Source organism: Primulina huaijiensis, unplaced genomic scaffold (genome assembly GCF_012295235.1).
Source record: "Primulina huaijiensis isolate GDHJ02 unplaced genomic scaffold, ASM1229523v2 scaffold3501, whole genome shotgun sequence".
In the NCBI taxonomy this organism is placed as follows: domain Eukaryota; kingdom Viridiplantae; phylum Streptophyta; class Magnoliopsida; order Lamiales; family Gesneriaceae; genus Primulina; species Primulina huaijiensis.
The window spans coordinates 180075-250489 of NW_027358157.1; the positions used below are offsets into that span (position 1 = coordinate 180075).

Consider the following 70415-nt stretch of genomic DNA (forward strand, 5'->3'; position numbering starts at 1 on the left):
AAGCTGAGTAATAATACTTTGTCTCATATAAAAAAAAAAAAAAAAAAAAAAAAAAAAAAAAAAAAGAAGAAGAAGAAAATCTCCAGTTTCATATATTTCTTAAATCGGTCATACTTATTGAAACTCCTTATATTTTATTAAAACAAAATAGAAATGATAACGTGGAACATTCTTAGTTTATTTATTATCGTGTGATATGATATTATTATCCGTCATAGAATTTCTTTTACCCAGGACGTCTTTATATTAATTTATGCTTCATTTTTGCCCTACAAAAATATAGATATTTTACATGTGACATTACTGATTCATTGTGATACATCAAAAAATCTGAGTTACAATTTCCTATATGTGATTAGATCGAATTGAATGATTTTAATGAACCTGAATAAGAAAATTTTAATAGAGAAAAATCATAGCCAATTGGGTCTAAGTATGCAATCCAAACATTGGATCACCAAAATATAAATAATCATTTAAGCCCTATGAAAAACTTCAAAAGGACCCTTAAGGGTGTGTTTGAACATATATTGATTTTAAATCAAGAAATTTTAAATCCAATTTTTAGAACAATTATATTTGTAAGTATAAATATATATGCGTGCGCGCGCGTGCACGTGCGTGTGTGTGTATATNCGTGGCTTCTAATCAAACATTTTCAAATCTTATATTTATTTTTCAAATTAAATTTATAAGCGTAATCAAAATTTTCAAATTGTAAATTGAAGTTGCGCTCGTGCCATGACGAGAATTTATTACATAATTCACACCAAAATTTTTATCAATCACGTCATAAATCATATCAATGCTTTTGCCTATCTTAGATGCTAGCTAGGTTGACAAGAAGAAAAAGGGAATATGCTTGCTGCTATCTAAGAAAAATTGATTTTTTGGCCCACAAAATTCCAATATCATGCGGGTTTAAGAGATATCGGTATACATAACACGACTTTCATACAAAAGAACAAGACATGGATTAATCCATGAAAATGACTCATCATATTTACCATATTCGTCTTCTTCTTCTTAGCCAAATTCAAAAGTTATATAACCATTATTTCTCTATTTTTCATGTGATACTTCTTATTCTACGTAATAAAACTTAAAGATTTAAAATTAATTTATAATAAACTATAATGAACTTTTATAGCAACTTGGATTAATCATTTTCGTAAGACCACACGACGGATACGAAGTAGTTGTTGTAGTGACTCATTGTGCAGTCATGCAAACGCAGGCTTAGGCCCAGGACGTGACATCTCACTACATGTGTTAATTCTTCCTCGCAAAATTAGATTACGAAACAAAAATTTTTTTATGGACAACCACTTTTTTCAACCCTAATATCCATTTTCAGTGATAATATCCCACTAAAGACTACTTGATACTCCATTAGATCTCCGAGTGCAAAAGGGAAATATTGCATGCATGTCTGGCTTTAATTCTTCATTATTGCTCAATTTTGAAGATACTAATCTCTCAATATATATCTTCCCTTTTTAATGGGGAATCCTTTTTCATTCTATAGAAAAAGAGAGAATGGGATCGGAGATTGCTGCATTTGCAAAATTTTAGATTGCGACTGATATTTGAGGAGCGGGAATCTTGGTTATTTTTATGTAAGATCGTGCCTATGTACTTACTTTTCTAAAAGAAACTATACATTGAATCTTTGCCAATTAAGTTCTTTGGAGCTAGCTAGGTATTTTCTGGTCGAATCTTGTTATGAAAATGGGTTAAAAAATATTTGTTGTATTTCACTCTAAATCTTCGAACATGCACTCATACTATCTTATGATTCGAAATATATTTAATACGTATACTTAGTTACTATAAAAAATGAAAAAAAAAATTGAAAGAGTGGAGTTTTCTCTTTTACTCTCTAGAGTTGCATGCCAAGATATTTTTATTTAATTATTCGAGATATTATTTAACTTTTGTGGGGATCACCAAAAGGGTACATATGAAAGTTATATGAATAACTTGTTAGTTTGTTCAATATATATACATATTTCAGTTTATATCGGGTTATAATTTATGTACAACGATGAATGCTTATATCTATATATCTTCTAGGGTTTATGCCCTCAAAAAAGAAAATGAAACAAATTTTATGCTTATATATGTACTCACGTCCGATGAGCTACATAAATGCATGTTCAAATGGCCATAAAAATAAATTGAAGGGATGCTTATAGCTATAGGGATGTAAACGAACCAATCCGTTCATGAGCTACTCGGAGCTCGGCTCGGTAAAATGATAATTTGAGAACGTTCGTTGATCCTATTGAGCTGAGCTCGAGCTAGATAATTTTATCGAGTCGAGCTCGAGCTTAAGAGTATTGGATTCATAAACTCGCAACTAGTTTGTTGGTCTTTGAGTGTAGAATAATAACTTGCATTGTTCTACATCGAAATTTGAGTGTAAGAAAAATGATTGCATGACTATAAAATGTGAAGCCTATCCCCTTGAATTCTCATTTTAATTGATCTTTTGCCTAAGAATGCTCGACGAGCTCGAACACATGTTTCTTTAATGAGCTCGAAAATGATCTTATTTAACGAACTCGAAAACAAGCCCGTTCAATGAGTCGAGCTCGATTCAGACTCGTTAACCATGATAAACAAATGGTTACCGATTCGAGCTCGAGCTATTCACAAGCTTAATAATTTTAAAACGAGCCGAGCTTGAGGCTCATGGTAAAAGCTAGAATCGAGTTCGAACCTATATATACCTTAAACGACTGAATTCGAGCTTGATACTCTTCGGTTCGACTCATTTACATCCCTAAATGTCTAATCATATTTTAGGCCTTGAATTCTTCTAATAAAGATACTCCTTGGACATTAGCCCGTGTTTTTTTGAGTCCAATTCAATTATTATTATGAAGCCTGTGATCAATCAAAGACTCAGTCCTACAAAAAAACATTTGTGTAAATTATAATTGGGCCTTCTACGATCGATCAAAGGTCGAGTAAATAAGACTCTCGTATATATTGGGCTGGTCCGAGCCCCATAACAACAATGATCAAATTTGGGTGGCCTTTCAGACAATATCAAATTGAATTTCGGGATAAATTACTTCATTATTATTTATTAATTATCATGGAATTGAAAAATATGTTCACGCTTTGAAAAAATATCTATATATATGCAGTTGTGAGGTAAATATTGTTTGATTACAAGATTGAGTGTCACGTTTCGGTGATTGCATAATAGGTATTATATAATCTATTTCGTATTCATCGTCGCTTTACGAAAATTATCGATTCAAGTTGTTATAGAAGTATATTGTAAGTCATATAACATATTTTAAACTTTCATTTTCAATCAATGTGGGACAATGATATCTCAATTACCCCTCATTCAGAATGCAACGTTCTCGTCGCGGCTTGTCCCTCGATCCACTAACGCCAAAATTTAGAGACGACTCCAACATATTTAAGATGTTGCTCACATGATGTAGCACTTTGTCCTGCAGGTTCAAGAAGTGGTTCACACCTACATAACACTTTGCATCGCGTAACATTTATTTTCTGATGTTTCTAGTGATGAATGTGATACCCATTCTGTTGGTGTTTCAACTAGTGATCGTCTCTGATACATTTATATCACTCCCATGAGCCAGGTCCACGATTGTGCAACTGTACATAGGCCCCTATAAAATCTATTATATATCCATCTATCGTTTTAAAAAATAGTTAATTAAAAATTGCTACATGAATCTATTATAAACTTTTATAAAATAAATTAAATTTTCATTTCAACTAATGTGATACAAATGTATCTAATTGAGATAAATAGATTTATAGAACGATTACACTTCAAACCGTAGTATAAGTTTATTTTTATTTTTTTCATATATATATTTACACACACACAATTAATTAGTTGGAATCTTGGGATTGAATGAATTAATTCTCAAAATATATTAAATTTACATAAATTAAAACGTGATTCCACATATTTACAATCAATTACATATAAAAAAAATATGAAGTTTAAAACCTTAAGACCTAATTATAAGAGAGAAAGCACATTTTTCTTGCACAAAAAATCTCTTTATTTCGATAATAAACATTTAAATTTTTTAATGAGTGCTAATAATCATAATCGAGTACTAACAGAAAGGGGTACGTGAGTGGGGTCTAAAGTCTTTGCCAAAATCACACCTGTATGTGGATCCGTCGCTCCTCCAAGATCCCTTTTTTTTTTGGTGGGTAAGCATTTGATAACTGAAGAATTCTCTAAATTTATCGGAAGCCTTGATTCGAGCATCAACAGTTGAATTTAAAGGATCGCGAATCAGCAATGGCGCCTCCAGCTCAATCTCAACGATCCCCTTCCCCATCTCAGCCTTCCGGGTTCTCTTCTAATCCCTCATTCCTCTAATTCTCTCGATACTTATGGGTTTTAGCTGGACGGAAAGTCCTAGGCAGAGTATTTATCAACTGGCGCAACTTTTGACTCAAAACCTTTTTTTTAGTTGAATGGGTAAATGGGTGTGAATTCTTGATGCTTAGAAATATGGGAAGTTTTGTAATTGGGGTTTAAGTTTTACTAGATTGAGTTATTGTTACTTGAAATTCTACTGTATGAATATGTGCTATTGAATTGTGCAAATGGTTTAAGTCAATCTTTTGTTGTGAAACGAAAGGAAAAAAAACACCATCAATTTAACTAATGTGCGTTATGACCATGTGTTTGTGGATATCTTTTCACTGTGTGGCCTGGGGGATCGTTAGATGAAAATGGAGCTACGAATCTAGTTCATTGCTGAATTTATGTGTTATGGGATGTTTGTGTCCTGGTGGGTTTGATATGAGGGTATTATGTTAATTCATGGAGATTTGGGCACTTTGAAACAGAAAAAATTAGTGAATATTTACTTCACTTTATCTCGTTCTCGAACTTCGAAAATGGATGGAACTATGCTACTTCAAATTCTGACCCTTCTTTTGTTTTGAGCAGGAAAGGGGAAGTTTCAGATCTGAAATTGCAGTTGCGCCAGCTTGCTGGTAGCCGAGCTCCTGGCACTGATGACACAAAAAGGGACCTTTTTAAGAAGGTTATATCTTACATGACGATTGGAATTGATGTATCATCAGTTTTTAGTGAAATGGTGATGTGCTCAGCGACTTCAGATATTGTCCTAAAAAAGATGTGTTATTTGTACGTGGGGAATTACGCGAAGCACAATCCAGATCTTGCACTTTTGACTATTAACTTTCTCCAGAGGGACTGCAAGGATGAGGATCCAATGATTAGGGGTTTGGCATTGAGGAGTCTTTGTTCCCTTGGTGTGGCTAATTTGGTGGAATACTTGGTCGGGCCTTTAGGTAATGGGTTGAAAGATGGGAATAGTTATGTTAGGATGGTTGCTGCTGTTGGAGTGCTCAAACTATATCATATATCAGCATCGACTTGCGTGGATGCAGATTTTCCTGCTTTGCTCAATCATTTGATGCTTAAAGACAAAGATGCTCAGGTGAAATTATTTTGGGCATCATTTGTTATCTCTGTTTTTAGATGTAAATGCAACTTTTAACCTTCATATCAATCTCTACCTGTACTACATGGGTTTGATTTGGAGTTGAGATATGCATACATTCTTGATAAATTGGTAACAGTAAACTATTGCTTTGTTTTTTCGGATTTTTGCATAAATATGATCAAAATCTTCTTAATCTTGAATCATCCCACTTTTTTTGTCATCATACTGTTCTTTCCAGACAGGATTTGCTTTTCTTATGTCAAAATTGTTTTATTTACTGTTGTCAATCAGGTTGTCGCGAATTGTTTAACTTCTCTTCAGGAGATTTGGGGTCTGGAAGCCAGCACATCCGAGGAAGCAGCTAGGGAGAGAGAAGCATTGTTTAGCAAGCCAGTTGTATATTACTTTTTAAATAGGTATCGTATTGGGGTTCATTAGCAGATTTTTTTCTAGCTATTGAATTTCAATTAGTGCTAGCTACAAAGTCATCCACATTATTTATTATTTAGTATGTTTGTTGTGCTCTCCTTTTATTGTAAAATGATTTGTCACCGTGACAGAGTAGATGAATGCAATTCATGATTCTGCATTCCTTATGTGGTAGACCTTGGTTTTTTCTCAGCTTTATTCAGTGTTTGTTTTTTTTGATAACTTGTTCAAACAATGATGCTCGATGGTTAGTTTCATTATTCTAGAAAAATGAAAATATTTTTTACTTTTAGTTTTCTAGATCCAGTATTTCTTGGTGATATGCAGGTGTGATTATTCCGCTCACTTGTATCCTTTCCGATTCTTATCTCTTGCATGGAAACTAGACCTTGTAGTTCTGTACCAAATTATAAGGATGCACAACCTGGAGAATCCAAAATGAACACCTAAACTGTCTTTGTTCTTAAATGCTGCAGCAATATTTTAATATGTGCATATTTATCGTGTAAGTTTGTTATAAATTTTGAGATTAAGTAGATCATATTTGTTACTTTCTTACGTATGTTGAAAGTTAGGAAGTACCGAAGTCTGCATTTGATTACTGCAGGATCAAAGAATTTAGTGAATGGGCACAATGTATTGTTTTGGAATTGGTTGCTAAATATGTTCCAGCAGAGAGCGAGGAGATCTTTGACGTGATGAATCTTCTTGAAGATAGACTTCAGCATGCAAACGGTGCAGTTGTCTTGGCCACCATTAAGGTGTTTTTACACATGACCTTATCCATGACTGATGTTCATCAACAGGTATTTGCTATTTTCCATTCAAAATCACCTTGTTGTTTCATAATTGATGATAACTGATACTTTGGTTTGATTTAATGCTTCTCCTAACTTCCACTAAATTCCACTCACATAAGCTTCGATTCGCCAATTGAGTTTCCAAGTTTTATGTGTCACATTATTCTGGGATATGAAGTCTGGCAGGTTTCTGGTGCTGTTTGATTGTAAATTTTATACGGCTTGGTTCATGTTTCTGGCCCATTTCTGTATTTTTTCCATTTGCCTAGGAGTCATTTTAGACATGGAGTCATTTTAGACATCGACATGTAGCTACTTTTTTCTTACTGGTAGCTCCTGGAGTAACCGTCAAAAAATTTATGTGAAATAATTTACTCGCAATTTGATTTCTGTACACGCAAATTCCTACTGTTATGGGCTTATGGCAACAATGTGGTCCATGGCCACACATTCTTTAAAGATACCTTTCTTTTCTCTTCTGCTGGATTTGGTTCCTATGACCATTTTACCCATTTAAGTCCACAAATCCCTCAATTCCTGGGATGTGCAAGTTTGTATTCTCCTATGCTGTCCTTCCAAATTAAGAGTCCTTTATCATTTACGGTGAGTATAAGATAATATAGAATCTTTCAGCTGCATATACGTAGTGTAAAACAATTTATTGGTCCAAGACTCCGAGTCAAATTGCTATTTATATGCTTCAAAGGTCAAACCGATGCATATACTATTAAGTTTTTTTCTTTGTTAATGCTCGGTGACTTTTTTACTTATTTGGGATGTGCTTCTATGACTATCTTAGATATATCTTGCCAAGCACTGAATTACTTAAAATGTTTGTCTCTAGGTGTATGAGCGGATTAAAGCTCCTCTGCTTACCTTGGTAAGCTCAGGAAGTCCTGAGCAATCCTACGCGGTTCTAAGCCACCTTCATTTGCTGGTGATGCGTGCATCATTTATTTTCTGTTCTGACTACAAGCATTTCTACTGCCAGTATAACGAGCCATTTTATGTCAAAAAATTGAAACTTGAGATGCTGACCGCTGTGGCAAATGAGAGTAATACTTATGAGATAGGTAGGTATCATCTTCCTGTCATTGATTGGTCGTGGGTGGTGGTTTCGTAACTTATTGAAGTAACTAATGTCCAACCTTTTGGCTTCATTTTAGTGACTGAACTTTGTGAATATGTTGCAAATGTTGATATTCCGATGGCAAGAGAGTCAATTCGAGCAGTTGGGAAGATTGCATTGCAGCAGTATGATGTTAATGCCATTGTTGATCGTCTGCTTCAGTTTCTGGAAATGGAAAAAGAACATGTGACTGCTGAAACTCTTGTAAGTCTCTCTTTTCTGTCCTGGACAGTTGGATAAGTTGATCACACAATGTTACTATGGAAAGTTACATGATGTAATGGTTTAATCCTATGAGCTAACTCTAAATTTTTCTTTTTTCTTTTACTGTGTAGGTTCTTGTGAAAGATCTTTTAAGAAAATACCCACAGTGGAGTCACGACTGCATTGCAGTTGTAGGGAATATCAGTAGCAAAAATGTTCAGGAACCAAAAGCAAAGGCAGCTCTTATTTGGATGCTGGGGGAATATGCCCAGGACATGCAGGATGCTCCTTATGTTCTAGAGAGTCTTATAGAGAACTGGGATGAGGAGCATTCTGCAGAGGTGATTATATGGCTTTCCATCACGTTTGACCCTATCTACACTTCCATCAATGTCAACTTTATTCAGTTGTCGACGGTTATCTTTTTGGCTTGAAAGTTCCTACTAGTGCATGCTCCATGTTGGTTTAGTCTGGAGTTACTATAGAATTATATCTCCATAAATCCCAACTTGTGTGGTATGCTGCGAATCTCGTTTTTGGTTTAATTATTTGAAGATGAATCTAAAAGGATTAGTGATTGTGTAATTTATTGGGAGAATATCTCATTCTGCATCTCTACGTGCCTAAATTTCTCATTGGCTTGTGAAAAAATTGGAGACACTAGTTTATTATACATCTTAGAATGAAACCTATAGCTACTTTTTTGATCCAACTGTTAAAACTGTGTCTGCAGTAAGAAACCTTACTTAAATGACATTTAAATGCCATTCAAGCAATTAGTTTTGTGTTATACAGGTTCGTTTACATCTTCTCACAGCAGTAATGAAGTGTTTCTTGAGAAGACCACCAGAGACTAGACAGGCAATAGGAGCTGCTCTAGCTGCTGGTCTTGCCGATTTTCATCAGGTCAGCCATCATTCAAAGTTGACTGAATATAATCTGAAGCTCATATGTATATACTTTCGTTTAGCTTTTGGAAGAATGGTTGCTAAATTGTAACCCGTTGCAGGATGTTCATGATCGAGCATTATTCTACTATAGGCTTTTACAATACAATGTTTCAGTAGCAGAACGTGTTGTGAATCCTCCAAAACAAGCTGTCTCGGCCTTTGCAGACACGCAAAGTAGTGAAACAAAAGATCGCATCTTTGATGAATTTAACAGTCTCTCTGTTGTGTACCAGAAGGTACTTCTACTTTTCTAACTTCATCTTTCCTTAGATTCTGAACGGCCAGTTTCTTTATGCATTTGGGAATGCTGAATGATTGGCCTAATTATATTTGTAGCCCTCGTACATGTTCACTGATAAGGAATACAGAGGACCATTTGCGTTCTCAGAGGAACTTGGGAATCTGTCCATTGGCACAGAATCTGGGGATCATATAATTGTAGCTCAGGGAGTCGAGGCAAATGATAAGGACTTACTATTGAGTACTTCTGAAAAGGAAGATAATCAGGGTTACAGAAACAATGGTTCAGCGGATAGTGCCCCTTACGATAATTCTACGACTACAGGTGCTTTTGAGGCTCATTTAGACCTTGTATCACTTGACAATCTATCTACACAAACAACTTCTAGTTTGGCGATAGATGAACTGCTTGGTCTGGGGATGCCAACTGCACCTAGTTCGGCTCCTTCGCCTCCTGCTTTGAAGCTCAATGCCAAAGCCGTTCTAGATGCTAATGCTTTCCAGCAGAAATGGCGCCAATTGCCAGTGTCGATGTCCCAGGTTTGTTGATCTCATAACTTCGTAATGATTAAATATGCATCTGACGTACAACACACCAAAAGAAAAGATAAAGCATTTCTAACAATAAAGTTAAGTTTTCATCACCAACCAAAGAATTCGTCACCCCAGACTAAATCCAAGAGTATCTTATAGGCTAGTGCATTGAACAGAATCCAAGATTTTACGAGTGAATTTCTTCTACCCTTTCAGGAAATCTCTATAGATCCACGAGGAGTTGCGGCCATGACAACGCCTCTGGCCCTTTCTCGACACATGCAAGGCCACTCGTTCCACTGTGTAGCTTCAGGCGGTCAACCTCCAAATTATAAGTTCTTTTTCTTTGCACGAAAAGAAGAGGAATCATCTGCGTTTCTTGTCGAGTGTATTATTAATTCGTCAACATGTAAAGTGCAACTAAAGATCAAAGCAGATGATCAGACTACGGCTCCGCCCTTCTCAGAATTGTTCCAGTCTGCCTTGTTCAAATTCGGATTGCCTCAAGGGCACCTAAAATAGGCGTTGCTCACATATGCTCATTCAAATTTGATTATGGTGAGTGACAGACAATAAACAAAGAGAACTGTATTGTAAATTTAACTTAAACCAAAAAGTGAACAGAGCTCCTTTTGTGGTGTTTGGCTTCCTTTTAACCTTTGTAATTGTTGAAATTCTTTTATTGTTATCTTATGAATCGATACTCGAAAAAAAAAAATTTGTGGCCCTTTTCTTTTAATCGTTTTTAAGGGTTTTTTTTTTAAACTTATTGAATTGATTTGCTTCCAAAAAGTATCTCATTCTTTGTTTTGTTCTTCATTTAATTCCCAAAATAAATATAAACACTTTCACATCTCCGATATTTAATGTTAATTTAATGTTAACTAAACGTTGCATCACTTTCGAAAAACATTCTGCTATCATTTAATATTTAAATTTGAAATATGTTATTTCAATATTTTGAAGTAATTTAGCCTGAATTTTCTGATATAATTTGATATTTATATTAGTAGTTCTTTTTTTTGGATATAACATCAAATATACAATTTATTTATTTAAAATATTTACCGAAAATATTTTCTCAAATCTCAATTCCCCAAAACTCTCAAAAGACAAAAGCGTCACATTGTAATCTGTCACTGCATGCATGTTAGCTGAAGGTAACTTATAATAATGGTAATTTTCAAATAAAGTTAAAGAGCAAACCTTATATTCATAATACATGCCACTCTAAATATAATTCTTGTAAAATTATAGAGAAATATTTAAGGGTGATTTTAACATTAAGCCCAAAGTATAAATACCGACAAAATTGGGAGTTCTTTATTTCTTTCACGAATTTAAATTATTATTATGAGATCCAAATAATAATTAATTAATCAAACAATATAGATAACATCACACTGCCTTCCGGTGGACATCTTATCTCCACCATATTTTCAGAAATGATGACGTACAATATTTGTGGATAAGATTTTTTTGTAAGAATTTGTCGTTTAAATTAGAAAGTGCTTCCTGGCTTAATTCCTACGTGTTATTGCATCGTCGGAATAACTAACCGACTGGGCTATGTGTATCTGGACTCTGGAGAGAGTTCAATGTGCGTAAAGGTGCCAGCTTTCTGTTCTTCAACGGTTCAAGAACTCATTCATTTACTAGCTTTCTAAATATTATTTATTCCATCAATTTGTTTTTTCATTTTCTTGAATGTAATTGTGTGATTTTTTTGGGTGGGCACTACCAATTTTCTTGGTATTGCAACATTTCAGTTGTCGGATTCGAGATTACGAGGGAACAGAGACAAGTATGTTTAAAATTATGTTTTCCATGATTTTCTTGATTTTTAAGTTAGTATTTGGGACGCTAGTTTTCTGGTTGAAAAAGATTTGTTATGGCTTGGCCTTTATTGTCGTGGCTGGCGGTAAATATTAATTGTATTTGCGCATGAAAAAAAGATTCGTGGGAATTCTCAGAAAATTTAAAGAAGGGCGAGAACTTGGTGATCTAGAGGTCCGGGGCAAACTTAAAAATCCGTAAAAATAGAGAGGAATTGTCTACAATGTCAATTCTTAGCAGCCAAGTTTATGATAGCATTTTCAGTCTCCACACTTGAAACCTCCGACTCCCCCATTATAGAGATTTTATCAGCAAGTTTTTATTTGCATGGCTGTTGATATTCTTAATTATTTTTGTTTTGCAGTGTAAACATGCGGGTCGTGGAGATATCGATTTTACTAACTTCCTGAAGAGGAAGTTACACATATGCCCTTGTATGCTGAGTATACTGTGAATAAGCCACAAGAAGGAATTCAAATTGCTCACAATATCTTTAAAGAAAAACAATGGGCTACCTTGGGGATTTTGATAAAGAAAGTGCACATCTGATAAAGAAAGTGCACATTCTGTAATGACCATCAATAGCCGAGGTAACACTTTGATTGTCAAAGAGAAGCGTGTTCAAGAATTTTCAATCAAGGTAATCTTTTATAGCCTCAAGTTCACCTGACTGCGTAATGGCCAAAAATGTGACGATCTTTTTATCATTGCAGGAAAGGTCTCATGGTAACATACACAGCTCTTTTAGCCTCTTTTACTGTTCAGAAACGCTTTGAATACATAAATCCAATTATTTCTCAAGTGCAAAAAAGTGGGATGAAACTTGATTATGTTTTCTTTAATGCGGTTGTCAATGCATTTACCGAATCTGGGGACATGGAGGAAGCGATGAAAGCTTTCTTGAAGATGAAGGAGCATGGGATGAAACCCACAACTAGTACTTTTAATACATTGATTAAAGGATATGGGTTTACTGGAAAGCCCGGAGAATCGTCAAGAATTATGGAGCTAATGTCCAGGGAAGAGAATGTGAGACCCAATCTGAGGACATATAATGTACTTGTGAGGGCATGGTGTAACAAAATGAATGTAAGAGAGGCTTGGAATATGGTGTGTAAAATGGTAGCTTCGGGATTACAGCCAGATGCTGTTACAACGCATTGGTGACTGCTTATGCTCAAAATGGGAAAACTGAAGAGGCAGAATTGGTGATTAAAGAGATGTGGATAAACAGTGTGCAGCCGAATGAAAGAACTTGTGGCATCGTAATCTCAGGATACTAGCCATGGCTTCTTCGTCCCCTTGTTTTGGAGGAACGGTAGAAATGATTGTTCCTGCTACCTGTATCTTCAAGAAAAACATTATGCATCTTGCTGGATCCGAATTGGATACTCTGTTCTAAATTCTTGCATCGATGAAGGTGGTCTTGCTCTTTTTGGAAAACATAAATCACTCGTAGCAATAGACTAATTTATAAGGAACTGTTTTATTATTCCATGTTCTCTATTATGTTATATCCATCCTCCAATGATATTTCAATCTTTTAAATTATTCCCATTTCCTCCGTCATAGCACAAAATGATAATGGCTCGGAAGATGTAGTCGAGGTTCAATGATTACCAGTTTTTGTGACTGGCAATTTTTGACTCTATAATGTCAAGGTCTTGATACAATTTAATTGTACCAAGCTTTTCTGGAATCTGTGTTAGATATATAAGATTTGGAGGTGATGATTTCTGTTCCGTAGGTTCTGACCCTGACGGAAGAATTTGGAGTAAAACCAGATGTGATTGCATTTAGCACCATCATGAATGCCTGGAGTGCTGCAGACTATATGATCAAGTGTCGAGAAATTTTTGATGATATGGTGGAAGCGGGCATCAAACCAGACGCCCATGCATATAGCATGTTGGCTGAAGGTTATGTACGTGCCCAAGAACCAGAAAAGGCCGAGGAACTTTTCAGTTTTAACCGCCATGAAAAAATCCAGTATTTTTCCTAATGTTGTGATCTTCACCGCGATTATCAGCGGGTGGTTCAGTTCTGGCTCAATGGACTCAGCAATGATTTTGGAAAGATGATAGAATGTGAAATGTCGCCAAATCTAAAGACATTTGAGACATTAATAAGCTGTTTTGCAGAATTAAAGAATGTGAAATGTCGCCAATGGACACAGTTTTTATCCTTGTGTACAGTCTTATTATTGAATTAAGAAGCAAGGGCATACCCACCTGAAGAAGGCTTGACCGCACTTGAAGCGGACACATACAGAGATACACTGACTGTTGTAAATAAAAGAGGATGGGGAGATGTAATTCATTAATCTTTTGATTTATTCTGTCTTGAAGGATTCGGCGACAGGGTAACTCCTATGTCTTGTTCACCGCCATTTATTTGCGCTAAAAAGTACTGTATGACCACTTGAAAACGATGCCTATAAATGATCAGATTATAGTTTGATATCCTTTTTTCGAGGGAAAATTTATAGACAAAGGGAAACAGCTGGTAAAACGTACATCAATGACTAATCTTGTTTGAGAATAAAAACATTGTCATAACTACTTTCAACAACCGTATATTGTTTTCAAGAAAATTTAATTGCTGGAATGCAAGCTCGAAACAGCTCTACTCGATAGTACAACATCTTGAAAACAGATTCAGTGGTATATAAAAACAGACAAGTACTCGAGTTCAATTTATTTGTTATTTGTCGTCTGCTGTCGAAGGAACCTTGCTGAGGAGCCATATTAGAACCACACCGATAAGGGCACCAGAAATATGTGCTATGTGATTTACGTTCTGCGTGGAGTAGACACCTTGAAAATGTCCTCCTAAGCTTGCTGAAGCTTGAGCTGCTTCCATCACCTGATACACCGAATACTTTATGGCAAAAGAGTCCCAATAAAAAATTTAGTCGAGTGGAGAGGTTTAATGATACCGGGGAAGCAAAAGTTTCATTTTAGAAGAGTTATCATAAGATTTGTACTTTTTACGTCCCCGATAAATGATCCCTCCCTGCACCCACTAGCTCAGCCCTAGCATGCAATTTTCCTCATAATTCTTAATGAGGTGATGCGATCTTGCTTGATTTGTTTGAAGCAATAAGATTCATGTGGATATTTGACCAAGAATAAGTCATTTCTGATGTCAATATGAATGCCTTGTGTTTTACATCACAGATACGGTGTAAGATACCTTCTCTACGACGAACTGTCCCAAAATGAGCACTTCAAGAATCTTCCTCCAGTCCCAGGACATCTGCAGCACAAGAAAGTGGCTAAGTCAATTTTCATAGGGGTTTCACCTGTTTAAAAGTATGAGGTAAAACAACACCAAGCAATGTCAAAGTTCTCGTATTTGATATTATCATCATCATACCTTCACGAGGACACTAACTGCAAAGAGTCCAAATACAGCACCAGATGCTCCAATAGAAACAGCATTTCTTGGGAGAACTAACCATGACACAAGGTTTGCCCCTGCACCAGTCAAGATGTAGGAAAGCCACAGTGCAAAGTTTCCTTCTTCTTCTTCAACTAGTTTTCCTGGATTACAAACAAGAATGCATTTACAAGCCCGAATTTTGATAATCCCATGCAAGCAAACTTTTTGAATAAACAAACCAAGGCTCACCGAAAATATACAAGAAAAAGAGATTGCTGGATAAATGGTTCCTGCAAGCAATATACAGGCTCGGTGAGTCTCAAACTCAAAATATACAAGAAAAAGAGTTTGCTGGATAAATGCCTCCAAATACAATTTATATGAAAATTTGAGAATTAGAAAAAATACCAACTAAAATGGCAGAACGTTGCAGTAATAAACTGGTACCATGCAGGTTGGTTATGGTAAAGATACAATTCTTTAACCAACGGAACCTGGAAACAAGAAGAGATTTCATCTTAGAAAATACTAAGAAGCACAAAATTTGTTTTGAATCCAGCAATCTTATGGCTCCATTCTCGTTGAAGCGCCACTGAGAAAGAAAAAAAGGAAAAAAAATTCCAAGACCTTTTATTGTAGATCAAATGGTTTAGAAACCTGGAAAACGTGATCTGCAACATATATCCCAATATTAATCAGTAGAATCCAGAAAATGCCATTGACACGCTTCTCTGGCTTCCTTTTCTCCTCAGGTTTCCCAAGTTCGAGCTGTGATATCATGTCTAAGTGATAATATCATCAGATAGCTTCACGTTTTATGGAAATCAAGGTTCACTCTGTGGCTTACAATATGCTCATTTACTATGGAATCTACCACTCTAAGGTAATCTTGTAAACCTCTAGCTGTCTTAGGGGGAAAATAGGCTAGCAAAATCATATCAATGTTTCACTTCCATCCAGTAGCACATACAATAAAAATCCGCAAAATGACCAATAATTCAACCTTGTAGACAAAAGTTACATTAAAATTTTTCGAAAGACATTAATCTTTCCTTCTCTAAACACATTAATTCTCCGTTGACCAATGTAAACGAAATGCATAGAGTGCTATTTTATTGACATTTTCATCAAAGGGAAATTCGAGGACCTAATGTGCAAAGTCAAACTTAGAGAATGCAAGTAATATTTGGTAGTGCTTTTGAGAATTCTCGGAAAATGATTTGAGAAAATGTGTTTGAGAATTGTATGTGAAATATGACATATGTTGAGTATGTTGAATTTGTCATGGGATAATTAGAAATATAATCTTGGTGAAACATTCCTTTTAAATTTTGATATTTATTATCATAATTTTTTTTCAAAATGATCTTCAAACATATAGAAAAAACAAAAGTCAAACAAAGGTTAAAAATTTGAAAATGTTATCAATCAAAATCTTGGTCAAACAAATGCTTGCTTATGTTTCCAGCAAACATTTCCATTTTCTGAAAACACAAACAAAAATCCACACATTGCTTTAAATATTGTGTAAAAATAAATTTTCATCTTTCACATTATCATGTGCAATTATAGTTCTAAGTTTAATTTTTCACCGATGTCATTGATATTCAGTCATTATCTTATATAATGTACTTTAGATTTGAAAATAGTTACATGACATTAAAAAATTTAAATTATTCTACATGTTCTAACATAATATGTCAATAACAATTCTTAAAACATTATGACATAAAATGACATTCAGCTCTAGAAACATGATCTTACATCGATCACATTCGTCAATCATCAATTCATTTTCCAAAATATATTTTCAAGAATATTAGTCGAAAATACCGAAAACCCTAACAAGATGGCAAAACAGCTAAACAAGCAAGGAAATCCCTTCTGCTGAAATTTAACAATATCAAGCCAACAATATTAGACGCTGAAAATTTTCCGAAACCCAGATTTTGAGCAGAGGGCAGGGCAGAAAAGGAGAGGGGATGACTCAGTAAGGCCAAAACTTGAAGCGTTAGAAAAACAATATAAATAAAATTTCAGCTTTATTTCGATCGAGTGAGGTCGTCCACGTTGGTCTGCCCTAATTATTGACGAACGCAGACAAAATAAAGTAGCAATCCTAAACTCCAAACAATTCAATTTAACCTTGACCAAAAATTGAGGAATGAGCATCAAACAGAGTCGAATTCAAACCAATTACTTCTGAGACAATCATCACACCTTTCTTAAAGAAGGAAAAAATCTCGCATCACTACTCTATACAATTCTGAGAAAAAAGAAAAGCAATGACAGAAGGATTCCAGAAGCGACCTGAGTTGCCCTTCATTCTGCAGATTGGTAATCGAGACCTGGACTTGACAGATAATTTAGGACTCTCGAATATGGAAGAAGAGGGTAGCAAAGCAGCAGCCGCCGTAGGCATGAGTCTGCAGGGTGAAGCGCCATGGAAATTGAGAAGCGGAAGAGACTGCTGCTGCTTTTGCATAAACTGAAGCTGTATCATCATATTCTCAATTTGGTGAAAAAAAATTTGTTTTCAGTCTGCGTGTGTCTGTCTATATTTATATAAATATTTATCCAAAAAATTGTTATATAAATATTATTTATTCATGTATGTTTAAATTGTTTAATTACAGTATAAATAAATATCCATTTCCGAATATTTTTTGAAATCTTTTTAAACAAAGTCGCCATATATATTATCTATTTTTAGTTTTGGTCCTTTAATGTTAAAAAAAATTCATTATTTTCTAGTCATACTTAGTTGGAGCAGGTCATTCAAGCCCATGTACTTATACCCTAATGGACTTTAGCCCAAGTTGAATTTTGTAGCTTAAATTTAAGGACGAGTTATGAAAGTGGAACTTTTTTTTTTTTTTTTGAAATGATGAAAGTGGAACTTATATTACCGTATTCTTTTGAATTTTTGAACATTTCCATTCTTCTTGCAAGTTCCAACCCTACAACAAGAAGAAATTAACGTAAGGATTAAAAGATTAAACACCATTCAAAATCTTACTTATTAAGAAATACCAAAATTGACACGTGAGAATTACATTTGGAAAAAAAGAAGATAAAACGTCGTTTTTTTTAACTAAGATCCCCGCTCATATGCTATTTATGCCAGCTTGTTCACTTTTCTCTTCTACATTATTTATTTGATCTTCCAACTACAAGTTCCAAACAATGTAAAAAAACTATTGTTCACGCCTTCTCTCTTATGCTCTTCCATTTGTTATATATTTCCCATCTCTGCCTCTCACAGACGTTCTTGTCGACATATAACACTTTTTTGAGAAAATTTGTCCTTTCAAAGTTTTCTTTGCTCACTCTCCATTACCAAGATACAAAATTTTCTTCAAATGTAGATACCCTTTTGTAACTAGTCCGCAAAAGTATCAAACAGTGACGAGGTATTTATAATATGATATCTTAGGTAAAATTTGGAAGCTTGGATATTCTTGAATCTTGATGCATGGCGATGAATCAACCAAAATGGAAGGCTTTTGGACGTTTTTGTACAGTTGTGTGGAGCTTTATGTTAGCCTCGATCTTTGTTTCTGCTGACAGAAGCTTAAAGAAGGAATTTGTGTCTCATAATTCAACTGGGTTTCCCAGTCAGGATTCAAAATCAGATTTCTTTAGGTCGTTTGCGAGTTTCTTATGGCAAGCAGACAAGTCAGGTTACCAGCACGTTTGGCCGGTGAGTACCCAAGATCAAGACTCCGTTTATTGTTAAAATATTGTAGATGTATATGTTTCTTTCCTGAGCTGGGCTAAATTTAGTGTCGATGCTTTGTTTGTGTTCATGTTTACAGCGTAGATTAATTTGTTTATTAAGGATCTTTGTATTGATCATTTTGGTGGAGGCAGGTAGTTTATCACGGCTGAAATACCAGTCACTTTTATAATTTTCAATATTTTGCTGTGCTTACCATAGTGAAAATTACGATGGATCTTATGCATGTTAAGGTCATGCATGGTGTCTGTTTTACATAAGAAGCAATTGTGCAGAGAAACCCCTCTTAATATACTAGTATTTTGTGTTTAAGCTCGATTTTTGGATTTACATACAATCAGTTTGTTCTTTAATTTGCAAAACTGCCTATTATAAGTAATATTGCCGATTCATTGATATTGATCACGTCTCTTAGTAGATGTCATATATAGCATGGGAGGCAAAATCATCCTTCGTGTTTTATCATATTTTTTCATGAATATATATCGATGTAGAGTTGTAATTTATGTGTGAATTAATGAGTTGAGAGTATCCTTTGATGTAGTAGAATCTGTTTTCCTTTATTGTTTTGATAAAGCCAGTATATCTGGTGTGTGATCCACAGGATATGGCATTCAACTGGAGAATCATTGTTGGTACAATAGTTGGATTCCTTGGAGCAGCCTTTGGGAGTGTTGGTGGTGTTGGGGGTGGAGGAATATTTGTTCCTATGCTTACTCTGATTGTTGGATTTGATTCAAAATCATCAACTGCAATATCCAAATGTGAGATGGAAACATTTTCGATTGATCCAATCTTCAAATATTGTCTCGTCTTAGTTTTGTTCCAAGGATGATTTTGTCATTCTAAAGGCTATTTCTTACTCGAAAGGTATGATCATGGGCGCTGCAATCTCCACCGTGTACTACAATCTTAAGCTCAGGCATCCCACCATTGAAATGCCAATCATCGACTATGACTTGGCTGTTCTCATCCAACCGATGCTCATGATGGGAATTAGTATTGGAGTTACTTTCAATGTGATATTTGCTGATTGGATGGTCACTGTTCTTCTAATCATTCTCTTTATAGGTGATAATTAAAGTTGCTGTATTAAGATTTATGTTTGTTACCTGGCGCTTTTGTTGAATTTTCTCATGTTATATGCTCATTTCAGGCACTTCAACGAAGGCCTTTCTTAAAGGTATTGAAACGTGGAAAAAAGAAACCATATTTAAAAAGGTATCTGTAAAGAGTTGAGAAAAAAGCAGTAGTAATCGTTTTTTAGTTCTGATTTTTGGAGCCACTTTGCCTCAGTTGAAAACAGATCATGCTCTTTTACACTGAATGGCATTTTGCTTCTTCTTGTAGGAGAACGCAAAACGATTCGAAACAGATGGTTCGTGGACAGATATTTTACCTTCATTGCTGCTAGACGTCGAAGAACAACAATCCTGTTTTTTTTCTTTATCCTCTATTGTTCCTGTGTACCCTCTTAAATTATTAAATCAACCATGCTCTTTCATGTCAGGAAAAGATAAAGATGAAGCAGAATATAATCTTCTTCCAGGTGGCCCGAGCGACTATTCAGAAAAGGTGGCTAAAGACTTGTCAGAAGCTAAGGTGAGAATTGTATCCAGAGGAATTTTTAGTAACCTAAAAACTAATTTACCATTTGACATATTTAGTAATCTCAGGTCAAAATTATTGAGAATGTGCGTTGGAAGGAGTTCGGGCTACTTGTTTTCGTTTGGGTATCATATCTCGCACTACAGATCACCAAGGTTTTGATTATTTTTCTTAAATAGAAAACTAGTTTTCTTATGTTCTATAAAATTCGCCATACTTTGAACTTATTTGAAAGTGTAAAGTGACAAGCCTTGAATTGTCACAGAACTACACGTTCACTTGTTCAGCAGCATACTGGGTGGTGAACTTGATGCAGGTACATGTATATACATTTTTCTGTTTCAGAAGTCGAAGGAAGAAATATGGCACAGTCGTGTTGGTATACTTTCTCTGAATTTTTGTGGTGAAACTATAATTTTTCGGTAAAAACGATCTTTTCTTTTTTCTGTTTTGTGCAGATTCCGGTGTCATTTGGTGTATCAGGTTATCAAGCGATTTGCCTATACAAAGGATGGCGAAAAATTGAATCCAAGGGAGCCGAAGGGGCCAATCTTCAAGCGCTTCAACTGATTGCTTTTGGCTTCTTTGGCGTCGTGGCTGGTATTGTAGGGGGGCTACTCGGTCTAGGAGGCGGATTTATCATGGGTCCACTATTTTTGGAGTTAGGAATCCCTCCTCAGGCCAGTTTCAACTCTTTCTAGTGTATTTTGATCAACCTATCTGGACTCTTAAAACATCTGATCAGACTAAAGTTTCATAATTGAGACACCAAGATCTTGAATGATATATAGGCGTATGAGTATCTTTTCGGCCTTGTTTCATTGCATTTTCTTGGAGGGATCTTGATGAATACACGTCCTTTAGGTTTCGAGTGCCACTGCCACATTTACCATGATGTTCTCCTCATCAATGTCCGCAATCGAATATTATCTGTTGAAACGCTTCCCGGTTCCTTACGGTAATTGATTCTTGATTGCAGCAAAGATACGGCACGTTATATTGTTTGCCTGGGAAAATTATCAAATATCATACAAATATATTTATGTTATTATGTATGTCTGAATTCTGATTATATGGTGGCAGCTCTGTACTTTGTTGCTGTTGCGGCTGTTGCGGCTTTAGCCGGGCAACATGCTGTGAGAAGGCTGATCATTGTACTGGGAAAGGCATCCATTATCATCTTCATTCTTGCTTTCACAATCTTTGTGAGTGCGGTTTCTCTAGGTGAGTACTTATCCTAACTTCTCCCGTGTTTATCACCGTAGGTTATAGTATGCAATAATCAAAAACCTTTGACAACGGTCCCTTTTGGATCCTCTAAAATTTGAATGCATTCATCATAATCACATTAACAGCATGATTCAGTGGTGCACACTGTACTCGGTCCGTGGCGGATTCGGAAACTTAACAAGTCCACATATTTCTTCGACACCTTATCAACTCATGGACATTTTTTTGACTCTCCAATTCCATGTTGGATATAAACAGGTGGAGTTGGCATTTCAAACATGATTCGAAAGATTGAACGGCACGAATACATGGGATTTGAGAATCTCTGCAAATAGGAAGTGTAATGTTGCTCATTGATATATAATCTTAAACATTCAGGTGGAATGAACCTTTACAAGTGGCCTGTTTATTCTAGTTCATTGTACATTGGAAATTCATCAAAATTACACTATCAACATCTATACTAAATATATATTATAAAAACTCGATTCTTCTATTCCAACAATTTTTCTCTGTGTTTTTTACGCCATGAAATATTCTCTTTGCTGGGTTTAAACATTTGGCTATTTTTTTTTTTTACTATTATAAAAATTAGCATGTAGCACGCGCATGCACACCGTATTTTATATGGCATAAATTAATCAGTTAAATATTCGAATAAAAAAATTAAAATAATAGAACTTTTTTACATCAAACATAAATAAGTAAATCAGACATTCGAAATTGCTCATTTGTTTATTTCAGATTAGTACTTGTAAGGCCCGAGATTTTGATTACCGTAATCTGAGATCAATCTTAAATGATTTATTGATTAATCTCGGTAATTATAGACGGAAAGGATTAGACCGGGAAAGACAAGAAAAGACGTAAAATATGTGCGAGGATGAGCCCTCGCGCATATGCGCGACTCAGCCAGGCGCATATGCGCGAGGTAGGCAGAACATTGCGTGCATATGCACGGAGTGAAGGCGCGCATATGCGCGAGGTGTCCAGTTAGCCAAAGAAAACGTCCAGAGGAGTTGGCGCATATGCGCCGGATGGAGGCGCGCATATGCACGAGTGTGTGTGTGTGCACGAGACAGTAGGTCTCGCGCATATGCGCGAGACGTGCATTTCGAAGATGAAGCCACGTTTCCTTGTCATGCAATGTGTTACGGAAGATCCGTCTATCCGATTTTGAATCCGACTTCAGTACTGTGTTCCTATCAACGCAGGCTACAACTTGACATTGGGTATGGACAGAGTTGAATTCGAAACTTTGTCTTCGTCGGACCGAGAAGATAAAGGTATAAATTAATATTGAGTTGGGATTGCACAACTCGAGTGAGGTTTGACTCGAGTTTCCCTAAATCACATACTTTATTTTATTGCATTGATATGTGCAATTGATGAATTGATATGCTTGTTCTATTGATTTTAGACGAGTATTAGACGAGTCATCTTGTGACAGAAGTGCCTGATAGTGGTGGGATCGCCACGGGCACATTGCACATTGTCACATGATAGGAATATGACAGAAGTGCCATAGTCTTTGACAGATAGGTCAGGACATCGGACGTTTGGTCATATCGAAGTGGATAGAATTGGAGTTGCTTCTATTACTGATGTTCGATATGGAAAGGGCCAAAGTCCGTGAATAAGAATGTACCACCACCCCGATCGGGAGTGTAGGTGGGTGTATGTTCTTATTCTGATCGGGATCCCTAGATTAGGACTGAGTCGAGTCGAGTCTGAGAATCACGGAGAGTGATTCATTGATTTATATTGATTTATGTTCCTGATTTTTGTACTTGTTTAGAATATGACTTTTTATTGATATTGATGCATGTTTCGGATTCTGATACATGAGATGAATACTTGATTCATGTTTCTGATTTTGATACATGTTATGAATGCCTATGATATGCTTTTATATTGTTTATATGATTGCATGTATACATGATTTATACTGAGAATGTAATTCTCACCGGAGTTATCCGGCTGTTGTCTTGTTTGTATGTGTGCATGACAACAGGTGGGACAGGATCAGGGTCAAGAAGAGAACGAGGCTGGACTAGTTAGCGTGGAGATCCGGGCTTAGAAGTAGATTAGGATTCAGCACTGATACGTAGTTGAACCCTAGTATGATAAGAATGTATTTAGTACATGATTTGTACTTTTATGTTAATATGTAAATTAGATTAATTTACGTGACGTTTCCGCATTTATAATAAAAAAAAAATTTATGTCCCACATTACGTAATTGTTCATCTGATATTAATAACGATTAAGGAAATGAATTAGCGTCCGGGTCCCCACAGTACTGAAGCAGTATTATATGCAGTATTTATCTTAATCGCTGGGGAGAAATGCCCTAGTTTCTCATAATTAATAATAATTTTTTTCTTTTATTTTCTATATATATATCTCGAGTTTCTTAATTTATTTGTAATGGAATTAACTAGAAAATCATGTTTCAACTTTTGAATTGCAATTTGATATCTTTTTATTGTATAGAAAATCTGGAAATTAAACACGAAGAACTAAGCTATAGATATACATACTTTTGCTTCTTAATCTTTTAGATAGCAGCTTAATTAGGAACGTAGTTGAAGGCTCCAAACCAGCTGAGAAAATCGTGAAATTTAGGTTATAGTGGAGAAATTAAATGGTTATTAATTTCTAAACCTGTAGACTATTACTTATAGCTGTTTTCGTGTTAATTGTGTGATTCAAATATTTTAAATTGTACAGCAAAACAAACATCACATTTCGATTTCTCTACCAACAACATGAACGATTATTGCACTCAACAGTATCTATAACTAATGGGGTGTTTGTGCGCAAGATTTAGTAGTGTAATTCAATAAATACTTGGTTTTGGATACATGTGGTTAATTTAGTAACCATATGGTTGAGATAAAAGCTTAATAAACGACTACAGTTCAAAATGCATGAATGAGATTATATTACGTTAGAGAAACTAATTAACATGAGATAAATTAATAAGATTAAAAAATTAAAATTCTCATTGTTTTAGCTAATAATCATTACCGTTGAATCGAAATGTATAATTATATGTTATGAAAATATTTTTTATTGAAAAGGAATTAGAATATTTAATTATTCTGTCTAAAAGGAAAAAAAGAAGAAGAAGAATGAATTGATTGAATAGACAAGTGGATTGAATATATCCTTAACATTGTATAGATATCAATCTTCTGTATCGCAATTCCACATTGAAACTACCACATCAATTTGGAATAATAAAGAAAAAAATGGCGATCGAATAACATACGACAAGTGAATGAATCATTTGATATATAATTGATTTATTTGAATGAAATTATGTCTATATGTCTTATTTGAATTGACATGATATGCATGATATTTACGTTTGATAGATCGATGTGTAAAATAAATATTTTGTTAATAGACATCATTTTTATACATGCACGACATACACGTTGAACTATAATATTTGAATACCTTAATATCATCGAATTGTAAATTGGTTCATGGGCTTTGAACATGATATTATGTTTGGGATTATGTGGCTCGTAAAAACATTGTCATGTGAGGCCATGTGATGGAGGCCAGTGTGCCTGCTCGAGCTTTGATGATTTGATAGCGATTCGATCGAGTGGATGAGCAACTGATATGATACATTTACGACATGCATGCATTGCATATCATATATCATTTTATAGATATATGTTATATTATAGTTGTTCCATATGAGACATTTGCTCACCCTCTAAGTGGATTATTGTTGTCTTAGTGTGTGGATAATGACAGATCTCACATGTCATCAGGAGACTTGAGATGATATTTTTGGATGGAGTAACTTTTGAGTTGATAGTTGATTTGTCTATCACTGTCTATATATTTATCTATATATCGGGGTATGTCTCGTTGATATAAGTTGTTTGTATGTATTGTTTCAATCATGTGTTGACATTTTTTATATTGTGATGTGTTTAGACTATATTCTATTATATATTATTTTTATTATTATAATAATAGTTGTCACATTTTGAGCTCATTGTAAAAAAAAAAAAGAGCATATTTTTACACTGTAATTAATTAACAATACTAAAATTGTAAGTTAATAACAATTAGGATTAATTATCACTTTCAATGATCGAATAATTAAAAATTTGTTAATTAATACCAGCAACCCTTCGTACACAAATTATGATTTTTCGAATTTTTTGTTATTTTTAATTTAATGTTTCTTATGATAATTTTTTATATTAAGTAATAGGATGATAACATCATTCAAAAGTTTGAATAAAGTTTTAAAAAATTATTTTAGTAGCTTTAAAATTTTTGAAAAGTGAATATGATTGTGATAAGAGAATGCACAAATTTATTAAAATAGATTTTTATAATATTTTTTATTGAATGAAAATAAAGTACTTTCATAAATTTAGATGACGATTATTGGTATTTTAAAAAATATCATTATACCAAAAGTAATTACTCTCAAACTTAATAATATTATATAGATAATATAGAAAATGATTTGCGCTTATTCCTCATTCATCTATAACCTGTAATTAAAGTGGAAAAATAAGAAGACACCAAATTTTGACTCTATAAAATTTAATAGTGATACACTTTGTATATTTGAAATAAGATAAACACAAAAGATAGAATATAAAAAAATATAACTGAAAAAAATGTATTATTAATTGTAATTAATATTATTATTAATTAATAGATAAAATGTTAAAAAGAATTGGAAGAAGTAAACATATGAGTAATATTCATCAGTTTACAACTGAAAAAACTTTCCAACTATCTACACTTTTATATATAATATAATAATATTATAACCATATAGATATAGATAGATAGATAGAAAGAAATCGTGTTGCACAATTAAGTCGACGAGTAGGTCTCTTGTACTCATGGATATTTATTTAATACATCAATCATATCTATATTTACAATAAAAAGTAATATTTTTTTACATAAAAGAGTGACTTATGAAACCGTTTCACATCAGTTTTTGTGTAAATGAATATATTTGTGTTTACATGATAATTAACCGATAAACTATTTTGTTAATCGATATTTAATTATGTTAATAGCCAGTTTGTCTAATCACAGAAGATTTTGATTAATTATTGTTTTGATTGGTCTGGTTTCGAAGCATATTTATTTGTTAAAAAGTAAAAAAACTGGACTTTGTAATTGGTGAGCATAGATTATAGCAGATGATTGCGAATAATGATGGAGAGAATCATACTATTGGCTATTAAGTTTAGCCTTAAAAAAGAACCATAAAGTGCTTTCCTTCAATTCCGCATAAATATTCCATTTTCTATATAATCTGTTTATTCTTTTACCAAACAATTTCTAACTTTAAAATATCAATACATAAAATGTCAAAAGGAATTATCAAAAAGACTCAAACATTCAAACATAATGAGACAGTTATAAAAACTGAAATATATAGTCAGATTTTTACATAGAGACTTGTAATCTAAGGCATTCCCATACACTCCAAGAAAATAAATTATCACCATTAATTTTAAAATATTTATTTCTATTTTACTGGAAAAAAATATCAATAAAACCCCCCCAACAAATGATTTTATGAAAAATCGACAAAATATTAAATAAATAAGTAAAATCTCTGATTAATTTTTACATAATCAATAGGTGTACTACTCTGTATATCATAATTATTCTCGAGAAAGTCACATTTAATGCCAACCAGTCAATTAGATTCACAATAAACGGACCCTTTTTAGGGTTGACTTTCAATTTCAGCATCTTTGTTAGGTTGCATTACATTCAACGCTCAAATCAATTAATCACTGACGAAAAAAATGTTTACTTATTAAATAACTATAAGAAAAGATAAATTTATAAAATAACTCCGATCAACTATTTAATTAAAAAAATAAAATCTTTATGTGTTTTTCAAATACACATGAGGAGGTCATTTTCTTAGTTAAATAGTAGATCGAAGTTAAAAAACAAAATAACTCTGATAAGAAACAAAAGTAGTGGGTCATTTGGAAAGTCATATACAGAAAATATATAGTTACAAAAATTTAGTCTATCTTAATTTTAACCCTTAGAATTGAATCCATTTGGTGATTTGATTCGGTTATATGTATATATCATTCAAAGTTTAAAAAATATCAATTATTCGATCCCTCGATTGTATACTAAATGGTTTAGGTATTTGATATATTGTAATATTAATGTTGATAGTGATAATACGACAAAATATGATTTATTAAATCATGTTCTTATATAAAATTTTATTCGTAAAAAATAGTATTAAAATGATATGACTCTAAAATATATAATTCCAGAGAGTGGCGTGATGACCACCAAAGTCAAAAGAGCTTAGAAGATGCTTCAGACCTCATTAAGTGGCTGTTATTGAAAAGTGGCCCATTATCAATGTAAGGGTCACTTTATGTTATGTTCTTTCTTGACCTTTACTTTCATCCGTACAATAAATATATATATTTTTAGTATTATAATAAATATATGATTTCATTATTTATATAATATCAAGCCATCAAAATACTAATATAAAATTTTCCATCAATATAGGTGTAGGAGTGGTAAAATGCAACAGTCAACCCGACACGATCAAACACGAAAAAAATCAGATTCGGGTTGGGGTTTTTTAGGTTCGGGTTAGACGGGTTTCGGGTTGGGTCGCGGGTTTACCCGAAATTTTTTTTAGATATTACCTATATTTTTATATATTGTATGTTTGAACAAAATTTATTGTATATTTATATGATAAATTTTCATCATTTAATATTTATTTTGTATATTTTTTATTTTTTTAACAATTGTTAATTTGATTTAGTAAATATAATTTTAATGTTCTACAATTAAACTTTCAAATTTAAATCGAAAATTTTGTTATTATGTGTTTAAATTAAAATATTATTTTTTATGCTAAGATTTGTTTGGTAGCCATGATAAGGGAATGATTATTAAATAATCATCTCTTATCTCGCGTTTGATTCATTTTTTATTTAGTCTGCAGGCCCTTGATTATGATTGAAAGCCCGCACAATTCATGTTATTTGTAAGATTAAACACTACAAAAAAAAAAAGTGATTCGCGACGGTTTAAAACAAGCCGTCGCCAAAATTTGCAACGGTTTCTTATAAACTGTCGCTGTTTGCGACGGAATCTAATAAACCGTCGCAAATTAGCGACGTTGTTAAACCGTTGCTAAATTAGCGACGGTTTTATATTAATTGTCGCCAATTTGCGACGGTTCAATAAAAGCTGTCGCTAAAGTAGCGACAGTTTACTTTAAACCGTCGCTAACTTGATCGACGACGGTATCGTAAAGCGTCGCTCAATAGAGACAGTTTTGTACACCGTCGCAATATAGCGACAGTCTTTTAAACTGTCGCTAAATAGCGACAGGTAATACAAAACTATCGCTATATAGCGACAGTTAATACAAAACCGTCGCTATTAACGACGGCTCTGTCAAACACCGTCGCCCAATGCCTTTATATTCAACTCCACCGAGCTCATTTTTCATTACGATTTCTTGTCTCGAGTGTGTGTCTTCTCCCACCGATACAGGTTTGTCAAATGCGAAATTTCATATTTCGAATTTTATTATATATTGTTAAGATTATTATTTTTTTTTGAATCTTATTTAAATTATTTTATAAATTTGATATTTATTAGATAATCAGAGGAGGTTATTTATAAAATGTTTTAATTAATTTAAAAATAGGTACTTTTGTTATATAAATTAATTTTTTTAAAAAAAATTTAAAGAATTAACGACGGTTTAATTTGCTAAATCTTATAATGACGACGGTTTTATCCCGTCGCTAAATATTGCGACGGTTAATACCCGTCGCTAATTAGCGACGGTTGTATAAAATCTGTAGCAAATTATTTAGCGATGGATTTTGCAAAACCGTCGCAATATTTAGCGACGATTTAATATTCCGTCGCTCAAATCGTCGCTAATTGAGCTAGCGGCGGGATTTTGCGTCGCTAATACCGAATTTTTTTTGTAGTGAAATATCCCTCCTCAAAAGGTGTGATAATGTATAATTCTTGAATAGTGATCATGATAAGATTGTATATTAATCATAATACCCTGGAATTGTCTTCTTCAATATAATATGCAAATTAAAATTAGTGAAAATTTAATAATTAATATAATATTTAAATTTTTATTATATTTTTTGTAAATTAATTTCATATAGTTTTATTATTTTCAATTATTTTAAAGAAAATAAATTATAATTCAAATATATCTTAAATTAAATTTTTATAAATTTATAATCTTGTTAATTAATTCTTTTATAAAAATAAATATTTATTAAATTCTAATTTATTTTGTTTAATGATTTAAATTAATTTTAATAAATATAAATTATTATTACAAATATTTAATTATCTATCAAATTATTTTAAGAATATTTATAATTATATTAAAAAAAACAATAATATTATAATTATTACTAAACATTCAAAATATTATTGCTATTTTAATTATTAAAGTAAATGCATATTCACATATTTATTTCTAATAAATATATTTAAATTAATTTTAATAAATGTAAATTATAATTATAAATATTTAATTATCTTTCCAATTATTTTAAAAATATATATTTAATTAGCACTTGGGGTATTTTGGTCATTATTATAAAATTTACAAAATTAATCCATTATTTTAAAAGCATAGCAAACATTATGTTATATATCACATCATACTATTAATCAATATCTCTCATTTTTTAATCACTCTAATTACTAATCATCTATTTATCCCATCACACGTACCAAACGGAGCCCAAGAGTATTACTTTTTATTGTGAATATCGGTAGGGTTGACCCATCTCACAGATAAAGATTCGTGAGACCGTCTCACAAGAGACCTACTCAAATTTTATTTATTATTATGTATTTTAGTAAATATAATTAATTTTTACATCATTTAAATAAAAAATTTATACCTTTTTTCTCAATTATTATTAAATTTTTTATATATATTTAGTTATTTTTCTTCTAATTAAGTTCCAAATCTCGGAAACTAAATTTCATTTTTTATTATATATTTTGGTAAAATTTTCCTTGGCTTTATTTTTTTTAAAGTATTTATTATATAATACTATTACAATTAAATAATTTTATGTAAATAAATATTTATATGAATATTATATTTTTCATTTGAATAATATGAAAATTATAATAAATCTTTATTTTGTTAAACATAAGATTTAAAATTTGGGCACCAAATTTCAAATATTTTGGTATATTTAATTTTTTTTAATTTGTATTATTTAAATAAAAGAATTTATAACATTATTGCTATTATTAATAATTTATTTATATAAATAATTTTTTATTATTATTACCATTGTTTTTTTTATTTGAATCATATAAAATAAAATAAATATATAATATTATGTTAAATACAAGTTTGAAATGTCTATTACTGAGTTTTAAAATTTAATAATTCATTGTTTTTGTAGATACAACTAACAATCGATTATTTTTTTATCTAGTTAAGTTTTAAATCGTGACATCTAATTTTTTTTTAAAAAAAATTATTGTATATTTTGTAATTATTTATTTTTATCAATATTATTATATTTTTATTTGAAGTTTAAAAAATAATTTAAATTTTACATTATTCAGATAACATAAAAAGGGCATTAAATCAAACAACTAAAAAGGTAAATAATTGATACAATTTTTTTTCTCTCCAAAAGAATAAATAAAGAATGACATTGAATTCAAACGGTGTTGGATAAACTTTATATAAATGCAGCAAACACTCCCCAGTCTCTCGCCACCTTTCACAACGATGGATCCGCAATTCCAAAACCCATCTCAAGACCCCGCCGGAACCGATCGAAGGAGTCCCATTCTCAGCCCACTGCATGTCGTGCAAAAGGTGAAGCAAAACTTGATTTTCAAGTCCAAATGGGCCGAACTGAATGGCGCGATGGGGGACTTGGGTACCTACATTCCTATAGTTTTGGCCTTAACTCTAGCCAAGAATCTCGATCTTGGAACGACCTTAATATTCACCGGTGTGTACAACTTTGTCACCGGTGCAATCTACGGTGTCCCCATGCCTGTCCAGCCCATGAAATCAATAGCCGCAGTAGCCATTTCGAACCCCAGTTTCGGGATTCCGGAGGTCATGGCCGCCGGAATTTGCACGGGGGGGATACTTTTCCTGTTGGGCGTGACAGGTCTGATGAAGCTTGTGTATAAGCTGATTCCCTTACCGGTCGTCAGGGGAATTCAGCTTGCACAAGGCCTATCATTTGCAATGACTGCTGTTAAGTACATTAGAACTGTGCAGAATTTCGCAAAGTCGAAGACTGCAGGAGATAGGCACTGGTTGGGGCTGGATGGCTTGCTTTTGTCTATCATTTGTGCTTGTTTCATCATAATTGTCAATGGTGCTGGTGACGAAAATGATGATTGTGAAATGAATGATTCGAGCAGAAGTGGTTCTTGGAGGAGAAAATTGAGAAAAAACATAGCTTCACTTCCTTCTGCATTCATTATCTTCTTGTTGGGCGTGATCCTGGCTATTATAAGAGGGCCTAAAGCTGTTAAAGGCTTCAAATTTGGGCCGTCTTCCATAGAAGTTGTTAAGATATCCAAGCATTCTTGGAAGGAAGGATTCATAAAAGGAACAATCCCTCAACTCCCTTTATCAGTCCTTAACTCAGTCATTGCTGTTTGCAAGTTGTCCACCGATCTTTTCCCAGAAAAGGATGTTTCTGCAACATCGGTGTCGATGACCGTCGGGTTGATGAACTTGGTCGGATGCTGGTTTGGTGGCTTGCCGTGCTGTCATGGGGCCGGAGGGCTAGCCGGGCAGTACAAGTTTGGTGGGAGGAGTGGGGGATGTGTGGCATTACTTGGCGTGGCTAAGTTGGTTTTGGGATTGGTTTTAGGCAGTTCTTTGGTCAAGATTCTGGATCAATTCCCTGTTGGTGTTTTAGGGGTCCTCCTGTTGTTTGCCGGTATCGAGCTAGCCATTTGTTCCAGGGATATGAACACGAAGGAGGAGTCGCTTGTGATGCTCATCTGCACGGCGGTTTCGCTCGTGGGATCGAGTGCTGCACTTGGATTCTTTTGTGGGATAGTTGTGCATTTCCTTCTCAGGTTGAGAAAATTGGAAAAGGGCCAGTCTTGGGCTACATTTTGGTATCATGGAAATCCATAGAAAACTGTATTTGCATAATATGTCACAACTTGATGGTATTTCTTTTTCCTTGTAATTTGTTGCGACGATGTTATGTTTGATATTTGTATTTTTCTTTCTTTTTTAAAAAAACTATTTGTATTTTGCTTTTGATGATTGTTTTTTCCAAAAAATAAAGTGATTGGTGCCGTTGTATTTGTTTTATAATTTTCTTGGTAAGACATGAGCCCTCTATGAATTTAGTTGGAAATTTTGCCAAAAATTTTGAGATTTCATATGGGAAACGACTAAAGATTGTTGGAGAAGAATTATATTGCTAAAATAACTAATAATATCATGTCCCTACAGTCACGAGATAATTGTGTCAAATACCTCGTGAAATTCTCGTTGAAGTAATACTCCGTATGTAACGGAATTGTGCATATCAACCCCTCTATTAATAGTAGTTAATACTCAAATCATGCTAATACCCTTACGAAAATTATTGTTGAGCTAATACTCCCCTTTTAACGGATTTGAACATTTTATTTCTCTGTTTTTTTAGCATGCAGACCTAACTCTACAAGAAAATTACGTCAAATACCTATCAATGTTTTTTCGTGTTTTTATTATTAATTTGAGCAATTAAATCAAAACAATTGTAGGAAACTTTGATTTGTAGCAGAAAGATGAGTATTTTTGGAAATTAATTGACTAATATATATGTTGAACAAATATCCTCATTTGTAATGTTATTAGCTCAACGAGAATTTGAAGTTGTTCAACATCTTAGCATGTAAATTCTCAAAAATTCTCTTTTCTAATACAAATCAAAGTTTCTTATTATTGTTTCGATTTAATTGCGCCAATAAATCATATATTGAACGCGAAAGAAAAATAAAATACACGAATCAACGTTGATGGATATTTGACGTAATTTTCTAATAGAAACATATGTATGTAAGCTAAAAATTATATAAAAGATAGAACTAAAATGTTCAAATCTGTTATATAGGGTATTAGCTCAACGCGAATTTTCACAAGGATATTGACACAGTTTGCATATTAATGAGAGATTGAAATGCTCAAATTCGTTACACAGATAGTTATTAGCTCAACAAAAATTTCACATGGTATTTCTCGCAATTATCTCCTACAGTCACGAAACAGGAAGGGTTTAGCTTCGTCCCTTTAAAGGTACTATGAAAACATGGAAAAGAAACTTGGCCAACTTCTCAAGAAAAATCATGGTAACCATGTTTTATTTATACACAAACCAAATGTGCATAGTTCTCATATCCAATGCAAGAACTTTCTCTACATCTTGCAGATATTATTGCACTTTCCAAAGCAACCCTCCATTGCTGCACCATCTGCCAAGCGAAAACAAGAACAGTCAGTGAACTTGTTACAATCTCAACTACTTTAGGAAGAAATTTAAAGAGACATTTTAACTACCAATACTGACTGGAATGCGGAGTTTCAAAGAACGACCAAGCCGACACTGAAAATCGGCAGCCGTACTAGGAATGCAACCATTGAGACATTTGTAATATCACGAAAATTTCTCGGGTTGATTTTACCACCTCGATAGCACTGGTTATAGCATCCACCCCAGCAAGAATATATTCTATCTGAAGTTACTCCACTATTTGCAAGCAAAACAATAAAAAAAAATCGCCACTACCTGGCCAGTTCTGAATAGTTTGCAGTGTTTTGTGATTTATATACACAACTTAAATAACACTAAGTTTTCAGTTGATGATTAGTCAAAGGGCATTTAAGATTTGGTTAGTAACTTCAACTTTTATTCACCTGAAGAAAACAACGCCAACATATGCCACTTCAGAGCTTTTACGTCAGCAGTCGTGGTTTGCTCGTGACTTTTGATTTACATAGGTCATTAGAAAAAGAAGATTGACGAAAAGTTGTCGATCTTCCTAAGTCTCGAGTCTTTCATATCACGATGTTGCAAGATTCGTGCCAAGATATTATGATTAAAGGGGGAATGGTGGATTAATATAGCATGAATTTTCTTATACATGAAAATAATATGTTTTTATTTTCATCATTGAATATGCCAAATGACAACCAATGTACTATTGTCACAAGTGGCTTTGCTTTCACGGATCCCTTTCCCAAAGCCGAAATAGCAATAAATTGGCAGTTCGGGGAGAGAATTTAAATATTCAAGAAAAGTTAAAGCTGCAGTTATATATAAAATTTGAATCTGCTGCTCACAATTTTCATTTAAAATTCCAGCCATTTTGCGTGGCTAGAAATGTTTTAACTAGAGTATTCAGCAGCTCGGGCCAGACTATTCAATCGGTGAAAAGTTAAAAAATAAGCCTTGGATCAGAGTAAATTTTAGCTAAAATTATCCGAATGGATTTACTCCACGTGATGGAGTATGAGGTGCAGCTTGCCAGGATTCTTCTCTGTTCTCTTTATAGATTGGGTTGACCGATGCAAAGTAATCGTTAGAGCCACCAGAAATCCCTTGTTTACTGCAGTGACGCATATTTTATACATAAAGTGTAGATAACACAAAATGGAATGTAAATATCAACTCCCGAAAAAGATACAGCATGTGGTTTGTAAGTTTAGAGAAGCCTGATTTTACTATTACCTAGTAATACATGGCATGTTATTTGGTTGCTGTCTGAAATAAGCCTCTGAAAATGTGGAATTACATGAATGAAGAAAGAATTAGCATATAACATTTATATGGATGATAATGAATGTTAGAAGTGATGAGAAAAAAATGACGTTTTACCTTGAGGCAAATTTATTGGATAAGATGCAGCTCGTGGAGAAAATGATATTGTGTATGGTGAGGGATGCGGCTGTAAAAATGTACCAGATGGCATGTTTGGTAGTACTCCTTCAAAATCTGATTGTGTTCTGCGTCCGCATAAAGTTTCTTGATAATGACCGATAATTGAGTTTTCACTGGTGTGGGCAAATTATCCGAAGAAGGATTTGGCGAAAATGCTGAAGATTTGTGCTTCTTGAATATGCTGTGGGTTGCTCTCCAGTGTAAGGATCCTCAAGCCCTTTAAAACTGAAACTGTGATCCCTATTCTTGTCATCAGATAATCTTGCTAGACTCGTGGTATGAACTACAGAGTGGGACTTCTATACTACGATTTCCTTCCTTAAATCCGAGATAAAATAACCACTCACTATAGGCTCAGGAACTTCAATACTCTTGTTGGACAATCGATCAAATAGTGGTGGGATTCTTCTAAGTTGCGGAGAGAATCCGCATTCCCTGTCCAGACAAATCTTTTCACAATTTCCAACAAAACTTCAGAGATGGTTTCAGAAGAAACAAAAATTTTAGTTGCATTTCTTGATCCATCATCAGTAGCCGCAGAACCGCAAATTAGTTATTCCACAGCACCCGATGAAGTTTCGGAGTAAAAATTACGCCGTGGATCCCATGTTTTGAAATAAATTTGCCTTGTTCGCTGTAAAATGATGATCAGTTAGTTACAGGACCAAAATCAGGAAGCTACATTTACATCCCAGGAGAAAAACAGACCCTCATTTCCTCCAGCTTGAGGAGCACCGACTTCTGGACTAAACTTTGCCATTGACACTGATTTTACTTGATGCGTAAATTCCCGATTGTGATTAATCATTTCAGTCATTTATTCCTGTTAGCCAAGATCGAGAAGATCGGATCACAAAAATTAATTTCTTGTGATTTCAATCTTCTCTTCTTTCACAGGATCGATTGTTCTACGTATTTAACACGAATTAATTAATTACAATACACAGAAATTAGAGATTACCTTTGGAGCGTGTTTTCGATCTTTCTCTGCACTAGATCTACGCTCCAAACCTCCAAGCCTTCTCCGGTGTTCTCTCAAACTCTTAACGTAGGATTGTGTGTGGTCACTTGTTTCAATATCACATATATATATAATATATTTGTGATATCTTGTAACGTAAAAGATAATGATGATATCTTTTAAAATATAAATTTAAATGGACAGAATATATTATACCATATCTAGAAGATTTAGACGATAAACTTCCATGCAATATAATAGTCCAGATAAATTTATCCCACATATACCATAAATTATAACTCATATAATTTATCCGAGTTTATATTAGAGCCACAAGAGGGACCTGATCGGATTCAATTAAATTAAGCTCCAATAAATTAATTTGATCCCATCAACTCATGATTAATCAAAATAATTTATTAATCTTATTCTACTCCACTAAAAGAATAAGATTGCACTCTCAAATTAATTGATATTACTGAAGCACAAAATCAATAATAATATCCTCTGATTTATCGACCCAACATATCACCCCTGTCGATCAATTAGAACATCTAAAACAGAGTATCATGACCATATGACCCATATTAGATATTCATCGCTTCTCAACCCTCATCTTCTCTTTGACAGTCCCATGTGATCACATCACATAATTAATTCAACAAGAATATTGAATTACTGAGCTCAGATTTTACTGTCTTCTAGAAGAACTTGTGAGTTCATGATCATACCTATTGACTAGGTGACAGATTCCATATTACGAACATATGTTCTTACTTATTTTACTTTGATTCCCAAAACATCGAGATATTGACCAATAGTTTGGTCTCACTCATTGATGTATCAAAGAACTTCAAGTTAGTAATCAAAGTTCATTATCCGCTCAGGATTAAGGTGTTATGTACGACAATCTGGTGATTTTGAATTTATGGTCAAATCAAATTCAAATCTCGCGTGGTCCAGTCCAATACAACAAAATGTATCCCCAATTTTATTACCAAACCAAAGATAGGCTTCAATAAAATTGAGACGATCTTATCAAAATAATTTGTCTTTATTTATTTACCGATCGTGGACAATAAAACTTTGGATTGAATTACAAATTGAATCTTTCTGTGTTTAACGACTTAAACACTCAATTTATAATAATACAACAATCCAATGGACATATGCATTGCTCAAAATAAATTTATTTAAACAAATAAATGAATATTATTTTAATTTCAAAATGTCATCAACATATAACAAAAGTACTCGATGGGCATCATACTATCGAACATTATTTCATTATCCTCCCACTTGCCCTAGAGTAAATGAGTCATGTCTAGTACACCCATATTTTGAATATGTTCCTCAAAAGCTCTAGCAGTTAAGCTTTTGGTGAAAGGATCAGCAAGATTTTCAGCAGATGCTATCTTGCACACTGTCACGTCTCCTCGTTGAACAATATCCCTCACTAGGTGATATTTTCGTTCAATGTGTTTTCCACGCTGATGGTTTCTTGGTTCTTTTGCATTTGCCACTGCACCACTGTTATCACAATATAAAGCAATGGAATTTGATGCAGCAGGAACAACCTCAAGGCTTAGCAAAAACTTTTTCAGCCAAACGGCTTCTTTTGTTGCTTCACAAGCCGCTACATACTCCGCTTCCATTGTGGAATCAGCAATACATGATTGCTTGATACTCCTCCAAACAACGGCACCACCACCCAATGTGAACACAGATCCGGATGTGGATTTACGAGAATCTCTATCAGCTTGAGAATCAGAATCAGTATAACCCACAGGTGCCAACTCTGAAGCCGAATAAACCAACATATACCCTCTAGTTCTGCGAAGATACTTGAGAATATGCTTTACAGCAATCCAGTGCTCTGGTCCTGGGTTTGACTGATATCTACTAACAATCCCAACAGCATAACAAATATCTAGTCGAGTGCATAGCATAGCATACATAAGACTTCCTACAGCCGAAGCATAAGGAGCTCTTTTCATGTATTCCACTTCACTTGGATTCTTAGGATTGTGGTCTTTTGACAAGTGAATTCCATGTCTAAAAGGTGTTTGACCTTTCTTGGAATTTTGCATTGCATACCTCACCAATATTTTATCAATATATGAAGATTGAGATAAAGCAATCTGTTTGTTCTTCCTATCCCGCAGGATTTGGATACCTAGAACATAACTTGCTTCTCCCAAGTCTTTCATGTCAAACTGTTGAGACAACCAATTTTTGGCAGATGTCATCACTCCTACATTATTCCCAATAAGTAGGATGTCATTCACATATAGCACAAGAAAAATCACCTTGTCATCCAAAATTTTCTTATAGACACAAGGCTCATCAAGATTTTGATCGAAACCATAATCTTTCACAGATTGATCAAATCTGATGTTCCAAGACCTAGACGCCTGCTTAATTCCATAAATAGACTTTTTCAGTTTGCATACTTTATGCTCTTGACCGTTGTGAATAAAACCGTCTGGTTATACCATATAAATGGTTTCGTCAAGATTTCCATTAAAAAATGCTGTCTTGACATCCATTTGCCACACCTCATAATCAAAATGAGCTGCAATGGATAAGATCCGAATAGACTTTATCATAGCCACAGGTGAGAAGGTTTCATCGTAATCGATTCATTCTCTTTGGCTAAAACCTTTGGCTACCAATCTAGCCTTAAAGGTCTCTATTTTTCCGTTTATTCCTCTCTTTCTCTTGTAGACCCACTTACACCCTATAGGTCTCATACCTTCAGGAATGTCTACAAGAACCCAGACGGAGTTAGTGTACATGGATCTCATTTCTGATTCCATGGCACTCCTCCATTGGTCAGCGTCAACATCTTCCATAGCTTCTTTGTACGTGATAGGATCCTCCTCTTGTTCAATGGAAACCGCATCAAACTATTCTCCATAAAGCAAGTATCTAGAAGGTAGTCGAATGACCCTCCCACTACGTCTAAGTTGTGGAGGTTCTTGGTTGTTTGGTATTGATTGTCGTTGTCTTAAGTTCTCTTCTTGATCATTTCCTTCATTCTCCATTTGGATATGATGGGGTGACCGATCATTGGAACCAATGTCTTCTACCACTCCATTTGTTTGGAAACCAGTGGTTAATGGTGGTAAAAATGTGAATTCAAACTGAGTAGGTTCAGTGCGGATCTCTGGAGTAGATGATTTAGCAATCTCTTCCAAAAGAACCTTACTCTTTGATTCACTTTCTTCTATGTGCTTGTCCTCTAAGAAGGTTGCATTTGTACTTACAAATATCTTCTTGTCTTGAGGACTATAGAAGTAATATACTCTTGTTCCCTTAGGATATCCGACAAACATGCATAATTCTGATCTAGGTTCCATTTTATCCATCTTTCTCTTTAGCACATAAGCATGACATCCCCATATCCGAATATGTCTTAGATTAGGCACGTGCCCATTCCACAATTCAAGAGGTGTCTTAGAGATAGATTTAGAAGGAACCATGTTCAATAAGTATATTGCAGTTTAGATAGCATATCCCCAAAAAGATGTATTGAGCTTAGAGAAACTTAGCATGGACCTAACCATGTCCAACAAAGTCCTATTTCTCCTTTCAGAGACAACATTCTGCTGAGGTATAGCTGGTGCACTCAATTGGGATATTATCCCATTATCTGATAAGTATGTTCTAAAGTCATTGGATAGATACTCGCCACCTCTGTCTGATCGAAGTGTTTTTATGCTCTTACCTAATTGTTTTTCCACTTCATTTCTGAATTCCTTGAACTTTTCAAAAGATTCAGATTTGTGGGACATTAGGTAAACATAACCGTATCTAGAGTAATCATCAGTGAAGGTGATGAAATACTCAAATCCTCCTCTAGCTTGTACATTAATTGGTCCACATACATCAGTGTGCACTAATTCCAAAACTTCATTGGCTCTATGTCCTTTAGATTTAAAAGATCTCTTAGTCATCTTACCTTCCAAACAGGATTCACATACAGGCAAGGATTCCACCTTTAAATTACTTAAAGGACCATCCTTTACCAACCGTTGAATTCTATTAAGGTTGATATGACCAAGTCTCAAGTGCCACAAATAAGTTTCATTAGTGGGAGACAATTTAATTCGCTTGTTGGATTCAATGTGATGCAAAGAGCTGTCATCATGTTTTAAGACATACAAATCATTATTCAAATGTCCCTTGCAAATAAGGGCTTTATTCAAGGTACTATCAACCACCATTTGTGAAAAATGGACATAATATCCTTGTCTAAACAATAAAGCAACAGAAATCAAATTTCTAGTAATCTCCGGAACATAATAACAATGTCTTAAAACCAAATGTTTATTATTCAAAAAATAAAGATAAACAATTCCAACAGCTTTTGCAGACACCACAGCACCTGTGCCAACTCTTAGAGTATGTTCCCCTTTATTGAGACTTCTGGTTACTTGGAACCCCTGCAAAGTATTGCATATATGATTAGTGGCTCCAGAATCTACAATCTAAGTATCAGTAGAATCAACCACTAAACAAGACTCAATAAAAGATAACTCACCACTAGCTAGCTTCTTGGAAGCTAGATATTCTTGGCAGTTTCTCTTCTAATGACCCTTTTCTCCACAATGAAAACATTTTCCCTTAGGCTTGCCATCTACTTTGACCTTCTTTTCTTTTTGTTGTGGACCCTTCTTGTTGGGCTTCTTTCTTTTATTCCCATTTTTACCTTTCGGCTTGGAATAAGACGGCCCAGCAGAAGCAACAACAAATGCATCACCAGTTTTAGTCTTAAGAACACTTTCAGCATTTTGGAATTCCTTCATCAGCTCAGTCAGGGACATATTTAGCTTATTCATGTTATAGCTAACTTTAAACTGTGAGAACATCTCAGGGAGAGTCTCAAGTGCCATGTCAACCTGAGTCTCTGATTTGATTTCAGCCCCTAACACCTCAGCCACGTTAAACTGAGCGATCAATGCAAGCATATGATCTCTCACGGGCGTCCCAGGTTTCATGCGCATGTTCATAATGGTTCTAATGGCTGCTTGTCGTGCCTGACGTCCTTGATGCTCAAACATTTCTTGGAGGCTATCCATGATTTTTGTAGCAGTGTCCATGTTCTGATGTTTCTGTTGCAGCACATTTGAGATGGATCCCAAAATGTAGCAACGGGCCATCTCATCAGAACTGATCCACTTATCATAAGCCTGCTTTTGAGCTAGTGTGGACTCCGCCGTAGGCACCGATGGACAGGGTTCATTGAGCACAAACTTGTGTTTCTCCGCAGTTAAGACAATCAACAAATTACGTTTCCAATCAATGTAATTTTCTCCAACTAATTGGTTGTTGGTTAATATCATAGACAGTGAATTTCCAGTCATTTTTCTGAAATTAAAATAAATTTAAATGAGCAATGCAATAAATAAAATTATGTGTTATGCATGAAATACATTTGTAGATCCCAAAAACTACTACAACACTGCAATTTACCTAAAACTCCAAAATACATAATTTTTTCTTTAGGAAAAAACATGTTATTTATAGCTAGGCTGGGACCCTCCCACTAAATTCAACATATCTAGCAACTCATGCAATATTAATTTAGTATTGCTTGATTTTGGCCATCAAAAGATATTGTAAAAATATTCTATAGGAAATTCTCACAATATCATTGACTTAAGTGTTTACCCTTAAATTAATTATTTATCAAGTACCAAATTAATTATGTCACCTATAGGGTGGTCACAATTAATTTTACTATAAAATAATAGGTCCAATCAAGTAACCAAAACAATATAGCCCTCCTATAGGGAGACCAATAAAATTGGCACAAGACATACATATATTCTTATTAATGGACTAATAAGGGAGACCGTGGGCTTATTTAAAATATACCCTCTCACACTTAATTTTTTAAATTTAATTTTGGGTTTTATCCGATTAATAAAATCATGACTATTTTAACTCTTAAAATAGTTCAATTATTAATCAAAATATTTATTCTCTAAAAATAGAATAAATAAAATTTTATGCATGACAATATGGTACCTAAAGCGGTGTTTATGCAATATACATGGCATGATTCATTAATGACAATTAATTTCGTAATTAAATAAATAATTAAGCAAGAACAAATTTATGGCCCAACCTAGACACAAAAAAAAAATTAAAGATCTAATTGAACCCAATTTGGCCCAATTCTTCAATTTAAAAATGTGTACAGTCCAAGTTTTTAATCCAGTAATCTGGTTAGGCCCATGAAAAATTTTCCGAATCCGACCCGAAAGCCCATGACCCGAAAACCGTGACCCAAAGCCCGCGACCCGTCTTCTGCAACCCAAAAAAATGCCGCCGCCGCTGGAGTCGCCGGAAACGTGCGGTCGTGAAAATCTCCACCGCGCCAGTCACCGGGAAACCACCGAGACACCATAACCATTTCGAAATCGAAAATAGATGCCCGATTTTCCAGATTCAGCGCACAAAAATTTGATGATTTTCGCATCTCCTCCGTGCCGCTCCACCGTGAAGAACAACGCGTGAAAAGGACTGTAAACCACCTTCGCATACACTCCTCATCCTCGCGGCTGCGTGCTTTCGTCGTGTGCGATCCAGATTTGCGTTTTCATGGTGGTTTTCGGAATTTACAGAACAGGTCCCTGACGTTTTGAAGAAGATGCACTCCGGTCCCTGGTATTCTTTGGACGAAATTACATTCTGGTCCTCATTGTTTTAATTGAAATTGTATTCGGCCCTCCAATTTTTAAACAGAAGCAGAAAAACCCAAATCCGAAAAAATACAAAAAAATTGCACGAAAAATAACAAGGGGAAACATGGAGTCGTAATCCACCCCCTTGGTTACAGACTCGAAAATACGAAATACAATTTCACCAAAAACTAAGGCCATAAACTGTTCAAAAGTTAAATAAATCAATCCATTCAAATCACAATCACATAAATCTAACACCGCTTTAAACTAAAACATGCATAAATAATTAATTAATTCGAAATACGCAAAACAATATCACAACCCGTGGCTCTGATACCATATGTTAGCCAAGATCGAGAAGATCGGATTACAAAAATTAATTTCTTGTGATTTCAATCTTCTCTTCTTTCACAGGATCGATTGTTCTACGTATTTAACACGAATTAATTAATTACAACACACAGAAATTAGAGATTACCTTTGGAGCATGTTTTCGATCTTTCTCTGCACTAGATCTACGCTCCAAACCTCCAAGCCTTCTCCGGTGTTCTCTCAAAATCTTAACGTAGGATTGTGTGTGGTCACTTGTTACAATATCACATATATATATAATATATTTGTGATATCTTGTAACGTAAAAGATAATGATGATATCTTTTAAAATATAAATTTAAATGGACAGAATATATTATACCATATCTAGAAGATTTAGATGATAAACTTTCATGCAATATAATAGTCCATATAAATTTATCCCTCATATACCATAAATTATAACTCATATAATTTATCCGAGTTTATATTAGAGCCACCAGAGGGACCTGGTCGGATTCAATTAAATTAAGCTCCAATAAATTAATTTGATCCAATCAACTCATGATTAATCAAAATAATTTATTAATCTTATTCTACTCCACTAAAAGAATAAGATTGCACTCTCAAATTAATTGATATTACTGAAGCACAAAATCAATAATAATATCCTCTGATTTATCGACCCAACAATTCCTCGCTCAAAAAGCCAGACCTAGAAAAAAAAATGATTCATTTTTTTATTATTTCTCTACAAATATAAGTTCTTGGAGTCGTCCCCTCGGTTAAAATTACTGGTTTCTTACTCCTTTCCATATTCCTATACATTACTGAAAAATACAACTTGCTGTACTCCACTATAATTCGTGCATACAAATGTCCAGAAAGTGGTGCAAACATACTGAGGCCCCTGATATATCACAAATAGAGACAGATTAGATTTGGTAAAATTTCTTTTAATGTTTAAATTTAAACGCATACCAAACTGTTGCAGTTAATGCATCTCTTATTCTCCGGTTGCTTCAGAAGACCACGAATGATATTTTCGATCCTTTCTTCTTCCTTTATCCAAGGTCCATCCCCGTCTCCGAATTCCATACCTACTCTCATACTTGCCCCATCTCATGTCCCGAATTATTTTAGAGATTTAAAAAAATGTCCGAACTCGAACCCGAAGAAATAGGGAATCTCAGTCTTCATTTCAAGTTTTCCCTGCGGGTTCTTGTGGGTCCCCAAACGGGATGCACACAGTTGTCCATGTACCCGTAGAAGATTCGGCAGCAACCGCCGCCCCTGTTTCTTCATGCGGAACTCCAGGTTGAGGAGTCCACAAAAAAGGAATTACTTTGATAATAAGACAGAAAACTAGTTAAAATTTGTATAAATTCCATTGCGCTAAATTAAAAACCATAAATGAAAACCAAAATTTATAGGTTTTCTTGAAATACCATCAAGCACAATTGCATCAGTTAAACAAATGATGGATTATAGACTGAAAGGTGGAAAATTCACCAGAAAATTCTTCTTCAAATTCGCATGATTATTGGAAGTTTTTCCCTTTCTGCGGGAGCTTTGATGGCTTTTCCTCGGATGGGAAAAAGCAGAGGTGAGGAGGGAGTTTGTGGTTATTCAGTTATTTCTCTTTCGAAATGGAATTGGGTGGCCTTTAGAATCAATTCTCGTTTTGTTGTTTTAAAATGGAATTGGTATTTGTTGAATTTTATGTGATAACTAAATAAAATCTTAATAAAAACAAAAAGATTTTATGGTATTCGATATATATTAACAAAATAATTTTTTTTTTGAAAACTAATTAAAATATCATTTTCTAAAAAAAAAACAATACATTTAATTCACACATGTTTTATCGTGTGATTGAAAAAATTATTTTGAAATCATTTAAAAATATTCATATTTTATAAAAATTATGTATTTTTTTTATGATCCATAATAATTTTTTAGTACTGAAAACCTAATTTTTCATAATTTGATGAATTTATCTCAAATTTTTTATTATCAAAAAAATAATTTAATAAAAAAAAAATATTCCTTATATTTATAAATCATTTTTTATATATCATGTATAAATAATACGTGACTATGAATAATTATTAATAAGAAAGCGATTAAAATATGATAAGTAAAACAATTTTTTTAAATAACGTATAAAATTAATTTTATCTATGAAATCCAATTCTTAAATAACATTAGTTAAACACTACATCATAATTAAAAATCCATGGATTTCAAATCTAAATACAAATTCAAATATATATATATATATATGTGTGTGTGTGTGTGTGCGCGCGCGTCTCTATAATAAGGTGACACTCACCTATTGAATATATTTACACTTCATTTATGAATAAATTTAAAACATATTTTACACATGAAATAGAGTGTAATTAACACAAAATATAACGTAAATATCAACTATTTCACACTTACATATATATTATTTTACACACAATTTATGTGTGTCCAATCCCTAGTTATTAAGATGTGGTTGTTATAGTTATAGTAATTGTCTTTAATAAGTTGGTATGATCATATTTTTATTACAAAAAGAATCTTTATTTTAATCAATTTATAATTTATTTCATGTATGTCTTAACTCACATAAACGAAAAAAACTTTTTAGATTGAGAAAATCATCTCCATTGGTGGACAAAATATTTTTAACTAATTAATTTTATTTTTTTTAACACACATGATGCACATGCCCCATCCACTATTAATATTTGCATCCCTTACACCATTATAATTTCTCTTACAAGTTATAATTTCTCTTCAAGTTATAATTTCTTCAAGTTATATAGATCTTCAGGTTATATTTAAAGCAGATTTATACAGATCTCACAAAGGTCACTGTTGCACAGCTCTTAAAATTTATTTTCAAGAATTCAAAGAACCTTCTAATATTTCCAAATTCGAAGTAGGCATATACTCCGTAGCTGCTGTTTAGAATATTATGAAAAATAAAATATAACCACATAGAACTCGAGTGGATGGATGAACATTCCATATTTACAAGCAGCTCCCACTGGGATACAAAACAAAAGTTCGACTAAACCACATAGCAAAATCCTAGCATGAAGTCTCTACGCTGTCAAAAGTGGAATGATAGCCAATTGTTAAAACAGCTAAAATAACATTAGAGAAATTACCAAGGAAAAGATGAAAACACTTCTCCCATCAAATTCATCTGTTCAAGAGTTGGTATTCTGCTCAGGAGCAGTATCAAGATATCACAAAGACGATATGTTTTCAACAAAACAAACGAAAATTCAACAAACTGCAAAAAATCATATGCCATTTGTTAATCATGATGAATCCCGAACAGACTAAATACTCAAACCATGAGCTTTTCTCCAGTACCAAGTAATGTAGTGCTTAATAAAGCAACTTCGAGGCTCCAAACCTTACACTCAAGTTTATAAATGTAGTTGATTCAAAGAAATGTGCTGTACTATCAGGACTATCTAGCACTGAAACTAGGGTTCAATGGTTAAACTGGAGAAAAGAAATTATATACAATGATGGACAACCAAAATTCGACACACCCCTTCTTCTAAAAAGCATCATAAGAGTCGCATTTGAATAGAAAAGGGAAGAAACCTGCTACTGAGGGGGTAAATATGCGCATATAAAAGCTGGAGCATCATGAACCAAAACTGTGCTCATAAAGACAATTAGGTGGCCTGGAGACCAATGTATCAGGCTAGGCACAAGTATACTCGCCCTTCTAGTAACTGCCCAGCCATCATGACACAAATAACATTTATATATCCAATGAACCAAAAGAGACGGGCACATATTCGGCACAGGCCATGGCGATGCTCAACTGAAACATGCAACTTGAAAAGGCTGCATAACCTCAAAGCTCACACACCTGCGGCATCCCGCTGATGAGAGTAATTTTCACAAATAATAATAGCCCAAGGCTCATTCTAATTATCGCCATCAAAGTTCTCATTGGCAGCTCTGATTGCCTCAGCATTCATTAGAGCAATCACAGCTTTGTGAATAGCGAATTCTGCTTTAGAAAACAATCTATATGCATTTTCCCTCTTAAGCTTAGCCAATTTATGTGCATGTTGTGCAGCACGTGATGCATCACGTAACCGAAGCTCGTAAAGATCTGAACACTTCCACAGCTCCACTCCTGGCCTATGGGTTCCATCAAAAAAGTTGTGCTTTTGACTGGAGAATTCAGGCAAATCCATGTTCCACTGGTGAGCTCCATTTCTATTTCCTATTGTCCTTTGGCTGTAGGACATCATCTGCTGGTTATTTAAAGAAAGATTCGTCGGATTGTACTTGTAAACCTTTTGGCTGCGATTCCACTCGGGCAAATTAGTACTCGATGAAAAATATACATCTCGGGGAGACCATAACCTAGTTGAAGCCTGAAGTGTTGGTGAAACATCAGAATATTCATGTACAGCATTTGCATACAACACTTTCTCATCTCCAAAAGTCTGACCATTTAGTCTCCTCCCTGACAAAGTAGTCAAAAATAAGTCATGAAAGTAGAAAGAAAAACATAATACTTGTATAAGAAAAGAAACAAATACATATTCCAAAGAGACAAATGATGGGTATATACGGCTTTGAGAGGAGAGAGAACTCTACCAAAATTGTGAAGACTGTCATGATCCCCTGAAGTTGTATGATGTTGTCCAGAAACTGAAAATTTCCTGTGAGACCGTTGTTTTGAACCCTTGTTAGGGACATCCAAGCCCCGTGGCTTAAGGCAGAAAGCAAACATGGATGGTTTTTCAAGGTGGGAAACGGGCAAGGAAGCATTGCCCCTGGCAACACCAAGCTCCCATTCCTTCAGCTGATGTTGATATTGGCCCCAAAGGGGAGGCTGAATACAAAGACGGTTCAGCAACTTCATATAATATATATAATAACAAGTAATAGTCAGCATTAAAAGATGAAGCTAAAACAGATATCCCAACAGATTCAATATGCTGCTGTTGACACCCTAAAGTGACGGATGTTTTATAAATGCTTTGGACTAGATTGGGTACCTATAATTACGCAAAACGGTTAAATTAATAAATGTTAAAGTTTGGAGCTTGATAAGTGAAAATCAATGTTGTAAATGGTAGAAGGCGGTGGCAGGGCGGTCCCGCCTACCACCTAGGCGGTTGATTTATTTTAGCAATTTTTTATAGATAATTATATATAATCTTGTAATATAATTACAAATAATCATCGTATTTTATGTAATATATGTAATTAAATAATGTTTATGCATAAAAAAAACTTCATACAATATAATATAATCTAGACAAAGTACAAATAGATATATAAATTCAAAATAACAACGGCCGATGGCGGCGACGGCTGGTGGTGGCTGATGGTGAAAGACACTTGAAACCAAAAGTAAATACAAAAGGCAGTGAGATGTGTTTTTATTATATCTAGGGTTTTTTAACTTGATTGACTTTAACTGGTTTTTAAAATTATTTGACTTTGACAGTTGACTAGGATTTTAAAATTATCAGCCGCCTGCTCGCCTGCCGGATAGCATCGGACTGCCTTAGACAAAGGCAAGCCGGTCGAATGTCTTGGCGGCCGTCTCGATCTCCATTTAGAACACTAATAAAAACCAATGTCTTATGTGCATTGACACATAAATAACCTCACAGAAGAAAAGAAACTGAAGGAAATGGGGTTTTTAAACCAAGCACTGTGATGTCCAACACAATGTCAACAAGATCTACAAACCGTTTGACTGAAATGACACCTCATTAGCTGGAATGAAGGATTCAGATGCAAACAAGTGATGATGAACACACGTTATCATACATGACAAAATGTAAGGAGCTCAACCAAAATTTGGATTGAACCCGAGAGTTAAAACATGGAACATGCATTAACAGCACAAAGCATATCTTCATTTGGAAAAGTTCAGTAGCTAGATTGATCTTTACACTTTTATTCCACGGGATTAACCAAATTTCTGACTCAGGTATCACTTATAAAAGAAATTCAATATGTTCTTTCACGAGAAGACAATGCAAGAATATTAAAAGTTCTACTCAGTCACCCATGGAATGATACATATTAATATGAAAATAATTCGAACTTTTAGAAGAAAGTCCAGCTTTTTGTACCTGTAAATGTCTTATCAAAGGCATGCCTTTTCTCTCCCTTTTCTGTCGCCAATATTCGTAAACAACTTTTGCTGCTTCCAAGTAACCTATTCCCATTACAAGCTCTTCAATTTCAGCATCTGTGAAGTTGTCACGGCACTGAATATATGCACCTTTTTCAAACATGTCAATTATTTTTTCCATAAACTCATCAGACATCTCTTCACATGGATGTTTGTCGGTACATTTCTTTTTTGCCTCCAACCACTGCTCATCCTCACTATCTAAGTCATATAAAACACGAGACGGGTCCATCGCCATTTCAACATCAGTTTGAACTTGTCGGAAATACTTCATATGATTCCGGACAAAAGGTACTTCTGTTCCACAATCATTTCTCTCCTCAACCAACCACACTCCAGGGATAGGGATTTGTTTCACTGAAGCAGCACGAATATTCCGATTGTAACACTCCTCGTGCATCTCCTTGAAAAGCGCCCACTGGCTCCTGTCAGGAAACTCCAGTACCCAGTCATTCCCCCCCCTCCACATCATAGCATGTGAGAAGCGGTTAGTGGAGCCAGGCTGCAAAATATGAGTGACTTTATATGAATATTTCGTAATTCCAGAAAATTTGACGGCCAGTCTCCATTCATTGCGATCCGCAACTTCTAAGAAAATATGTGCTCCACTTTCTCTCCATCCCTTATCTCCCTGGGTTACCAAAACATTTGCATCACACCCTAGCAACTCCAAATATTTCTGGTTACCCTTAGAATCATCAGGTATCCGCTTCTGGCTAGCTCTCCTTATTCTTTTGCAAGGCAGAACTTTATTGTTTTGCATTTTTTGCTTAGAATTGAGATCATAACCTGAAAAAGGCAATGTATATTGAACCTGAGTGCGTGGCCTCTTTGGTCCATTACTGAACCCATTGTGAATGAAGTTCGTCTTCTCATCAGGCCACGAGGAAGAGATATCTCCAAGAGGAGAAGAAATCGAGCTACTTCTACCATGTTTCCATGAACGCATGGAACCCATAGGGTTTGGGCTGAGAACAGAGCTATCGTGTACATTACAAACTACGCCAGAGTTCTGTCTGGAAGCCATGTCCGCTTGATCGAAACATGGAATGTTTACCAAAACGCCAGCTGATCTGTTATCAAACCTAGAATCGGAGGCAGAAGATATAATGGAAGTGGATGGAGAAGGGACCTTCTGATGATTCTCAGAAGAGTAGACTTTCTCAACAACGTTTCTCCCCAAAGCACCTGTTCCTAAATCCTTCTCACAACTTGACAAACCCCATAAAACAGGAGCTTCTGTCTCCAGTGTCTGCAATTTGTCTTCTCTAGTTACATCTTCAACATTAATGGGCGTAAACTCCTCCACCTAACCATCATAAAAAAAACAAACACATAAGAAAATGAATGGAGAAATATAATCACATGGACCTGAAAAAAGCATGTGAATAACTAAATTCTCCCACCATCCACAAATAAATGGAAAGGCTCGATTTAGTGAGAGGTATTGATAAAAAAAAATTAGAAAATGATTTTAAGTATTACATCACAATTCAGGAAACAAGAGATTATCAACAGACATCCCAAAAACAAAATGAATGGATTCATTTACCTGAAAAAGGAAATAGTGAGGAGTGTCTTGTAAAAACAGAAATAAAAAACAGCAAAATGGTGCAATCGATATGATACCATTAATTGCAAATGTATTGATATGGTATACCTCTAATGACGAGATCTCTAAACCTAAACGAGGCTTGCACTGCTCAAAATTCACACATTCAAGTTGCTTAATGTCATCATGTAAGCATTCTGAGACTGGTAGTTGCTTAACAAGACGACAATGCTGCATAAGCTTGGAATCTAAGTAAAGCCACTTTGAAAGTTGCAGTCCAGAGAAGCTATAAGATGCAAGGGTGTGCTTCTTGTTTAAATCTTGAACGCTAAAAAGTTTGAACCTCACTGATGCCACTGGTGATAGCATATCACCATTCCATTGTTCATCCTGTTCACCACACGCAATGAGGATCGAAAAGACAAAGGCTAAAGCCTGCTTCAGGCAACCTTCAAATAACAGAAACCTTAACCCGAGATTACTATCAACGAAAAGCATCTCCAGAACTACAAAAGGAGAGGCAGCCACCACCGATCCATAATGAAGTATCACTATGTTATGAAGCAGCCAAATAAATTGTGTTCCAAGTGAACGCAGAAAAGGTAACAAAGGTAGGCATATCCGGACTCTAATTTCTTGAAGCATCTCTGGCACAACATCAATTCCCAACTCACCATGGGCCTCAACCAGTCTCACTTTCCTGTCCGAGTCCACATATTCAGTACAAGATTCCTTTTCAACAACTGGCAAAGTAAACAGAACAGGGTCAACGGTGATAGTCCCTAAGGAACAACCATCTGATTTGGCAGCTGTAGACAAAGAACTACCTCTTTTACATCGCATGTCGTATTTCCGCCTCACATAAACTACATTTTGAGAGCTGATGGTAGCTCCCGTCAGACACTGACCAAGCCTTCCATGAACAGGTATTTTATCCGTCGAAGTAGACATGCAATCTGGCTCATTTCTGGATCTTTTTGAACCAGAAAGTTTACTATTCAAGTTAGTTTTCTCGCATGATAATGAAGAGCCCGCGTTCATCTGTGACTGATTAAAACTTCCAGCACCAAGTGTTTTATCAGCGGATACAAACTCACATTCTAGCCCATCGTCAACTCTCTTTGAATCAGCAAGTTTGCTATTTGATTCATCAGTTTTCTCGGATGAAAATGGAGAGCCCAGAGGCAGATGAACTTGTGAAGTCTTCTGCCTTTTCAAAGATTTAGGTAAAGAACGAGCAAGCCATGATGAAATGGGCTCCGAATCAAGATATTTTTCCATGTTGCTGTCATCATTTAATGGGGGAACACTTTTTCCTTTGTGCACATTCTTATTGCCTTCAGAATTTTTCCTTGGCTTTTGTTTCCCAGGAACGTCGCTGGGAAGAAGCAAAACTTTGAATTTCTCTTCGTGAAGGTCAACCCATTCCTCATCCCGATCATCATACTTTATGTGATGAAGCTTACATTCTGAGTGATAATCATTGACAAGGCCGTAATACCAACTTTCATCCAATGGCCAAAAGACTTTAATTCTTCGGTTTATAAACCAGCATGCATCAAGGCTATTGGGAATAATGTCATAAAAATGGCGCCGTTTCCTGGGCATTCCCTTGCCTTTATCTTCGCTTCTTGGTCTAAGAGCTCTACTCTTACCATCAACTGATGCAGACTCCATAGCACCAACTGAGTTATCCTGCAGACTATATGAATCCTGACCAGGTGAAACGGGAAAAGAGAATCCATCAGCCGTCCGTGAAACAGAAGATTCTTTTTTTGATGGGAAACCCGTACAGCTAGGATCAAATCTAGATGAGAGCATCCTTGCTGCATTTTGTTCAAGGTTCTCCTCATCATCGTCATCATCTTGGAAAGAAACAAACTGACTATCTGATTTCGAACTACCCACTGAAGGTTCGGACTTTATTATTAAGGCTTTACCACCATCTCTACCAGTTATTGAATCTTTTTTTTTCCTACTGTTGCGTCGCTGCTTTTTAGAAGGTGCGTCGCCGTTGTCCACCACTGGATTAACTTCATCCTCCGCGTGCACAACTGAACTGGACCTATCTTTCCTGCCTTTCTTAACTTTTTCAGTAACTGACTTCCGCTTTAATTTCGAACGTGAACCACCGACGGTGGCCGCTGATTTACAATCCACCTTCTTCTTGGGTTTCAATTTTGAACGACAGGTGTCAGTGCCAGATTTAGTGTTCGAGCTACCATCATTAACGGCAAAAACAGAATCTGACCTACCTAATTGGTCATTAGGGCCAGGTGAATTATTAGCATTGGCATTAAATAATTTCACACAATCGTCGGAATTGGAAAGATCCAATGGTTCAGACACTTGACCGCTTCTCAACTTTTTCCGCCTCACCAAACCACGTGGTCGTTTGGGGATATTAAAAGCATTTCCATTTTTACCCAGAGCAAACGTGACGCCATGCAACAGTTTACTCCCACCACTCGATTCATGGCTAAAATCTGGCTCAGATTTCACGTCATTCGCACCATCCTTCCTACTTTTCTTAGCATCCAACTCTATACAACTAAAAGAAGCTCCCTTTCCACTCTTCCTCTTCTTCTTTTTAACATACCCCTGATCATTTCCTTCCGAAACTTTCTTACTCACTCCAGCATCAGAAACCCTAGAGCTGTAAAGGCTCTTCAGATCCAAAGATTTTCTATCGGGACTATCAACACCACCAGCCTTCTTTACACTATTTTCCATCAAAAATTCCTTACCCCGATCGCCCCAACACGGTCAACCTTATTTTCATTTCCCATTCAGATCTGCCAACACAAGTCCACATTAAAAAAACAACAATCAATAATCAAAAAAGCGCACGAAATTATCAGCAATCATACCAACAACTACTAACTTCTATAAAAAGTCGATCAAATAAAAAAAACCAATGAATCACTTAAAAAAAACGTGCAAACACATAAATTAGACATGCATGAATGTTTTCTGTTTATCTACCAAATAAATACTACCTGTGATTGGAATTGCTTTAAACGCCAAGCGGTGGAGTGGAGATCGAGCATTGGTGCTGTTCAGATTTGAGTTAAATTTGGGGAAAAGGATGCGAGAAAATCAGTTTTGATTTCAATCCCCTAACATTGAATTTTACTGATTATATTTTGATTTTGATTTTTTTCTTTTCTCTTAGAGAAAGAAAATTTCTAGGGTTTGCTTTTTTATTCTTAATTTCCGTGAAGGCAAGGATTAACAAGAATTTCAAGTCGGAAAAATGTTAATTTTAAAGGAAAAATAACTGGGCCACGTGGAATATTTTGTGAGCGTTGGATATTTTATCTGACGGTCTCGATAGTGTCGCTAACTGGAGTTTTACCGCAAGAAATAAAAATCGAGTGCTTTAGTTGCAACAGACGGTCTCGATTGAACAATAGCCGTGCACGTGTACGGCCTGATCTGATTCATCGTCCGAAATTGTTCGATTATTAGATTAATCCAGGTAATGCTTATGCAGATTATTTTTTTAAAAAAAATGGGTTAAATGAATTTTTTCCTTTTATTTTTTTAATTTATAATTTTTCAAAAATAATAAAAAAAAATTTGTACTAAACAAGCTTATATATTAGCTAAAAATTTAAGTACAACATCGACCAAAATGTATTTATTAAATATGGCGTATTTCAAATGAGTTCCATACATTAAAAAATAAAATATAATTATTCCATTATAATGCTAAAAAATTACATAAATTATTATTATTATTATTATTATCATGACATTCTGAATCATGCACTGTTGTCTATTCTTGGACCAAATTGGCAACTATTTTAAGCACGTGGAATGATTTTCTTTTATATGCAAGTAATTTATTAATCATATCAAATGGCACGTGTTGAATATATATATTAATTTGATGATGATTGTATAATTATGCATATTCAAAATGTGATGCCATAAAAGAAAGTTTGAATGGTTTGTTCAAGAAAAGCTGGTCATGAGAAAAAGTAACGTCTCTCCTCATTCCTTTAGCCCAAGTTAGCAGCAACTTAAAGTGCTTCATCCTGAAATTTACGAGAATAGTATGGGACCATAATTATCATCTTGATATTTTGACGTCGTTTTATATATTAAAATTCCATATCCAAAACTCGTGGGATTAAAAATTTCAAATGATTCATTACTCTTATGAGTTCTGATGACTGCATTACCGAGTTGTAAAACGAGCTAGCGGTAGATCTAATGTCATGTTTTTTGCATCCGTCTAGCTCCACGCATACATGGAATTGTGAATGCTTGTGTCCATGGAAACATATATGGCTCAGACAGATTCATTATTCTGCGTGTTGTGATATACTCTCATCTACGCCATAAACTTACCTATGTTCAGAATAAATGCGGCAGTTAACTAATGGTCTTGCAAAACATATTATTTTTATGTATATAATGTCATGGTTTATTGTTTATGTGATTAAATATATTCATACTACTCACTAGATGTTTATCATGGATTAATATACTTAAGATGATAAATACTTCTATTATTGATATAAATGATATATCATTAACTATAAGAAAAATGTTTTATTTGTCTATAGGATTATTGCCACTTCGACGACACTATAATGAATCGTTGATTATAATCTTGACCTTGTTTTTTATTAAATGATATCACTTTTCAGTTAAGCCTGACTGAAAAATCGGGGAGTTTGCGATCACCAAGACAACCATCATGGACCGAACCACGAGCCGGATTTACTAATCATGGTTCTATAATTTATATCTATTTGAATTTATCTTAAGATAAAAAAAAGTTATTACATGGATAATAAAAAAATGACAAAGATATAAATTATTACATGATGCTGCGCGTTTGTATGTTAAATCGATTATATTCATAATGAAAAATAAAATCTGTAATTTAAATTTAATAAAACTATTAATAATGTTTTTTTAAAAAAAAAAAGTTTCTATCTCAGTGTGGCAGATCGCATAAATTTAATAGTTAGGGGTTTAAATAATAACTACGAAAATCCCGAAGGGCTGTTTGGGAAACAAGCTGCGGGTATAAATGAGCCTCTCCTGCTCTGCAAATCTCAGCTTCCGTTTTCAGCGTCTCCATTTCTCTATTCACCAAACAAACCCTTATTTCTCAGCCTACACACACACACACCTCTTTGACTGTATCTATCTATTACGCCTTTTCACACAAACAAAAATCAACACAGTTGATCTTGTTGATTTATATATCCAGGCCCCCGTCTCTTCTCCCTCTCCGAAACCCTAATCCTCAGTTAACCCTAATCCCTGGAATTCCGAATCCATCGAAAGATTGTGATTAAGAGTTTTATATTGATATCATCAGGAAATCGGATTTCAGGTGTTTAATTCACACAAGTTCTGTCTTTTGGATTTTGGAAAATGCTTATCTATTTTTAGATTAATTTTGAAAATTCAGTTTTGCATATCAATTGTTTATTTGTTTGTTTTTCTCTTCACTTTTGAACTGTGTTAAGCATCTGTAATATTTGATTCACGAATCAAGTTCTTGTTACCATCGGGAGTTACTACGTCTGAGCTTTTCCTGAATTCTAATTTTATCCCCCTTGTTTCTTTAGGTTTTTTTTATATCTTTGAGAAAAGCTCCGACAAAAATGGCAGGAGGTGGAAACAGGAGAAACGAGGGATCGTTGACAGCGAGCAACACCAATGTTTTTGCTGCACTTGATAGTTTGAGGAAGAAGAAGAAATCTGAGAAAGAGAAGAGCTCTTCTAAGGGTGTTGCAAAATCTGCTTCTGGGATATCGAAGGATTCCGAGGACAAGCCACAGGTGTACTGGGCTCCGACACCATTGACAGTGAAGTCGTGGGCTGATGTGGATGATGAGGATGATGATGATTACTACGCGACCACTGCTCCTCCTCAGGCGATATGGGCTGGTTCTGGTCCGAATAAAGCTGAAGAAATGCAGCAACTTGATCATCTGGAGGTATGGGAAACAAGGTTTTTTGTATAATACCGAATTGGTTTTCTTTGTGCAATTATGTCGGTGAATTTACGTGTTTGTTATTCATGTTCGAATGTGGTTAATTCTTGTTAAATGTCATACCGCCGAAATTATGCATTTGTTCTTTGCATTTAACCATTTTCGGCCTATAACAAATTAACGCTTGCTATATCTTGATTTAATATTCTCAGGAGCTTTTTTATGAATGAATCTCTAGCATTTGTTATTCCTCGTACAAGCATATGATTTGCTTGAGTGAGTGATAGCATGGGATAGTAGAATTGGCTTTAGTGAGTTGTCATGTTGCTCTTGTTTGCCCTTTTTCCTTTCTAGGGTTTAATGTTTCTGTTACCAGAAATTTCCTGATTATATAATTTAATATATTGTGATTTGTCCAAATTGGATGATGTCATTACAAGATCGTTTGCCACTTGTTTTGTGTTCTTTTATCAAACAAATAGGAAATTCATCAATGTGTATTGTTAGTGATTGTGATTCTCTGTCAAGACATCTTCTGATGTGAGCTAATACAGTGTAATGATGATGTTAATGAATTGATAATGTCAGAAGAGACTAATATTTATCTGGTATGAGTGGTATGTGCTCTTGGCCCTTTCCCTTGAGTCGTGCAGTTCTCAATAATTATATTAATTGTTATTTTGTTAATTTAAAATAAGGATCCAGCATTGTCCGGGAATAAAATGCTTGATACATCACTTTGTTGAATGGACGAACTTTGACCCCTTGCCGTCTTCTTAGAAAATATTATTATCGAATGCTACAATGATAGCTGATTACCTATCGATGTTGAGAAATCAAACATGAAATTTTCTCAATTTCCTATCAAAACCACATCCTATAGTGGTCTTCTTTTCCCAAGCCTTTTATTGGTTTTGTGACTTGTAATTATGACTTCCAATTTTTTAATTATGACTTTTGGTTGCCTACAAAGCACCGATTGCAAACATATTTTTCACCATCAACTTGACTTTCTGCTGAAACTGTAACAATTCTTTTATGCTTCTTGCATTAAGAAATATCAAAGTAGCGTTCAGCAAAAATCCCTATCGTGTGCAAGAAACATTTACACTAATCGTCGATGTTTGCAAAATATTTGAATCGTGAATTATATGTTGGTTTGAAATGCATGAATTGTATTTGTAATTAGCCTCGGTTTTCAATCAAATTTCAGGAAAGCGAAAGTGAAGATGAACTTCTTGTTGAAGGTGATGACGATTTGGAAGATGAGCCTGAAAATGAAGTGGAGCCTGAAAATGAAGCAGAGGTGCTAGCACAGCCGGAGCCAATGGCCAAAAAGCCTGTTGAACTTTCTCCAGCGCCTAAAGAGGCAGAAAGGCAGCTTTCCAAGAAGGAGATGAAGAAAAAGGAGCTTGCCGAGCTGGATGCTCTATTGGCTGATTTTGGAATTAACCAGAAAGAGAAAGCTGAAGATGAGCTAGCTGGTGACTACCATTCCTGGATTCTTTTAAACCACTAAATACCCCTGTCATACTGTGGACCTCGAGCTGAATTTCTCTTTTTTGATACATATATGCAGATCCCACCATGGAAAAGAAGGACGGACAGTTGAATGAAGGTGCAGAGAAGGACAATGCCCCTGCTGAATCAAAAAGCGCAAAGAAGAAGAAAAAGAAGGATAGGGCTGCAAAAGAGCTGAAGGAACCTCAGGATCAACTCCAGCCCGATGTTTCGGATTTTCCTAATGGACAAGAAAAGCACGCTGCAGCTGAAGAAGTGGAGGAAGATGCATCTGGTGTTGATTTGAAAGAGCGGCTCAAAAGGGTGGCATCTTCCAAGAAAAAGAAATCCTCTAAAGATGTGGATGCTGCTGCGAGAGCTGCTTCTGCTGAGGCTGCAGCAAGGAGTGCAAGACTCGCAGCTGCGAAGAAGAAAGAGAAAAGCCATTACAACCAGCAGCCAGTTCGGTAAGAAAAGATTATCGCGGCTACTCAGTTGAATTTTTCATTGTTGGTTAATAAACTCAGATCTCCTGTCCAGTTTCTTGGTAGATGGACTTTACTATGATGTTACATTTCCCTTACCGATTTGGTGGTTACTGAGATCTTGTTATATTTGAGTACTTTGGACGTAATAGATCAGTTTGTAACATACCGGTACTCTTGTATCTATCTTTATCTTTTATTTTATCTTATTAGCTCATGGGGTGAATTTTCATTGATTTATCGCAGTGTGTCGCCGTACCATGTAAATTTGAACCAATCTTATATCGGAAAAAAAAAAACTACATATAGAGTTTGAATTTTAATGATACTACATGTTTGATAATCCAGGCCCTTTTGATTGCTCTATAGTATTAAAGATGTCCGTTTTTCTTTTATTTCATGAACTACATAATTAAGTCAAACTTGAGGGTTTTTAAAGAAACACAAATCGTATATTTTTATATAAGATTCTCAAATTCATCCCAAATATAAAGAAGGTTCTAGTTTTCTGATTTTAGAAGTAAGTCCACATGGACAAATTAAGAAGTGTTGTTGAGCGGAGAAATGAATAGCTATGTATATCAAATGAGAAGTACAAGCAAAAAATCGTTTCCCCTGTACTGCAAAAAATGCGGGGAAGGGAGGCTTGCACCTTCCGTTGAAAATAACACATGATCTATGTTTTTTTCCCTTTTATTCTTTTGTTTTTCGCTTTTTTACCCTTCCTCGATCAAAACACAATTCAAAACTCGGATGCCCCAAGAGAAGTAAGGTCATCTTTCTGGAATTATTTATTCTTCTGTTTATATGAATTCAACTCAATTAAGAATCAAAGGTTCAGAATATTGGAAGAAATCATAGAGATAAGGGAAAAATTCGAAGAAAAAAAAAATGACAAAAAACATAGACTACCCTTCAAGATTTTTTGAATTAAGATGTTGATGGTTCAAAATCAACAATTTCACGTATTTATGGAGTTCAATAAAGATTTGCAAGGATCGTCTGAGAATAAAATCCATATTGGGAAACTGAAGAAAGCGGGAGGAAGATAAATAAATAAATAATGGGTGTGGATTATTACAATATACTGAAAGTGGAGAGGGTTGCATCAGAAAATATTTCTTTCGGTGAGATCTTCTTCTTGTTGCCCTTGTTTCATTGAAGCCAACGAGGCGTGCAACACCTTCAAATACCATTTTTTTATTGCAAAACTTCATGTGTTATTCATGCACATGATAAAAAAATGTAAGAATGAGAGCGCTTGAACTTCTCTCCGCTTTATACGCTTTCACTTGAACAACATTCTTGCATCACTCTTAGGTCTTGAGTGATCCTCAGAAAAGGCAAATCTACGATCAACACGGTGAAGAAGGTCTAAAAGACATGTTACCACCGGTTCGGCAGAAAACCGAAACAGTTTCAATCCTCAAGATGCAGAAGATATTTAGCTGAATTTTTTGGGAGTAGCCCATTTGGATTTGGATCAGGGGGAGCCAGTAGGTCGATGCGGTTTTCATGCGATGGAGGGACGTTTGGAGGATACAGTGGAAATGATAACATCTTTAGACACTATAGCGATGGAATGGAGTGAACATGGTAAAGAAACAACCACCTGTGGAGAGTAAATTGCCTTGCAGCCTTGAGGATCTGTATACTGGATCAACAAGAAAAACGAAGATATCTAGACAAGTGGTTCTAGAAAACGGGTACGTATGATCTTTTTATTGCATGAAACCTCGTAACTTCGAGAGCATGCATTACAATATAAAATCATTACTTTTGCACCTCAAAATTATTATTGAATGGTAATTAGATCAACAAAACCTTAAAGAATAGAAAGCCGGGCTAGAGTAAGCGTCAAGCGCCTATTCTTCAACGGGGTCTTCCTTTTAAAAAAATGGATCCTGTTTGCAGGAGGTTGGCGCGAGAAACTGATATGTTAAACTATTGATATAAAACCTGGATGGAAAAAGGGAACGAAGATTACTTTTGAAGACAAAGGAAATGAGCAACCAAACCATCTCCCTGCAGACCTCGTAAATATTCAGGAGAGATGGCAATGACTTACTCATGAACTACAACGTAACGTTGGCAGAAGCGATCTGGGGTGTAACTGCGGAGGCCAAGACATTGGACTATCGAGATTTGTTGATCCCAGTGAATGAAATCATCAAGCCCTGGTTATGAAGTATTGGTTTCAGGAGAGGGTATGCCTGTTGCGAAGGAGACTTGGAATCGGGGTGATTTGAAAATCCGGTTCGAAGTTAATTTCCCCACAAGATTGACAACTGAGCAACGAGCTGCGCTCAAGCGGGCTCTGGGAGGTCGATATTAAAAGGGTTAAAGGGTTCCTAGTTATATTTTTCTGGTCGTGGACAGATGTTTCTTTCGCATCCATTGCATCTATCCACGTATGAACCAATGGTTCTTTTGGGATGTTTGATGAACGATGAGGGGTTGATTCTTGTTTTTTCTACCGACTCCCGCAGATTAATCATGTGTTTTATTTGCATTTTTCTTAGAACAGAAAGGTATATATAATATGACATTTCATTGGTAAAATAAAATTTCACATATTTCAAACTCATTCTATGCAATCATATGGAATTATTCTCCGAAATAATGGTAACAAGTTAAACAATTTTCTCATCATTGTATGACCTAAAAACTGCTACAATCTTTATCACATGCAAACTAATACACAGTACACGTTTAAAATTATGGAATGCTAATAACAACATACCCGGCAAACTAAAACAGTAAAGACCCATCAGTCATGGCATTTGGGCATCAACTCAAAAATACACAAGTATACACCCTCCAGCGATAGAGAAATATTGTGCTGAATATTATTCACCGAGTTTTATCATATAGTTTGGTCTCGCAGGCTGGCGGTTGCTTGAGTCAGGGAACTCAAAATGGTCTCACCACATCTGTTTTGCAGAGAGGACACAAAGCGTTGATTTTCAGCCATTTATCAACACAATCTTGGTGAAAGAAATGGGAACAAGGCAACTCTCTGAGCTCATCATTGTGCACATATTTCGCCAAGCAAATACAGCATACCTGTGGAGCAGAATGACCAACCATATAATTCTTAGTCAGAAATACAGGGGTTCACAAAAGCTAGCTTGCATACTTATGCATCACATAAATTGAGTAAGGTTGCGTGCAAATTTGTTCTTATGGTTGAAAAACCACAAGAATGGAGTCAAATTTGGAGAAAATAAATTCAATGAAACAGTAAAATAACATCTAGGACTTAAATTAAAGTTGGGTTAGGCATTTGTTATATCAAGTTCAATTTATGTGACATAGATGCTTGTGATGTACTGACTAAGAAACTCAACATACACTGATAAATTTAAATGTCTATGCTACATATGGTGTTTTGACAAATTTACTTTCTAAACATCTATCTATTCATTGGCATCTAACCTTATATTTTTACAGAAAATAAAGGCAACAAGCACCTAGAGATATATTCTTAAATTATAGCTAAATCAGGCTTCAATGTCTTTTACACTTGCCCTTCCATAGACCAAAATAGCAAAAAGAATTTAGGAGAACAAAGTAGTCAAATCATTGAAATAAATCTATATATAATGAAAAACTTAGACATTTCTAGCATGAGATAACCAAAGCCTACCGCATCCTCTCCTGATATTAAACGCTCTTTTTCCGTTCCAGCAGCCACTATGCCACCTTCACCCACTCCCGAGCTACTTTCCTTGTTGCTGCTACTCTTAATTTTCCTTGCTTTGAATTTATAAGTTGGCAAAGAACTGATAGACTCTTGAGTAGCTCCTCTGTTTGGAGATGAGTCTTCTCTGAATCTCAGGACTGAAAATATACAAGGGAGGCAGCAGCAAATTGCCGCACAGAGGATAAAAGGCATCGCATATCCAATACAACTGAAGGTAAGAAACACTATACACAACCTGTATGTGAAGAAAATTCCAGAAGTTGAGCACAAGAAACCAAATAAATCAATATCTGTGGGACTCTGTGTGTGTAGAGAATGTATTATGGAAACAACCTGTACAAATTGGGAGCATCAGTTGAAGATGAGTGCCCTCCAAAAATCCAAACATTACCAACCACAAACCAAACGGCAAAAAAGCAATCCAAACCCATCTTGTAGTATTCAACAAACATCTTAAGCCTGCAAGAATAAGCCCAAAACATTTAGCTCTCATCAATGTACTCAGCGTTATTCATGATAACTAGACAAAAGAGGTCCAAGTTTCTATGCAATAAATGGTAGTATTAAAGAACAATACCATCAATAATTTATCAAATGTTAGATAACTTTTTCAAATGGTATCAATGTTAAATCACTTTTTCCAAGTCGCTAACTGAGACAACGGAAACTATAACTATTTAACATTCATGTATATATCTCCTTGGAAAAAAATCAGGACAAAGTACCACTTGACGGATATCACTCCAATATGACCTTCCTAAAGATAAATGACCATAAGTACCCAAAACTTATGTCTGTGCTAGTTCTTGGCAGAAAGAAAATTGAGGGGAAATAAGGTAAACTCAGGAAGGAACAAGTTTTCCATATATTAATATGCAAAGAAGCAAGAAGTAGATTGTTTAGACCAAAAATGTTATTATAAGATTATCGACCATTACAATATTATAAACGAGTTCACTCATGTATATATAGCAATATCATTCTGGCACATCAAATTCCTTCTTTTTCTTCAGTTTTAATCAAGGTCAGCACTCAACCACACCATTGAGTATTTTATCTGACATAACTCACCAATAACCTTCTTCTTCTCACGACATCTGCAGGCTCACAAATTTTGAAAAATAAAAGCATTCTAGAGATATAGGGCCCAACTTTTATAATATTGGATGAAAAGATTAATGAGAACTGTGGTACCGAGATTTTTTCTCCTATATTTGTTGAAACCTTTTCCTATCATTTGGAACCTGTCTAATTGTTCTGTCAATGTGTGCTATTCCAATGCCCAAGCCATATTAAAATATCTAACATTTCTTCTCGAATGACTCTGCAAGATTTGTGACTGACTTCTCTAAACAAGACTTGTAACTAGATTCCTAGAGACATCACGAGAAAATGCATTGATGTTGTAAATAACATCTCAGCACATAATCCACCACGTTCAGTGACTCGCAACCACTCCCTTATTCCTGCTTGAAATTTTCTCCAAGCCAACAAGTTACAATCTTGAAATCACTTTGTGCATGAGGCAAAATCAAGGAGCAACAAAACACATCAAAGAAATCAACACGAGTGAAAACCACTTAAGTATCCACAACTGCAATTTCAAAAATCCAAATTTCATTGACAAATGCGACAACTTGATCCATCCCCGAAAAGGAAATTAAGAAAGAAAAAAACAACAGTATTGATTTTGATTCCATTACAGCGTTGAGATATAATAACATGAAAAAAACAAAACAAAAGGATTAAACAAAAATTTTGATTACCTTGGATTTGGCATCCCATTACTTTGAATGCCTCTAGTTGTCGTTACAGTTGTCCAGCGATCTTCCACCCCCATAACTCTTCCAGTCAAAGAACCTGAACTATTGTTGTCTTGAGAGGACTCTTGACTTTGTTGAGAAGAAACCTGTTCAGAAACCTGGTTTCGATATTTAAAACGCCAATAGAGAAGAGGAAGAATCGCCAAACATCCAGATGCATAACCAACAATCCATGTTCTCAAAGGAGCTCGTGGTTTCTCATGATTTGACAGAGATAAAACAATAATAGCACCAATAATTTGGCTAACTGTCAGCACTAGCTCAACGGATATCCATAAACCTGAATTTAATGGACTCCTTTGGCGCCCTCGACTATTTCCTCTTCTTACTAGTGATGAATTCCTTGAGTTCGAGTCATTTAAAGGATATAGAGGAGCCCTTGAACTAGTAGACGTCCGATCTTCACTATGTTGCTGCTCCATGCTACTTGATGCCCTCTCACGGGAGGAGCCAGATGAAGAAGCATCACTACTAGTAGCAATTTCAATAACATGTTCATTTGCATAATGAATATCTGCTCGGTCCATTAACAACGAGACTTTGTTTGTTTGGCTTTTACGATGAAGTCCAAGCAAGGGCAAAGCCATGCAAGTTCACAGAGCAGACAAAGAAAGCAGATAACATGGAATAACACGCTTGCAAAAGTTAAATCCGTGATATAATTTGGTCACATCCGAATGTGGTGGAATTTTTCTCTACACCAGCCTGAGCATGTTAAACTCTGTTTCCTGGTCAATAACAGGAGGCAGGATGAACCACTAAGAGTAGAATGAATAGTAACCATGCTAACAAACTATTACACCTCTTTCAATAAAAACAAAACCATCAAATTATAAGAATTAAAGTATGAAATGCAGTGAATTATCTAGCCAACCAAACCATCTTAACTTGCACTATTTCGATCAAACCACCAATCATCAGCATAAACTCATCGAAATTACCATGACATTCCGAAACGAAAACATACAGTAAAAGGGGACAATAAAATCCTTCATTGACAAATAGATTTCAGTCTCCGGATGCTAAAATAGAGATCCCAATTAGCAAAGGCGTTAAATCGTTGATCATATTTCACGGACTATGACCAAAAGAATCCAAACCCCAAGTAGCAAGAATTTCAAGAAAATTAAACTGAGCATTAGAAATGAAACCCAAAAAAAGAACGGAAAGACACCCACTCATCCACATGACAACCAACCAAAAGACCCATAAATGATCATGAAAATTATCAATCTAATCTAACAGATTAAGCAAAAGGAAAATATGATACTGACGAGTGTTTCAATATAGCCAGGGGAAAACCCAGACAGAGATTTCTGCTTTGGATCGCTTATTTTGATGATTTTCGGATTATTACTTTTGTCTAATTTGTAGAAAATAAATTAAAGAGTTCGTTTTTAATCGTCTTTCGATGTCTCGTATTTTTGCCTGGCTTGACGGAGTCATCCTAGAATATTCTATTAAATCAACAGTGGTCTGAATTTCTTTGTAATAAAACTATTTTTAGAATATTAATTTTTTGAAATGAAATTTCCAATTATTATTATCTTTAAACACATAGAAATTAAATATTTTACTTCTTGTTTTCACAATTCAAAGACATGACAAATTAATCTAATCGAGTTTAAATGGATTTGAATTAACTAAATTCATAATAGTTTTCCCATTAATTAAACAACCAATTTTCAGTTATGCATTACATTTTTCAAAAAAAAATTTCATTTTATATGCTAGGTAATTTTCTTGGAGTTGCCGTCGAACTATATTAATTTTTATATTGTGTATGCTTATATTTGTATTCAATTTTGATATGTCATAACATACAATAGGTTAATGTTACTTCGCTGACAAGTAGATAGGTAAACACAGATGATATGTATGTGTGTGTATATATATATACACATATTGTATAGAACTAATTAAGTGATATGGGGACATTAAATTTTGCAAGGTGTTGCGATGAATGTATTTGAATATATATATATGAAACTAAATAGAAGCAATAAAATATTAAATTCTATCATTGTAGCCACATGCCATTTCACCTTCCCAATAATTGAAAAAGAGTCTCCAAACGATTTCAACCTCATGTGTCGAAAGTAAATATAAAATACAGTTTGAATTATTGGTATTTTAAATGAGACAGATAAATTGGTGTTAAAATTAAAATATCAGAATTTGATAAACTATTTTAGTCGATTAATGTTCGGATCAAATTAACACAAATTTATCTGTCTCATTTAAAATACCAATAATTCAAACTATANTATATATATATATATATACACACACACACACAAGTAAATATTTGAGAGAGTGTCATAGTATAGTAGAAGCGTCAAAACTACATATCTAGTACCGTATTGATGTATATGTGGCATGTATACAATTGCATGACAAATATGCGTTCCGCTGTGAAGAGATGTAATTTACCATTCGGAGGAAAGAAAAGAGAGGCCAAATCTCATGCAATCCATCTGCAGACAGAAAAAGTGCAATCATCATTTGTTTTCTTTCCTTTTCTTTTTTCTGTCTTCTCAACGCAAGTGAAGAGACAAACAATTAACAACTCATTTGAAATTATTGAAGTTGATCCTTCTCTTATCAACAAATCCACCCATCTGTGACAAAGTTTCATCATCATAATTGAAGAAATACGCACATATGTCTCTCTCCACCTGCTGGAAACGCTTGGTAGTCGAAGATCCAACCTTTTCCCTGTAATCTGCGTGTGTGTGTGTGTGTTTGTAGCCCCCCCCTCCCTCTTATTCTCATCTTTATTTCAAGAATCTTGTCCCTGTTTGTGTTCTTTCCCCCCTTCTTTTGGACTCTGAAAAGTTTGTGCAGTTAGCATATATGTGTGTAGAAGAAATCTTTTTTTTTTATGTAATATGTGGGGATTTTGTTAATTATGTTTTCTTCAATGGTGGGTTGTGGCAAGAGTTTTTCTTTATCTAGCTGAAAATTGTGTGGGATGTATTGATGTGACTTGTAGGGTTTGTTGGTTTCTTTTTTCATAGAAATCTTTGTTCAAAATTTGTTCGAAGCTCACAATTTATGATGTTAATTTATTTATGGGATTTTCTCGATTTAAGTTTTTTTTTCCCAGATCCCCAATTTTTAACATCTATGGAATATTCTCTGGGCTAGATTTTCATCCATCTCCTCCACTTCAAATTAGTTTGAGTTGAAAACACTAAAAGCAAAGCTGCAGTCTAGATTTTCTAAGAAAAGTTTCAGTCTTTTATCCAATCGAAAGAGGAAATTGAAAACCCAGAATGTGGAAGCAAATTCTTAACAAACTCCCTCGAAAATCCCAGAAGACGGATCAAGATTCGCAAAGAAACCCTAGTTCAGGCCCCAACGTACCAAGTCAGGTTACGGTCCGGGCCAATGCAGCCAACCCTGCTATCAAACGGGCTTCAGCTGCAGTCTTTCCAGCCAGTGTTATTGCAGGAATTGAGCCGTTGCAAGCCTTCAAGGATGTTCCAAGTTCAGAAAAAATGAATCTTTTCATTAGTAAGTTAAGTCTTTGCTGTGTAACATTTGATTTCACTGATCCGACCAAAAATATCCAAGAAAAGGAGCTTAAGCGAGCCACACTGCTCGAGCTTCTTGATTTTGTATCACAGAACCCTCCAAAATTCTCGGAGCCTGCGATTTTAGCATTGTGCAAAATGTGCTCCATTAATTTGTTCCGTATTTTCCCACCTAATTATCGGCTGAGTAACAAAAGTGCGGGTGAAAATGATAATGATGATGAGCCAACTTTCGATCCTGCATGGTCTCACTTGCAGATAGTGTATGATTTCTTGCTCAAGTTTGTGACTTCCACTTCTTTCGAGGTGAAAGTTGCGAAGAAATATATTGATCATTCCTTTATTCTGAAAATAATCGACATGTTTGATTCGGAAGATCCCAGGGAACGGGACTGTCTGAAGGCAATTCTGCATAGGATTTATGGGAAGTTTATGGTCCACAGGCCATTTTTAAGAAAGTGCATAAGCGATGTGTTCTACAGATTTGTATTTGAGACAGAGAAGCATAATGGGATTGCTGAGTTGTTGGAGATTTTTGGGAGTGTTATCACGGGATTTGCTGTACCTTTAAAAGAGGAGCATAAGATATTTCTTTGGAGAGCATTGGTTCCGCTACACAAGCCCAAGTCGTTGGGGATTTACTTTCAGCAGCTGTCGTATTGCGTGACTCAGTTTATCGAGAAGGATCCTAAATTGTCCGGCGTTGTGATTCATGGGCTATTGAAATATTGGCCGATTACAAATAGCCAGAAGGAGGTGATGTTTTTAGGTGAGTTGGAGGAGATTCTCGAATTGATCAATATCGCTGAGTTCCAAACGATCATGGTTCCGTTGTTCCAGAGAATCAGACACTGCATAAATAGTTACCATTTTCAGGTGACTGTTCAATTCTACAGTATCTTTCCTTAACCCCTTTTTTAGTTGCATTTGATATCATAATGATGTGTAATTCTTTAGTTGGAGTATTGAAGTTTAATATCTTCCATTGTCTGTTAGGATTGTCAAGTTCCTATTATTTTTCCACAAGAAGATAGCGTGTGATCATGGAAAAGCATTTACTTTATTAGATTGATATACGAGATTTTTATTGGTTTTTGTATAATCTAATACCTCGGTCATCATAAGTTGGCTACCGGAAAGAGGTTGTGATATGGCATTAAATTTGAGTAAAACCTGACGCATCACTTTTTGAAAAAAATTGTTACGCATGCATGTCATTGACGAAAGTTTGTTTTCAACTGTCATTTAATTGCATAGGAGCCACTACACCCATAACAACTGTTATTTCCCTAGGCTGTTATACCGAATCTTGCAATTTCAAGTCGTGTCTGAACAAAGCTTTAGCGAAACTCCTGAAAAGGGATTAAAGATCATCTAATGAGAGCAACTGGGATCAACATTTTCTGAAATATTAAAAATGGTCTTGATAAGGCCGATTAAACTTTAATGCAGGCGAAACATTCGAGACCACTGGGTACTCCGGTTAGAAAATATTAGGCTGCTAGAATAATCAGCCCAACATCAGGCATTATACTTGATCGGATAGCCTCGAGGTGGTGCTATTCTTGACTGAAGTGGGTTTTATAGTTGGCAGTGATAGCTTTTTCAACATGGAAAAATTAGTAAGGATAGTGTTTAATGATGTTTAGTTATATTGAATGGCAATATCTCCGCACTCTTTTTTGGAGATGCATAACAGAATTTATCAAATCCCATATGGTTTTACTATCAAGGGATCTTAGCCTCTTTTTTTTTTTGGCCCCATTTGATATGTTATTTTGACCGATCATATATATTTAATTCTGCGTCTATTACATTTCTTTTACATTAAAGTTTATCTGTCTTTCCTCTTTTAGTCTTGCAAGATCTCCTGCGCCATGTGAAATGTTGTCGCTGAACTAAAGCTTTTTAACAGATGAATTGATTCCAGTTTAATTCAATTTCCTCCGGTCCCATTGCAGGTAGCCGAAAGGGCTCTGTTTTTATGGAACAATGACCAAATTGTCAATCTAATTGCACACAATCGCCAAATTATACTGCCCATAGTATTCCCAGCTCTAGAAACCAATGCACAAAACCACTGGAACCATGCTGTCTTGAACTTG

The 70415-nt window shown here is 34.8% G+C and overlaps 8 protein-coding genes, 1 long non-coding RNA gene and 2 pseudogenes across 11 annotated transcripts in view; 7 read left to right on the top strand and 4 right to left on the bottom strand.

Annotated features, from left to right (window-relative positions):
• Positions 1-4124: 4124 nt before the first annotated feature.
• Positions 4125-10520, top strand: LOC140968302 (beta-adaptin-like protein A). Its single transcript, XM_073429220.1, has 11 exons — positions 4125-4365; positions 4973-5489; positions 5787-5911; positions 6532-6730; positions 7569-7797; positions 7891-8057; positions 8189-8398; positions 8853-8963; positions 9067-9243; positions 9344-9787; positions 9998-10520. The coding sequence occupies exons 1-11, from the start codon at positions 4313-4315 to the stop codon at positions 10301-10303; spliced, it is 2538 nt and encodes an 845-aa protein (XP_073285321.1). The 5' UTR covers positions 4125-4312; the 3' UTR covers positions 10304-10520.
• Positions 10521-11216: 696 nt separating this feature from the next.
• On the top strand, positions 11217-14004 carry LOC140968283 (pentatricopeptide repeat-containing protein At5g25630-like). Its single transcript, XM_073429196.1, is given in 7 exon segments — positions 11217-12257; positions 12331-12764; positions 12767-12899; positions 13306-13321; positions 13365-13577; positions 13579-13681; positions 13684-14004. Coding segments are annotated over 6 exon segments (1035 nt in total). The 5' UTR covers positions 11217-12257; positions 12331-12340; the 3' UTR covers positions 13830-14004.
• Positions 14005-14123: 119 nt separating this feature from the next.
• On the bottom strand, positions 14124-17547 carry LOC140968286 (rhomboid-like protein 11, chloroplastic). Its single transcript, XM_073429197.1, has 7 exons — positions 17312-17547; positions 15659-15783; positions 15410-15495; positions 15251-15291; positions 14996-15162; positions 14813-14875; positions 14124-14482 (listed from the first exon to the last, which is right to left on the bottom strand). Exons 1-7 carry the CDS (start codon positions 17505-17507, stop codon positions 14321-14323), a joined length of 840 nt encoding a protein of 279 aa, XP_073285298.1. The 5' UTR covers positions 17508-17547; the 3' UTR covers positions 14124-14320.
• A 635-nt stretch (positions 17548-18182) lies between these two features.
• On the top strand, positions 18183-22072 carry LOC140968317 (sulfite exporter TauE/SafE family protein 3-like). 3 transcript variants are annotated; one of them, XM_073429247.1, is made up of 12 exons: positions 18185-18704; positions 19345-19504; positions 19611-19811; positions 19897-19961; positions 20091-20118; positions 20251-20342; positions 20417-20503; positions 20614-20664; positions 20807-21028; positions 21213-21306; positions 21432-21572; positions 21837-22072. In XM_073429247.1, the coding sequence occupies exons 1-12, from the start codon at positions 18477-18479 to the stop codon at positions 21911-21913; spliced, it is 1446 nt and encodes a 481-aa protein (XP_073285348.1). In that variant the 5' UTR covers positions 18185-18476; the 3' UTR covers positions 21914-22072. The 3 variants fall into 3 exon arrangements, with proteins under 3 accessions (XP_073285347.1, XP_073285348.1, XP_073285346.1); XM_073429246.1 differs by having other exon boundaries at positions 18183-18704; positions 20091-20342; positions 21704-21884; XM_073429245.1 differs by having other exon boundaries at positions 20091-20342.
• A 9255-nt stretch (positions 22073-31327) lies between these two features.
• LOC140968277 (molybdate transporter 1-like) lies at positions 31328-32967 on the top strand. The gene has a single exon (XM_073429184.1). The coding sequence runs from the start codon at positions 31357-31359 to the stop codon at positions 32779-32781; it is 1425 nt and encodes a 474-aa protein (XP_073285285.1). The 5' UTR covers positions 31328-31356; the 3' UTR covers positions 32782-32967.
• Positions 32968-34868: 1901 nt separating this feature from the next.
• On the bottom strand, positions 34869-45195 carry LOC140968276 (uncharacterized). Its single transcript, XR_012173744.1, has 4 exons — positions 45040-45195; positions 35516-36401; positions 35369-35414; positions 34869-35246 (listed from the first exon to the last, which is right to left on the bottom strand). It is a non-coding gene; the product is annotated as an uncharacterized lncRNA (long non-coding RNA).
• A 1748-nt stretch (positions 45196-46943) lies between these two features.
• On the bottom strand, positions 46944-54511 carry LOC140968273 (uncharacterized). Its single transcript, XM_073429181.1, has 5 exons — positions 54291-54511; positions 51400-54086; positions 49678-51048; positions 48182-48419; positions 46944-48047 (listed from the first exon to the last, which is right to left on the bottom strand). Exons 2-5 carry the CDS (start codon positions 54022-54024, stop codon positions 47497-47499), a joined length of 4785 nt encoding a protein of 1594 aa, XP_073285282.1. The 5' UTR covers positions 54025-54086; positions 54291-54511; the 3' UTR covers positions 46944-47496.
• A 1842-nt stretch (positions 54512-56353) lies between these two features.
• LOC140968322 (uncharacterized) lies at positions 56354-59459 on the top strand. Its single transcript, XM_073429253.1, has 4 exons — positions 56354-56650; positions 56889-57260; positions 58471-58741; positions 58837-59459. The coding sequence occupies exons 2-4, from the start codon at positions 56925-56927 to the stop codon at positions 59226-59228; spliced, it is 999 nt and encodes a 332-aa protein (XP_073285354.1). The 5' UTR covers positions 56354-56650; positions 56889-56924; the 3' UTR covers positions 59229-59459.
• Positions 59460-60305: 846 nt separating this feature from the next.
• Positions 60306-61693, top strand: LOC140968284 (uncharacterized; annotated as a pseudogene).
• Positions 61694-61819: 126 nt separating this feature from the next.
• On the bottom strand, positions 61820-65365 carry LOC140968321 (E3 ubiquitin-protein ligase At1g63170-like; annotated as a pseudogene).
• Positions 65366-67177: 1812 nt separating this feature from the next.
• The window catches only part of LOC140968287 (serine/threonine protein phosphatase 2A 57 kDa regulatory subunit B' kappa isoform-like), a 3636-nt gene continuing 398 nt past the window's right edge, over positions 67178-70415 (top strand). The window contains exons 1-2 of the mRNA XM_073429198.1: positions 67178-69186; positions 70272-70415. The exon at positions 70272-70415 is cut by the window's right edge and continues 398 nt beyond it. Coding sequence (XP_073285299.1) covers positions 68050-69186; positions 70272-70415 — 1281 coding nt within the window. The 5' untranslated portion in view covers positions 67178-68049. The remainder of the gene's footprint in view (positions 69187-70271) is intronic.

What these genes read in the sequence shown, in the direction of transcription:
- LOC140968302 (XM_073429220.1), top strand. Translation starts at nt 4,313, where the DNA reads ATGGCGCCTCCAGCTCAATCTCAACGATCCCCTTCCCCATCTCAGCCT. An exon ending in TCCCCATCTCAGCCTTCCGG is followed by an intron (nt 4,366 to 4,972) that starts GTTCTCTTCTAA and finishes TGTTTTGAGCAG; the next exon opens with GAAAGGGGAAGTTTCAGATC. An exon ending in GTATATTACTTTTTAAATAG is followed by an intron (nt 5,912 to 6,531) that starts GTATCGTATTGG and finishes TGATTACTGCAG; the next exon opens with GATCAAAGAATTTAGTGAAT.
- LOC140968317 (XM_073429245.1), top strand. Translation starts at nt 18,477, where the DNA reads ATGGCGATGAATCAACCAAAATGGAAGGCTTTTGGACGTTTTTGTACA. An exon ending in TCTAATCATTCTCTTTATAG is followed by an intron (nt 19,812 to 19,896) that starts GTGATAATTAAA and finishes TGCTCATTTCAG; the next exon opens with GCACTTCAACGAAGGCCTTT. An exon ending in AAGAAACCATATTTAAAAAG is followed by an intron (nt 19,962 to 20,090) that starts GTATCTGTAAAG and finishes TTCTTCTTGTAG; the next exon opens with GAGAACGCAAAACGATTCGA.
- LOC140968277 (XM_073429184.1), top strand. Translation starts at nt 31,357, where the DNA reads ATGCAGCAAACACTCCCCAGTCTCTCGCCACCTTTCACAACGATGGAT.
- LOC140968322 (XM_073429253.1), top strand. Translation starts at nt 56,925, where the DNA reads ATGGCAGGAGGTGGAAACAGGAGAAACGAGGGATCGTTGACAGCGAGC. An exon ending in AGCAACTTGATCATCTGGAG is followed by an intron (nt 57,261 to 58,470) that starts GTATGGGAAACA and finishes ATCAAATTTCAG; the next exon opens with GAAAGCGAAAGTGAAGATGA. An exon ending in AGCTGAAGATGAGCTAGCTG is followed by an intron (nt 58,742 to 58,836) that starts GTGACTACCATT and finishes ACATATATGCAG; the next exon opens with ATCCCACCATGGAAAAGAAG.
- LOC140968273 (XM_073429181.1), bottom strand. Translation starts at nt 54,024, where the DNA reads ATGGAAAATAGTGTAAAGAAGGCTGGTGGTGTTGATAGTCCCGATAGA. An exon ending in TAGAGATCTCGTCATTAGAG is followed by an intron (nt 51,049 to 51,399) that starts GTATACCATATC and finishes TATGATGGTTAG; the next exon opens with GTGGAGGAGTTTACGCCCAT. An exon ending in CTTTGATAAGACATTTACAG is followed by an intron (nt 48,420 to 49,677) that starts GTACAAAAAGCT and finishes CTTTGTATTCAG; the next exon opens with CCTCCCCTTTGGGGCCAATA.
- LOC140968286 (XM_073429197.1), bottom strand. Translation starts at nt 17,507, where the DNA reads ATGATGATACAGCTTCAGTTTATGCAAAAGCAGCAGCAGTCTCTTCCG. An exon ending in ACGTTCTGCCATTTTAGTTG is followed by an intron (nt 15,292 to 15,409) that starts GTATTTTTTCTA and finishes TATTGCTTGCAG; the next exon opens with GAACCATTTATCCAGCAATC. An exon ending in CAGTTAGTGTCCTCGTGAAG is followed by an intron (nt 14,876 to 14,995) that starts GTATGATGATGA and finishes CTTGTGCTGCAG; the next exon opens with ATGTCCTGGGACTGGAGGAA.